This window comes from Salmo salar, chromosome ssa24, assembly GCF_905237065.1.
Source record: "Salmo salar chromosome ssa24, Ssal_v3.1, whole genome shotgun sequence".
Classification (NCBI taxonomy): Eukaryota; Metazoa; Chordata; class Actinopteri; order Salmoniformes; family Salmonidae; genus Salmo; species Salmo salar.
In genome coordinates, this window is record NC_059465.1 from 14,078,473 (window position 1) to 14,150,561 (window position 72,089).

At 43.1% G+C, this 72,089-nt stretch overlaps 1 protein-coding gene, 1 long non-coding RNA gene and 1 pseudogene across 5 annotated transcripts; 2 read left to right on the top strand and 1 right to left on the bottom strand.

The window, feature by feature from the left end:
- Window positions 1-23,559: 23,559 nt before the first annotated feature.
- On the top strand, window positions 23,560-31,965 carry LOC123723912 (uncharacterized). The gene is made up of 3 exons (XR_006761875.1): window positions 23,560-23,806; window positions 23,998-24,092; window positions 31,388-31,965. It is a non-coding gene; the product is annotated as an uncharacterized lncRNA (long non-coding RNA).
- A 13,279-nt stretch (window positions 31,966-45,244) lies between these two features.
- LOC106584927 (inhibitor of nuclear factor kappa-B kinase subunit beta-like) lies at window positions 45,245-52,143 on the top strand (annotated as a pseudogene).
- Window positions 52,144-53,565: 1,422 nt separating this feature from the next.
- LOC106585056 (voltage-dependent anion-selective channel protein 2) lies at window positions 53,566-68,762 on the bottom strand. 4 transcript variants are annotated; one of them, XM_014170811.2, is made up of 11 exons: window positions 68,648-68,745; window positions 62,959-63,074; window positions 61,324-61,395; window positions 60,709-60,758; window positions 57,395-57,397; window positions 56,696-56,848; window positions 56,226-56,278; window positions 55,781-56,008; window positions 55,462-55,612; window positions 55,282-55,339; window positions 53,566-55,109 (listed from the first exon to the last, which is right to left on the bottom strand). In XM_014170811.2, exons 2-11 carry the CDS (start codon window positions 63,068-63,070, stop codon window positions 55,018-55,020), a joined length of 972 nt encoding a protein of 323 aa, XP_014026286.1. In that variant the 5' UTR covers window positions 63,071-63,074; window positions 68,648-68,745; the 3' UTR covers window positions 53,566-55,017. The 4 variants fall into 4 exon arrangements, with proteins under 4 accessions (XP_014026286.1, XP_014026288.1, XP_014026287.1 ...); XM_014170813.2 differs by lacking the exon at window positions 62,959-63,074 and having other exon boundaries at window positions 68,648-68,762; XM_014170812.2 differs by lacking the exon at window positions 57,395-57,397 and having other exon boundaries at window positions 68,648-68,744.
- Window positions 68,763-72,089: the final 3,327 nt, after the last annotated feature.

Sequence of the window (72,089 nt, forward strand, 5' to 3'; positions counted from 1 at the left end):
GTTAAAGGGATACTTTGGGATTTGGTAATTTTGGGTAATTTACTCCTTACCCAGAGTCAGACAAACTCATGGATACCATTTTTATGTCTCTGCAGTTTGAAGGAAGTTGAAAGTAGCATATCGTTAGCTTAGGGAAATTGCTGAAAGTCAATTTGTACTGTATGTACTAGCCAGCTCCTCTCAAAAGCAGAGAAATAGACATTCTAACAAATCCAAAGCTGTGTGGCTCACACTTTGTACGCTCAGTATTCTTAAGAAGTATATATTAGATTATACAATAAAAAAAAAATAATGCATTCTTTTTTTTATTCTCCAAACTGTGTATTTCTGTCACACCCTGATCTTTTTCACCTGCCTTTGTGCTTGTCTCCACCCCCTCCAGGTGTCGCCCATCTCCCACATCTTGTATTTTTTTAGTTTTCTTAAAAAAATAAATGTTTTATTTAATTTTTAACCTTTATTTAACTAGGCATGTCAGTTAAGAACAAATTGTTATTTACAATGACAGCCTACCCCGGCCAAACCAGACGACCCTGGGCCAATTGTGCGCCACAATTGGGACTCCCAATCAGGGCCAGATGTGATGCAGCCTGGATTCAAGCCAGGTACTGCAGTGCCAGCTCTTACACTGAGATGCAGTGTCTAAGACCACTGCGCCACTCAGGAGCCCAATTATCTCCAGTGTATTTATACCTGTATTCTCTGTTTGTCTGTTGCCAGTTTGTTTTGTTCGTCAAGCCTACCAGCGTTTTTCCACTTGCTCCTGTCCTTTTCTAGTTCCTGTTTTCTAGTTTTCCCGGTTTTGACCATTCTGCCTGCCCTGAGCCTTCCTGTCGTTCTGTACCTTGTCACACCACCCTGGATTATTGACCTCTGGCTGCCCTGACCCTGAGACTGCCTGCCGTTCTGTACCTTATGGACTCTGATCTGGATTACTTAGCTCTGCCTGCCCTTGACCTGTCGTTTTGCCTGCCCCCTGTTCTAGTAATAAACTTTTGTTACTTCGACACTGTCTGCAACTGGGTCTTCTCCTGAAACGTGATAATTTCATTAATCCGCTGTGATGATGGGCGCAAGGATAAATTGTGTTCGAGTGTAAACACAGTTGGCCAACTGACATAGCAGGACAGTGGCAGTTTTGAACGAGTTCACTAGATATCAACTCTTACAAAAAAAGATTGCGGTTTTGAAACTTCAGTAACTGCGGTCAACTGTGGTATTTTGGACAGAGTAATTGCAGAATAACTGCAGTGTACTGCATTTGAACTGCAGTTACACTGAAAAATTACTGCAGTAAAAAAAACTGTGTTATTATTTGCAGCATACTGCAGTTATACTGCACTCTAACTGCAGTTATACTTCAGTGTACTGCAATCTTTATTTGTAAGGAAGTAAGCAAAGTGTGGAAGAGTACATCGGCAGACGCGTCCAAAGCAATATTTTTACCTAGTAACCGTGACTAAAGATTGTTGACACTGATGGACGTATTTTCAAGCAATTCAATAGCCTACGTTAGCCCACGTAGCTACCTACAGTGCCTTCAGAAAGTATTCACACCCATTTACTTTTTCCACATTTTGTTGTGTTACAGCCTGAATTTCAAATTTATTAAATTCAGATTTTTTGGGGCACTGGCCTACACAAAATACCCCATAATGTAAAAGTGGAATAATGTGTGGAATAATGTTTTTAGAAAAATTTCCAAATTAATTAAAGATGAAAAGCTGAAATGTCTTGAGCCTATAAGTATTCAACCCCATTGTTATGGCATGCCTAAATAAGTTCAGAAGTAAAAAATGTGCTTAACAAGTCACATAATATGTCACATGGATTGCAAAATAGTGTTTAACATGATTTTTGAATGACTACCTCATCTCTGAACCCCACACATACAATTAGCTGTAAGGTCCTCAGTCGAGCAGTGAATTTCAAACACAGTGTCACGTCCTGACCAGTAAAGGGGTCTATTTGTTATTGTAGTTTGGTCAGGACGTGGCAGAGGGTATTTGTTTTCATGGTTTTGTGTATGTGTTTAGATAGAGGGATATTTTGTGTAGAGTGTTTCTGGGGTTTATTGGTGTAAGTGTCGATGTAGAGGGGGTAGTTGATTTAGGTGGTTCGGGGTGTGTGTGTATTGTAGAGGGGTATTTGATTTATATGTTCTGGGGTATTGGGTATGTTCTTGTGTTTGTATTTCTAAGGGGCTGTTCTAGTTTTGTATTTCTGTGTTGGCCTGGTATGACTCTAAATCAGGAACAGCTGTACATCGTTGTTGCTGATTGAGAGTCATACTTAGGGAGCCTGTTTTCACCTGTCACTTTGTGGGAGGTTATTTCTGTGTTTAGCTTTATGCCTTACAGGACTGTTTATCGTCGTTGTGTTTTTGTATATGTTTTGGTTTCCCTTCTTTGTCCTAATAAAAGAAGATGAGTGTACATATACCCGCTGCGTTTTGGTCTCTAACCTACGACAACCTTGACACACAGATTCAACCCCAAAGACCAGGAATATTTTCCAATGCCTTGCAATTAAGGGCACCTATTGGTAGATGAGTATAAAAATAAAAGTATTTTAAAAAGCAGACATTGAATATCCCTTTGAGCAAGGTGAAGATATTAATTACACTTTACATGGTGTGTCAATACACCCAGTCACTACAAAGATACAGGTGTCCTTCCTAACTCAGTTGCCAGAGAGGAAGGATTTAATTATATCTGAAACCGCTCAGGGATTTCTCCATGACGACTGTGGTGACTTTAAAACAGTTAGAGTTTAATGGCTGTGATAGGAGAAAACTGATGATGGATCAACAACATTGTAGTTATTCCACAATACTAACCTAACTGACAGAGTGAAAAGGAGGAAGCCTGTACAGAATAAAGAATATTACAAGACATGCATCCTGTTTGCAATAAGGCATTCAAGTAAAACTGCAAAAAAATGTGGCAAAGAAATGTACTTTATGTCCTAAATACAAACATTATGCTTGGGCCAAATCTAACAACACATTACTGTGTAGCACTCTTCATATTTTCAAGCATAGCGGTGGCTGCATCATGTAATGGGTATGCTTCTCTAGGACGTTTTTTAGGATAAAAAGAAACGGAATAGAGCTAAGCACAGGCAAAATCCTAGAGGAAAACCGGGGTCAGTCTGCTTCCACCAGACACTGGGGATTAATTAACTTTTCAGCAGGACAATAACCTAAAACACAAGGCCAAATCTACAATGGAGTTGCTTACCAAGAAGACAATCAAATCAAATGTATTTATATAGCCCTTCTTACATCAGCTGATATCTCAAATGTCTGTACAGAAACCCAGCCTAAAACCCCAAACAGCAAGCAATGCAGGTGAAGAAGCACAGTGGCTAGGAAAAACTCCCTAGAAAGGCCAAAACCTAGGAAGAAACCTAGAGAGGAACCAGTCTATGAGGGGTGGCCAGTCCTCTTCTGGCTGTGCCGGGTGGAGATTATAACAGAACATTTCATTCTTTTTATTTATTATCCGGAGTCACACCCTAGAGCAGCGGAGAATTAATTACACTTCATAATTTTTTTTTTTTTTGAAAATAGGCCAAGATGTTCAAATGTTCATAAATGACCAGCATGGTCAAATAATAGTAATCACAGTGGTTGTCGAGGGTGCAACAGGTCAGCACGGCCAGGTGGACAGCACGGCCAGGTGGACAGCAAGGAGTCATCATGCCAGGTAGTCCTGAGGCATGGTCCTAGGGCTCAGGTCCTGAGAAAAAGAGAAAACGAAAGAGAAAGAAAGAGAGAATGAGAGAGAGAGAGAGAAAGAGAGGAAGAGAGAATTAGAGAGAGCATACTTAAATTCACACAGGACACCGGATAAGACAGGAGAAATACTCCAGATATAACATACTAACCCTAGCCCCCGACACAAACTACTGCAGCATAAATACTGGAGGCTGAGACAGGAGGGGTCAGGAGACACTGTGGCCCCATCCGATGATACCCCCGGACAGGGCCAAACAGGCAGGATATAACCCCACCCACTTTGCCAAAGCACAGCCCCCACACCACTAGAGGGATACCTTCAACCACCAACTTACCATCCTGAGACAAGAACGAGTATAGCCCACAAAGATCTCCGCCACGGCACAACCCAAGGGGGGGCGCCAACCCAGACAGGAGGACCACGTCAGTAACTCAACCCACTCAAGTGACGCACCCCTCCTAGGGACGGCATGGAAGAGCACCAGTAGGCCAGTGACTCAGCCCCTGTAATAGGGTTAGAGGCAAAGAATCCCATTGGAGAGAGGGGAACCGGCCAGGAAGAGACAGCAAGGCTGGTTCGTTGCTCCAGTGCCTTTCCGTTCACCTTCACACTCCTGGGCCAGACTACACTCAATCATAGGACCTACTGAAGAGATGAGTCTTCAATAAAAACTTAAAGGTTGAGAACGAGTCTGCGTCTCTCACATGGGTAGGCAGACCATTCCATAAAAATTTAGCTCTATAGGAGAAAGCCCTGCCTCCAGCTGTTTGCTTAGTAATTCTAGGGACAATTAGGAGGCCTGCGTCTTGTGAGCGTAGCGTACGTGTAGGTATGTACGGCAGGACCAAATCGGAAAGATAGGTAGGAGCAAGCCCATGTAATGCTTTGTAGGTTAGCAGTAAAACCTTGAAATCAGCCATTGCCTTAACAGGAAGCCAATGTAGGGAGGCTAGCACGTGAGTAATATGATCAAATTTTTGGGTTCTAGTCAGGATTCTAGCAGCCGTATTTAGCACTAACTGAAGTTTATTTAGTGCTTTATCCGGGTAGCCGGAAAGTAGAGCATTGCAGTAGTCTAACCTAGAAGTGACAAAAGCATGGATTAATTCTTCTGCATCATTTTTGGACAGAAAATGTCTGATTTTTGCAATGTTACATAGATGGAAAAAAGCTGTCCTTGAAACAGTCTTGATATGTTTGTCAAAAGAGAGATCAGGGTCCAGAGTAACGCCGAGGTCCTTCACAGTTTTATTTGAGACTGTAAGGGTGCGTGCTGGTGGCAGGGAAGTCAGGCGCAGGAGATCGAACTTGGTATAAAGTGGACCAGTTTAATAAGTGCTCAAAAACTCCAAAAACCAAAATATACAAAATAATACAAGTGGGTACAAACCCGTCACACACCAGAACATATCTTGCACAATGCTTACAAACAAACAATCACCGACAAGGACAATGAGGGGGAACAGAGGGTTAAATACACAACATGTAATGAATGGGATTGGAACCAGGTGTGATACAAGACAAGACAAAACCAAAGGAAAATGAAAAGAGGATCAGCGATGGCTAGAAGGTCGGCGACTTCGACCACCGAACGCCGCCCGAACAAGGAGAGGGACCAACTTCGGCGGAAGTCGTGACAGAGACGACTGTACAACCATCAAGATTAATTGTCAGGAACAATGAATGTTCCTGAGTGGCCGAGTTACAGCGTTGGGTTAAATTTAGCTTGAAGAGCTTGAAGAATTTTGAAAAGAATAATGGGCAAATGTTGAACAATCCAGGTGTGGAAAGCTCTCAGAGACTTACCCAGAAAGACACCTGTAATCACTACCAAAGGTGCTTCTTCAAAGTATTGAATTATTTCTTTTTACTTTGCCATTATAGGATATTGTGTGTGGATGGATGAGGTTTTTATTTTATTTCATCCATTTTGAATTTAGGCTGTAACATAACAAAATCTGGAATAATTTCTGAAAGCAATGTGTAACTGTAGAAAAACAACCCCACAAATTTGTCACTCCCCTTAGCTGGTCTCAGATCATCTTGAAGTGTTTGTGACTGTACCACCTGTCCCCCGTTGGTGCCAAGAGCTCTAGGGACATTAATCTGCCCTGTCAATCAGGAGCCAATAACCTGGCCCCATTCTTTCACCACTTTATTTCCCAGAACACTGTGCAGATATCAACAATGCTTGTCTGTTGAACTCATGCCTGTTTGTGATCAAATGTCCAAATGTCCTTTTCAGGAGTCAGTGTGCCATCACATCTGTGGGGTCCATCGCTGGGAAGAGAATGGAGTGGAACACAGCTGTTACCATGGAGAGCTAACAGAGGAAGAAGAGGTGGCTACAGGAAGATTCCCTAACCTACAAAGCCCTGCACTCTCTGGTCATGGACTAACGCCGGCTGCCTTAATCTACGTCCACGTCATCGGCGCCCGGGGAGCAGTTGTTGTTGGGGTTAACTTTCTCAAAGGCAGAACAGCAGATTTTTCCACCTTGCCAGCCAAGGGAATTCAAACCAGCAACTTTTCAGTTACTGCCCAGATGTTCTTAACCGCATGGCTACCAGCTTACCACTCAAAAATGCAGGAATGACCCGATGGAGTGCGTCCTGCAGAGATGCATGCACAAATCAGTGAAATACTGGGAGCCAAAATCTCAGTGGAAGTGGCCGTCGTCTGGCTGTCAACATAGCCCACATCCAGCAAGGAGGAGGTAATTTATATATAAATATTTTTTTACCTCTATTTAACTAGGCAAGTCAGTTAAGAACAAATTCTTATTTACAATGACGGCCTACCCCGGCCTCCCCTAACCAGGATGACACTGGGCCAACCGCCCTATGGGCCTCCCAATCACGGCTGGTTGTGATACAGCCCGGGATCAAACCTGTGCTTCTAGCACTGAGATGCAGTGCATTAGACCACTACACCACTCAGGAGCCCAGACATCAAGAGCACAGACATCAATATTCAAGGATACTTGAGGGCTATTCTGAACGCCCCACCCAACCACGGTTCATCGATTGTTGTGTCACTACATAGGTACACACTATGATTTGTTGGGTTTTACCATTTACCTTATGTATTCAAATCTTACTGATACATTGATCTGACTGCTTTATTTCATACACAACACTATCATGTGGCATACTGTAATACATTACTTATAGTAGATAGTAACAAAACAGGTGGTACTGGTTCAAATAAATAATGGCATTTATTACTGTGATTCGACAGAATTGTAACAAAATAGGATGTACTGGTTTATTAGAGGGATTTGACCAAGTTGGTTGGTTAGGCAATGTCTGGCTGTGAAGCGGAGTCATCGTAGTGTAATTACAATAGGCCCATCACATCTTCTACCTCATTGAATCAATCAGACGTACACTTCTGTCAGCAAGGGATATTTGCGTCGCATGACACAAACACATGAAGGCAAGACTCTTCTGTTCCCTTGTCCCAGTCTCTCTCCCTTCAGTGCCCATTCAATCACCAGTCGAAAAAGTTAACCTGGGACCTAAGGGCACATAAATTGTTATTTTTAGTAGCTAGATACAAATAATCGCATCAAAAAAAAGTTTAATTTGATCAGAGTGCAATTATAAAACTGCAAACGTTAAAATATTATCTTCTTTACACTTTGTTACTGTGGGCTGGGACAAGAAGAATAATGCCACTTACTCAATGGACAGCTGTCAAATCGGTCCAGCAGGCCTGGGCTGCTTCTTCCAGTTTATTTTTGGGACATGGAAGAACGTCTATATCACACCACGATTGATGAGCGCAGAGAAGTCCTCGTGATTTGTTAAAGGCACTTCATGGTCAATCCGACATCTGCATTGACCGTGCAGCATTTACGGTGATATGGCCTCTGCAGAAGTCAGGGCATTCATACTTCTTGAACTTCGCAGAGCAGTGAAGAGCTGTCGTAAAGGAAGTTGTCAAGGAAGTGAGTTTGTGTTTATACAGGACCTCCCGCCTTTACCTACCGTCAACCAATCATGTCAATGCGGAGCTATATGGAGCACTCCGTATTGTTACAAAATTTGAGAGGCGCACAGCGATGAGCTCAATTTGGGCTCTGCAATTGCGTCACACCATCCATACAGTGCCTCCGACCACTTTTTGAGATCAAGCATAAATTTACTCTTAGTCTCACGGTGCGCTGCTTTCTTCGCCGGATTTTATCAAGCCCCCTAATTGATGTCAGTAACAAGTCCCACTCTTTGCAGAACAAACACTCATCGTCGGTTGCCGTGGGTTGGCATTCCCCGCAGTTGCACCACAAAACCCCCTCATACCTGGCTTTCGCCACTGCTCCAGTCAGCTCGTTTACCGGCTCTGCCGCTGACATTCACCTTCCGTCTGTGCTCGCTCAACGTCCAGCTGCACAAGTTCCTCCTCAGTAAATTCACGCTTGAATAAATATGGCTCTGAATATAAAGTGTTCTTCTACCTCAAAGTACAACATGATTCTTCAAGTGTTATGATGATTTGCCAAGCTAGCTAGCAATGTTTTCTACTAGAGTTAAAGGTGTTGCATGGTCAATCCGACATTTGCATTGGCCGTGCAGCATTTACAGTGATATCCCCTCTGCAGAAGTCATGGCATTTATACTTCTTGTGCTTCGCAGAGCAGCGCAGAGCTGTTGTCAAGGATGTGAGTTTCTGTTTATACAGGACCTCCCGCCCTCACCTACCATCAACCAATCATGTCAATGCAGAACTATACAGAGCCCTCCACATTGTTCCAAAATTTGAGAGGCACACAGCGATGAGGTGCAGAGCTCAATTTGGCCTCTGCGTGCCTCCGGAGGCTCTGCATTTGCATCACACCATCCATACGGCCCCTCCAACCACATTTTTGGATCAAGCAGAAATTGGCTCTAAGCAAATGGCTGTCTGACTGCCTTCCGGGAGTTTTGTTTACAAAATCCACAAGCTGTGAGTAAATGTGGAAGTTGGAATCTGATTTTGTTACAATTATCAGACAAATTTATAAAATACAGATTATTATGTATAGTTTTGTAAGACTATAAATGACCAACCACCCAGCTTTGGAGTAGTTTGAAGTTCTACTTCCCTGGTTTTGAGAGAAGCAGGCTAGTACATACCCATTGACTTTCAGCAATTGAAGCTAACGATATGCTACCTTCAACTTCCTTCAAACTGCATGCAGATACATAAAATGGTATCCATGAGTCCTTCTGACCAGTGCTTAACTTGGGCCGGAGCTATCCCCAGCTCCATACCGCACTTCTAATTTTTTGGGAATTCCGCATTCTACAAAACAAAGTAGCCTATTGCTGGCCCAGATTCACACATTGAGGCAAAAAAGTTGATCAAAGTGGAATATAGGAGGTATCTGCACTGAATAGCAATGGAGATTGGCTATTCATTTCCTGATTCCGCTTTGTTCAAGTTTATTTGTCGCTAGTCTGTGAATCTGTGTGTAACAGTAGGCTGTTCGAGATTGTGCAGATTGAAAATGTGTGCATTCTGGTTGGCACTGTAGACAGCCAAAATAAATGTGCACAGTTGGAAAGCTGGGATTCCCCTCTACTAAGCAGTAGCTATGTAATTGCAACAACTTAAAAAATATTCTAATGGCCTAATTGACAAATAACTTGCTGTGCATGGATCTCCACTGAAACATGAATATTTGAGCCTTATATATAAACATGTCTAGTTAGATACCTTGCTTTGAAGTAGCCAACCTTATCCATCAGATCCCTGATTAATTGAATGAGGGAATACCTTTATAAATACAAAAGTAATGTTGAAATATTTTACATCAAGGGTGGCAACCATCCTCCAGGATAGCTACTGGGTGTGCAGGCTTTTGTTCAAGCCCTGGTCTAACCACATTGTAGCTTAAATGTCAGATGCTCAACAGGACCTTGATAGGCAGACTTGGGTGTTTCAGGGCTGGCTCAAAAAGCCAAGCCTGCACACCCAGGAGCTCTCCAGATGGAGGGTTGACCACACGTTAACATGTGACTAACAGTACAGTTCTACTTTGAGGGGGTTACATGCCTTGATCAAGGGCACAACGACAGGAGACGGTAGGCTTAAATGGGATAAGACACAGCAGCCTTCCAGTGTCAATAATGCTTACTTTTTCATGAAGGCTATAATAATAGTCATGAAATTTTGGTTAAAAGTCATAGAGAAGTCATTGAAAATGTCTATGAACCCTTAACATTGAATAATCAGAGGTCTCTATAACATAATGTCATTTGTGAATTTCGGTGAACATAATCTAATGGACCGTCTTGGAAAAAGACAGCGCCTGCACTTCTTTTATCCCAAGTCAAGCACTGGGGATGAGATTCGAACACGCAACCTTTGGGTTGCTAGACACCCTTCTTCTTTTTCTTTGGGATTGGATTGGCGGATCACATCCAACTTTAAGGTGCATACACCACCATCTACTGCACTGGAGCGTAAGGCCAGTCACGACCTACCTACATTAAATTCTCCTTCATTATTCCTGTTCCTAAAAGGAAAAACTGATCTGCAGCTGCCCACCGCAACATCCATTTTCTGTGATTTACGTTCCATTTCTGCGGTACAGTTGATAACCATTGCTTGGAACGCTACAAAGCTAACCTTACTGAAGCATAAATCACTTGTTGCACTATCCCTCTGTGCTGGCACAAATCTACTACTCTTGGGCTTCCCGAGTGCATCGCAGTGCTACAGGCGTCACTATAGATCCCGGTTCGATCCTGGGCTGTGTCGTAGCCGGCTGCGACCGGGAGAACCATGAGGTGGCGCACTATTGGTCCGGGTAAGCGGAGGGTTTGGCTGGCCGGGATGTCCTTGTCTCATCGCACTCTAGCGACTCTTGTGGCGGGCCGGGCGCAGGCACAGTCGCCAGTTGGACGGCGTTTCCTCCGACACATTGGTGCGGCTGGCTTCTGGGTTAAGCGAGGAGTGTGTCAAGAAGCAGTGCGGCTTGGCAGGGTCATGTTTAGGAGGACACATGAGTCTCGACCTTCGCCTCTCCCGAGTCCGTACGGGAGTTGCAGCGATGGGACAAGACTGTAACTACCAATTGGATATAACGAAAAAGGGGTAAAAAGTACTATATATATATATATATATATATATATATATAAACATAAAACAAATCTACTACTCACTGGGATCCTCTCAGGATCCCTCACCCTTGACCCATCCTCCTCTACTTTATTCACTGCCTCAGCATACAACACCTTCTGCACTACTCTGACTCTGGCCACTTCAACCTGCCTCTCTCGCACTGGACTCTTCCGACCCCCAGCAACATGAGCATCACTACAGTTGACACACAACTTTATCCACAGAAACTACACAATCCTCTATCCCATGACCCCCTGCACACTTCCCACATCTTAGAATCTCCCTCCTACACACTACTGCAACATGACCATAAATGTTGCACCTGAAACAGTGCAGTGGATTCTGCACAAACCCTCTAACAGGATAACTGATATATCCTAACATGACTTTATCTGGTAGAGACTCGGACTCAAAAGGACTGACAGTGACTCCTCTGTTTCACCATGCTCCCCACCGGGTCTGCGTCAAACCAAACGGCGGGCGTCACAAACACCAGGAATTTTCAACTTCAATTGCTCCACCTCCACACTTAACATTACCCCAGAAATCACTCCTTTCAATGGTGCCCTTTTACTAAGGGCAAAGCAAGAAACAGATCTTGACCCAAGTTGCGTTACACGGAGTGCCCGCTCACTCTGGTCAGAAGAAACACAAACAAATATCACAAGTCCACTACAGGTTACCGTCACTGATTCAATTGCACCCAATTCCTTTGTCATCCACCCTGAAACCACAAATGGATCTGCCAAAAGGCAAGCGTCCACTTTCTCCAAAAATGTCAGTCCTACTGGTCCAGATGTTTCTTTATCATGTCTGGCACCATTCTTCCTCAACATACATCTTCCCACTACACTCGGCTCTTCTCCTTCTTCCTCGCTGTCCATAACCTTCATCCGCTACATTGGCGGGGTGTTTCTCCAACACCCAACGTCTGTTCCTTAGCCCAATTTACAAGTCTGGTTATCTCTGGCCTCTCCATGCTTAATTTCTCGCCTTCAGCCACAGCAAAAGCAATTTCAGCAGGAATCTTCTGTCTTATGTAATCATACCAAACGTCACATAATTTGAGTGTCCCGGATGTACGTTTACTATGTTACGTCTAGTCTATGAGAGCAGGCTGTTGTGGTTCCAAGTAGAACCATTTTGGGTTCCATGTAGAACCCTTTCCAAAGAGGGTTCTACATGGAACCCAAAAGGAGTTTTACCTGAAACCAAAAACAGTTCTCCTATGGGGACAGCCGACAAACCATTTTGGAACCCTTTTTTCTAAGAGTGTGGGGTAATTTCCAAGTATAAATTGTACCCTAATTTTCCATTATTATGACACTCCACTGTGCCAAGCAGGGATTGGTCTAATAGGGCCTACTTACGCAGGCCTATAGTAAGATCACTATTGGTCCAAGAGGTGCTAAGACCTTATGGTGGTATCTTCCAAAAAACGTCATGTTTTTTTCAATGCAAATAAGTACACCATGCATTGTAAATACTTTCTTTATAGGAGATGCCATCACTCATACTTTATTTTTTGGACTACATGTTTACCCCGATGAGCACCCAATTCTATAGACACCTTTGATTTAGTAAGTTTGCTCACAACACAGGTGTGTTTGCGAGAGGAAAATTATTTTACCCTAAGGTACTGTTTGTACTGTACTGTATTTCCCATCAGGATTGTCGGGAGAGTAAACTATTGCACACAATGCCTGAACCAAACTTATATTGAAAACCCCAGTGTTCAAATTATACATTCACTTAGGGGTGCCCGATGTCTATTTGGGGTGCCTAATGTCTCATGACAAATGTGCTTAGTTACTCAAGTGTAAAGATTTTTCCGCTTGATCTAGGTCCAGATGTATTATGTGATGTGACCTAGGGGTCTGTAAGACTTTGATTAGACATTTGAAAGCAATCCAAGTATTTTAAAATCCTCTTACTGCTGTTGCTAGGGAGAGTAAACCCAGATACCTGGGGACAATCTTGACAGCAAGCTGCAATGGGAGGAGAACTCAAAGGCCATTCACTCAAAGACCCAGCAGAGACTTTTCCTCCTAAGAAAACAGAACTTATTTGATGTTGACAACTGAGAGTTTGGGCCTATGAGTGAATGGCCTATGAATTCTCCTCCCATTGCAGCTTGTTGTCAAGAATTGTCCCCAGGCATCTTCCAGTCTGGGTTTACTCTCCCTAGCTACAGCAATAAGAGGATTTTAAAATACTTGGATGGTAGGTGCTGACAATTTCAAAATCTTTGCTGGCAATGATGGTCTGTGCTGGCAAACACCATGACCACAGACATTAGTTTGTTCTCTGAAATGAGTCTGGATCTGAATGCAAACACATTCAGGGCTGTCTGATTGGTCCATAAAAACTGATTGGTTGGGCCAGAGCCAGAACACATGTGGGTAAACGGTGGTTTGAAAATTCGTCATTGGTTTTGATACTGATACTGTGTGCTAGCTAGCTTGTCCTAGGAGGACTCCTGTACACAGCAGGCGGGGGCGACACCTTGCTCCAACTAGCAAGCTAGGTAGCAAACAGTGTTGCTAACTAGCAAGCTAGCTACTTAGTTAGCACACTGTGTTGCCCCCGCCTCCCGCCTGCTGTGTACCAGAGTAGCTGGCGAGGGGCAAACAGTCGACAGTGTCCTTCACCCCCGCCTGTCGGGCACTGTTTTCCCACAGTTCTGTTAACGATGGTGAGGGCAGGCGGGAGTAAAGGACACCGTCTACTGCTAGCTAGCAAGAAGGACTCCGGTACACAGCAGGAAGGGGAGACACTGTGTGCTAGCTAGCTAGCTAGCAAGGAGGACTCCGGTATACAGCAGACGGGGGCAAAAAACTCAGATAATACTTTAATACCTTCTTCTTCTATTTCAGTAGGGTTTAACGGCGGTTGGAATCCAATACGTTGCATTACCGCCCCTAACTGAGCTACAGTACAGATCAATTACACTTTGTGATACAACATGGGAAAGAACAACCGAGAAAGGTCCAAAATAAAAAATATACAGATATTTTTTATTACTCTACCAACTAACCCTATATTCATTAAAACCCATCACCTTATTCCACTACTTTAACCCTATCTAATTCTACCCCAGACCAACAGCCTCAGAGGACAGGACACTGAACATACACTGTAACTCTTCTGAAGTCAAATCTCGTACCCCCAAGTATTTCTTTGCAGCTGGCACCACAACATCTTTTTTCACATCTACTTACGTTCCATCTCCGCGATACAGTTGATAACCATTTCTAAGAAGCCAACCTTACTGAAACATATATCACTCATTGGCCTATACCTCTGTTCTGGCAGAGATCTACTCTTCATAGGGATCCTCTCAAAATCCCTAACCCTTGATCCACTCTCCTCTACTTTCTTCACTGCCTCAGCATACAACACCTTCTTCACTACTCTGACCCTGGCCACCTCATCGGCCTCACTCGCACCGGACACCTCCGATCCCCAGCAATATGGGCACCCCTACTGTTGACACACACTACTTTTTCCAACAAAACGACACATTCCTCTGTCCCATGTCCTCCTGCACACTTCCCACATCTTGAAATCTCCCTCCTACACACTGCTGCGACATGCCCATTAATGTGATACTTATAACACCGCAGTGGATTTGGCACAAAAGCTCTAACATCATAACTCATATATCCTAATCCTAACATCACATTGTCAGGTAAAGACTCTGAATCAAAGCTCAAAAGAACAAACTGTGTCCCCTCCGTCTGCGTCGCACCAAACGGCGGGCGTCACAAACACCAAGAATCTTCAACTTCAATTGCGCCATCTCCACACTTAACGTTACCCCAGAAATCATTCCCTTCACTGGAGCCACGTACCTAAGCGTAACGCAAGATAAAGGTATTTTTCCAAATTGCGTCACACGGAGCGCCTGCTACCTCTGAGCAGAAGAACACAAACGTCAAAAGTCCATTTTGGATGACTTTCACCAACTCAACAACACCCACCATCTTTTCCACCCAACCTGAAACCACCAATGGATCAGACAAAATGTCTTGATCCAACTTCTTCAAAAATCTAACTCATACAATACCAAACTTATCTCTATCATAACCATGTCCATCAATGCAAGGCTCGGGCTCCGAGCTCCTCACCACACCTTCCACCTCTTCCATTTCACCTTCAAAACTCTAACTGGCATACGGCTCACTCTGTCTGAACTTAACACCAATCTTCCTTGACATACCCTCTCCCTCTCTTTTCAACCTCATCTCTCTTTCCCTCCAACCCTCCTCCCTTAACCTCTATGGGACCGGCGGGACGAATTCGTCCCACCTACGTAACATCCACTGCCAGCCTGTGGCGCGATTTTCAAAATCTTCAAAATCCTATTACTTCAATTTCTCAAACATATGACTATTTTACAGCCATTTAAAGATAAGACTCTCGTTAATCTAACCACACTGTCCGATTTCAAAAAGGCTTTACAACGAAAGCAAAACATTAGATTATGTCAGCAGAGTACCAAGCCAGAAATAATCAGACACCCATTTTTCAAGCCAGCATATAATGTCACCAAAACCCAGAAGACAGCTAAATGCAGCACTCACCTTTGATGATCTTCATCAGATGACAACCCTAGGACATTATGTTATACAATACATGCATGTTTTGTTCAATCAAGTTCATATTTATATCAAAAACCAGCTTTTTACATTAGCATGTGACGTTCAGAACTAGCATACCCCCGCAAACTTACGGGGAATTCGCTAACATTTTACTAAATTACTCACGATAAACGTTCACAAAAAGCATAACAATTATTTTAAGAATTATAGATACAGACCTCCTCTATGCACTCGATATGTCCGATTTTAAAATAGCTTTTTGGTGAAAGCACATTTTGCAATATTCTAAGTATATAGCCCAGGCATCACGGGCTCGCTATTTAGACATCCGGCAAGTTTAGCACTCACCATAATCATATTTACTATTATAAAAATGTCATTACCTTTTGTTGTCTTCGTCAGAATGCACACCCAGGACGTCTACTTCAATAACAAATGTTGGTTTGGTCCAAAATAATCCATCGTTATATCCGAATAGCGGCGTTTTGTTCGTAGCGTTCCAGACACTATCCGAAATAGTAAAGAAGTGTCGCGGCTTGGCGCAATTCCTGACAATAAAATTCAAAGTATTCAATTGCCGTACGTCGAAGCATGTCAACCGCTGTTTAAAATCAATTTTTACGTCATTTTTCTCGTAGAAAAGCGGTAAAATTCCGACAGGGAATCTCCTTTTCGGCAAACAGAGGAAAAAATCCCAAAGGCGGGGCGGTCGGGGTCACGCGCATAAGCTAGTGTCTCTTGATGGGCCACTTGAGAAAGGCGATAATGTGTTTCAGCCTGGGGCTGGAATGACGACATTCTCTTTTTTCCCGGGCTATGAGAGCCTATGGAAGACGTGGGAAGTGTCACGTTAGAGCAGAGATCCTTAGTAAATGATAGAGATGGCAAAGAAGTTCCAGAAATGGTCAGACAGGCCACTTCCTGTAAAGGAATCTCTCAGGTTTTGACCTGCCATTTGAGTTCTGTTATACTCACAGACACCATTCAAACAGTTTTAGAAAATTTAGGGTGTTTTCTATCCATATGTAATAAGTATATGCATATTCTAGTTACTGAGTAGGAGTGGTAACCAGATTAAATCGGGTATGTTTTTTATCCAGCCGTGTCAATGCTGCCCCCTAGCCCTAACAGGTTTTAACCAATAACCCAACTCCTTCTGAAAATATTCCGCTTTTTCAAGTCGAAATCTCCTCCAGGGACATGTTAAGCCCTGTACTCGACCTACAGTTGTCCACTATCCCCAGGTCCTTTCAGCCGTTCCGCAAGGAAGTAAAGCACATTCAGATACACCACCGCTTAGGTTGTTGTTTTCCCCTCTGTCTCCTTTGACTTGTTCTCCTATCTTATCTTTAATACCTTTTGACCCCCAAGCATGAAGATGTCGTGCTCGAGGGGGGGTGTGTTCATGCAGGAACCAATAGGAGGGTCTGCGGTCTACAGTAGGGACACACTCTATTCACTCTACACTTGGCCTTCAGTTTCTCACACAGAACAAGAATGCACTATGCTCTTGTGGGCGGATCCACCCCGCGTGCAGGTTTACAGGAAATAGGACTACTTGTGTTACAAAGTTACTTTCATTATCAAAAGTGTATGCCAGGTAGCTGGGTTTATCGTTATAAAGCAAACGTTTTTAGTTGGGCAAAGTCTATGTTCCACGTAGGACTAATTCTACAGTCACTCAAGTCACGAGCGAAAGATGCGGTAGTTGTGCTATATTACAGTAGCATCGGGCAAGACTATGCCAGTAGTGTTCTCTACTAAGTGGAAAACAACAACTAAAAAGCTTATGATGTTTATAAACACAATATAAGGATATGTTTTATAAATGGAAACACAAACTATCCGCATGACATAGGTTTAGGACACAACATCGGGAGTCCGTGTATTGGTTGGACTCCATGAGTTGTGCATAAATCTGGTGGGTGGTGACAGAAAATAACCATAACACAATATTATATTATAGCTCCACAAAAAAAATACTTTCCTGCCAACAAAAGCACCGTATTCCTGGCGAGTGCCTACCACGCACTTCAAGCGAGACTTCATAACACAAAATCTACAGCAGGAATAAGTTGCAGTTGGATTCAGACGTTTATTTGATAGCAAGGGACACATTTCACTCTATGTCTGGTAAGTAGACTTCCTAGAGATTACAGTATATGCTTTTGTTGACAGGGACGTTTTTTGTGGGTGAAGCCGGGCAATATTGTGGTAGCATTATTTTCAGTCGCCACCCACCAGATGGATGCACAACTCAGGGAGTCCAAGCGAGTCCAGCAGCATGCGACGATGCTCCAAAATCTTGGCACAGCCATGGATCGCGTGCTGAACACCATGGAGCGATGGGAGAGAAGGCGCGGCGTTGGTCCACTACGAGGATTTCACCCGCCGCTTCCAGGCAGTATTCGATCATCCACCTGAGGGGAGAGCGGCAGGGGATGAGGAGCGCACAAGACTTTGCACTGGACTTCAGGACCCTGGCAGCCAGCGCGGGATGGAATGAAAGGGCCCTGATCGACCATTACCGGTGCAATCTACCTGAGGACGTTTGTCGGGAGCTGGCATGCAGGGACACCACCCTAACCCTCGACCAGTTGGTGGATTTATCCATCCGGCTGGATAACCTGTTGGCCACCCGCGGACGTCCAGATCGGGGCCCGTCCATTCCATCCCCCAGCACCTCCGACCCTACACCTATGGAGCTCGGGGGTGCTGCTCTGAGGGTGACCGGAGGTGGGGCCGTTTCCTGCACCACATGTGGCCGCAGAGGGCACGGTGCTGGGGAGGTTCCCCAGGGAGTCGAGGCAGCAGGCAGGGCACTGGTGGATCATCCCAGGTGAGTAGGCACCCGACTCACCCAGAGCTCCCTGTTGCGCACATGTGTGTGTATAGAATTTCCTGAGTTTTCCCCGCATTCCCAGCATAAGGCGCTCGTAAATTCAGGCGCAGCTGGGAACTTTATTGACCGTTCATTTGCACTTAGATTAGGGATCCCTATTGTTCCTGTTGATGTGCCCTTCCCTGTACATGCCTTAGATAGTCGTCCTTTAGGGTCGGGGTTGATTAGGGAGGTCACAGCTCCACTATGTATGATAACGCAGGAGGGTCATGAGGAGAGAATTAGTCTCTTCCTGATCAATTCTCCTGCGTTTCCTGTGGTGTTGGGCCTTCCCTGGTTGGCCTATCATGACCCCACTATTTCGTGGCAACAGAGGGCTCTCAAGGGATGGTCACGTCAGTGTTCAGGGAGGTGTGTAGGTGTTTCCATAGGTGCAACTACGGTGGAGAGTCCAAACCAGGTCTCCACCATGCACATCCCCCCTGAATATGCCGATTTGGCTCTCGCCTTCTGTAAGAAGAAGGCGACTCAACTACCACCCCATCGACGGTGGCATTGTGCGATAAATCTCCTGGTAGACGCAGCACTTCCCAGGAGTCATGTGTATCCTCTGTCACAGGAGGAGACGGCGGCTATGGAAACATATGTCTCCGAATCTCTGGGACAGGTATACATTCGGCCTTCCACTTCACCTGCCTCCTCGAGTTTCTTTTTTGTGAAGATGAAGGATGGAGGTTTACGCCCGTGTATTGACTATCAAGGTATAAATCAGATCATGGTGAAGTACAGTTACCCGCTGCCTCTCATAGCCAGTGTGACAGAGTCATTGCTTGGGGCGGGCTTCTTCACAAAATTGGATCTCAGGAGCGCTTACAACCTGGTGCGTATCCGGGAGGGGGATGAGTGGAAGACGGCATTTAGTACCACCTCTGGGCACTATGAGTACCTCGTCATGCCGTACGGGTTGATGAATGCTCCATCAGTCTTTCAATCCTTTGTAGACGAGATTTTCAGGGACCTGCACGGGCAGGGTGTAGTGGTGTATATAGATGACATTCTAATATACTCCGCTACACACGCCAAGCATGTGTCTCTGGTGCGCAGGGTGCTTGGTCGACTGTTGGAGCATGACTTGTACGTCAAGGCTGAGAAATGTCTGTTCTTCCAACAGTCTGTCTCCTTCCTAGGGTACTGCCTTTCCGTGTCAGGGGTGGAGATGGAAAATTACCGCATTTCAGGCGTGCGTAATTGGCCGACTCCAACCACGGTAAAGGAGGTGCAGCGGTTCTTAGGGTTTGCCAACTACTACCAGAGGTTTATCCGGGGCTTTGGTCAGGTAGCGGCTCACATTACCTCCTTGCTGAAGGGGGGACCGGTGCGACTGCAGTGGTCAGCTGGCGCGGACAGGGCTTTTGGTCACCTGAAGGCTCTGTTTACCTCGGCTCCCGTGCTGGCTCATCCTGATCCCTCCTTGGCATTTATAGTAGAGGTTGACCCGCTCCAGCAGTCTAAGGTGCGGGAGGTTCCTCCGCCCCCTCTGGACATCGAGGGGGCCCTGTGCGAGCCATCATGGACTCAAGGCGTCGGGCGAGGGGCCTTCAGTACCTCGTGGAGTGGGAGGGGTACGGTCTGGAGGAGAGATGCTGGGTGCTGGTGGAGGACATCCTGGACCCTTCCTGACTGCAGGAATTTCACCGTCTCCACCCGGATCGTCCTGCGCCTCGTCCTCCGGGTCGTCCCTGAGGCTGGTGTCGGCGCGCTGCTGGAGCCGCACGTCAAGGGGGGGTACTGTCTCGACTTCCGCCGAAGTTGGTGCCTCTCCTTGTTCGGGCGGCGTTCGGCAGTCGACGTCACCGGCTTTCTAGCCACCACATTTCTTTGTCCATTTGTTTTGTCTTGATTGTACACACCTGGTTTCCATTACGTTATAATGTATTCCCTATTTAACCCTCTGGTTCCCACAAGGTTTTGTGCATGTTTGTTCATTGTTAAGTGGTCGCTCTTTTGTGTCGAGCTGGAATATTTTCCCTGTATGGAATTAGTTTGTGATTTATTCGAGTAAAGTACGTTTTTACTCAGTTCTGTGTCCTGCGCCTGACTCCGTCCTACCCGCTGCACACTGACACTTGACACAGCTAGAGATGACGTGCAGGAGCTTGCAGGGATTTGTAGTTTTGCACGATGTCTACTTTGATGCTAATTAGCATTTTCGAATCTGAGAGGAAATAGAGCGGAATATATTGATAAAAGTCACCTTATCCGAGAGAGATTTACATGGTTATCAGAACGTCATGCCAGGGTAAGCCTACACAAAACACAGCCCTTATTTGAATTGTTTCTAAAATCCCCTATGGAAAAAATGAATGGTGGAAAACGTATTGGAACCATTTCCCTGTTTGACCGCTAGGTTTTATGGGTAATATGACACCTCCACTGTGGGGCTCAATACACACTCTCGATGTTGTGTCTCAAAGCTACACATGATACTGCTGTGATGCTGGCTGTTGCTATATAAATAATACATTTGATGTTGTCCTCCTGTAGCCTGCTGACAATGCAATACAGCATCAGTGTTGTCATTTCAGTGTTGTCATAATGTAGCCCAATAATGTATGTATTAGCCTGTTGGGTCTAGGGGGCAGCATTTGCACGTCTGGATAAAAAAAATGTACCCGATTTAATCTGGTTACTAATCCTACCCAGTAACTAGAATATGCATATACTTATTATATATGGATAGAAAACACTCTAAAGTTTCCAAAACTGTTTGAATGGTGTCTGTGAGTATAACAGAACTCATTTGGCAGGCAAAACCCTGAGACATTTTCTGACAGGAAGTGGATACCTGATGTGTTGTATTGACTTTAAAGCTATCCCATTGAAAGACACAGGGGTTTAGGAATATTTTGGCACTTCCTATTGCTTCCACTAGATGTCACCAGCCTTTACAAAGTGTTTTGAGTCTTCTGGAGGGAGATCTGACCGAACAAGAGCCATGGAACGGTGATGTCCCATTAGACACCTGGCGCGCTACTTCATGTTGGGTACCCTCGTTCCAATACGTTATAAAAGGCTATGCATTCGTCCACCTTGAATATTATTCATGTTCTGGTTAAAAAAGGCCCTAATGATTTATGCTATACAACGTTTGACATGTTTGAACGAACGGAAATATATTTTTTCCCCTCGTTCATGACGAGAAGTCCGGCTGGCTTACATCATGTGCTAACGAGACGGAGATTTTTGGACATAAATGATGAGCTTTTTTGAACAAAACTACATTCGTTATGGACCTGTGATACCTGGAAGTGACATCTGATGAAGAGAATCAAAGGTAATGGATTATTTACATAGTATTTTCGATTTTAGATCTCCCCAACATGACGTCTAGTCTGTATCGCAACGCGTATTTTTCTGGGCACAGTGCTCAGATTATTGCAAAGTGTGATTTCCCAGTAAGGTTATTTTTAAATCTGGCAAGTTGATTGCGTTCAAAAGATGTAAATCTATAATTCTTTAAATGACAATATAATATTTTAACAATGTTTTCTAATTTTAATTATTTAATTTCTGACGCTGACTTGACTGCCGGTTATTGGAGGGAAACGATTTCCTCAACATCAATGCCATAGTAAAACGCTGTTTTTGTATATAAATATGAACTTGATAGAACTAAAAATGCATGCATTGTCTAACATAATGTCCTAGGAGTGTCATCTGATGGAGATTGTAAAAGGTTAGTGTATCATTTTAGCTGGTTTTATGGTTTTGGTGACCCTGTCTTTGACTTGACAAAACATTACACACAACTCTTGTAAATGTACTGTCCTAACATACTCTAAATTTATGCTTTCGCCGTAAAACCTTTTTGAAATCGTAAAACGTGGTTAGATTAAGGAGATGTTTATCTTTCAAATGGTGTAACATAGTTGTATTTTTGAAAAATTTGAATTTTGACATTTATTTGGATTCAAATTTGCCGCTCTTGAAATGCACCTGCTGTTGATGGAGTGCACCACAGGTGGCACGCTAGCGTCCCACCTAGCCCCAAGAGGTTTTAAGAGGCAACAACTATGGATCTTGAGCTAGTAACCCTGTCATTATAGGGCAAGTAGTAGCAAAAGAAACTTGCTCCCTCCTGTGCCCAAAAGTTCCAGGCATGCTTAGGACTATATACATGATAGGCTAATAGTGATGTATGAGCTGCCTCAGTGATGGCATAAACCTTTATGGTTCTTACTGTCATCAGATAGCCTACAAGCTATGCTGCTGCACAGTCATATTGGATGTAATATTTAATTCCCTCATTCCCTCTCTACATAGGGTGAATGCTTTAAATGTAACTTACAGGAAATGCACTCAGCTTTATCCTTTCATCCGGCCCATAGAACTCTACATCCTTGCTGGCCTATGACATCACACCTAGTCACAGGATGAGAGGGACGTAGATGTACAGTATTATAGATCACACCATGGGAACTGGTCCACACCCATTCAGTTAGCCCTTCCCTCCACTGTCTGTGCATTGTCTGTCTGTCTGTCTGTCTGTCTGCACCACTTAATTTACTGGAAATGCTGCTTAGTGTAGTCTCAAGTGAATTCAGCTTAGAGGGCACAGTGGTAGTACTGTGTGGACCCCCACCAACTATGTAGGTCAGTGGTAATGACAGTGCCTGTAAGTATGGTATCAAATCCCTTTGCTGGCTGATGCTTAACATGATTCGTTGTCATTTAATATTATAAGAGTTATGAAAAGGAAGTTAATGTATGTGAGCATTAATATTTGATTTGATTTGATGAGCTCCTCAGAGACCACAGAGAGAGGAAGGTCATTGGATCTACCTGAGTAGTGACGTTATATAAAGGACAATTTAGGAGTCAGAGAGAAAGGTCTGATGCTCACATACATTAACTTCCTTTTCCTGGATCTCATGCTCTGTCCCTTCAGCCACCTTTCAGTCTATAGTCTCCATTGCTTATTGTCCACAACTGCTCACTCCACTCCTGGCGGGCCATGTCTGTGTGCTGGCTGTGTTTTGACCCAGCGTAGGCCGTGATCCTTTTCTCTGGAGACTGATGACACTGTTTGTAGAACACTCACTCATCCTGTAACTAATCAGGGTAGTCACCAGTTAGCTAGAACTGATACCAAGCATTAGAGCTGAATGAGCAAGTAAGCTACGTGATCAATGTCCTTAACTGAAGGTCAGGATGATGATTCATGTTAAAAATGCATTTGTGGTTAAAAAGTGCACCTTCGTAGAAAAGAGAGAGGAAAAAAAAGACATGTACAGTAACCATCAGTGTTACTTCCACATAACTTTGGTGGGTCATAGGAAGTGGAAATGACACGGGGGGAAGGGCGTGAGGGCGCTGCCAGCCCCTCCCACTGGCATTGTTTTATCAGGACATCTGCTACTTCCTGAATCATTGGTGATGATGCCATCCGTTACTTCCTGTATTGTTGATGAGGCCATCGTAATACCCAAAATAAGTGATGAGAACAGGTCGTACAGCTCATTATGTGTTGCTCATAATTTAAGTGTTAATTTGATTTATGTGGCTATTATACTTCAGACAGGCTTTATGTCAGACCTGTCTCTTTCTGTGTGTTTACTGTATGTATTGTCGTGTGTGTGTGTGTGTGTGTGTGTGCGTGTGTGTGTGTGTCTAATCCTATGTGTGTGTTGTTGTGTAGGACACAGAGGAGCAGATAGCCATTAAGCATTGTCATCAGGAGCTGAGTGAGAGGAACAGAGAGCGCTGGTGTCTGGAGATACAGATCACGATGAGGTGAAAACTATTTTTTCTTACCTATCTCGAGGGACTTGCATAGGTGTTAGCAATATGGTATTGGCTTCACCTAGCTTTACAATGGGTTTAGGGGAGCTGCAGACCTACACTATATATGCAAAAGTATGTGGACACCCCTTCAAATTAGTGGATTCGGCTATTTCACCCACACCCGTTGCTGACAGGTGTATAAAATCGAGCACACAGCCATGCAATCCCCATAGACAAACATTGGCAGTAGAATGGCCTTACTGAAGAGCTCAGTGACTTTCAACGTAGCACCATCATAGGATGCCACGTTTCCAACAAGTCAGTTCGTCAAATTTCCGCCCTGCTAGAGCTGCCCCGGTCAACTGTAAGTGCTGTTGTTGTGAAGTTGAAACGTCGAGGAGAAACAACGGCTCAGCTGCAAAGTGGTAAGCCACACAAGCTCACAGAAAAAGGACCGGCAAGTGCTGAAGCACGTAGCGAGTTAAAACTTGGCTGTCCTTGGTTGCAACACTCACTACTGAGTTCCAAACAGTCTCTGGAAGCAACGTCAGCACAGGAACTCGTCGGAAGCTTCATGAAATGGGTTTCCAAGGCCGAGCAGCCACACACAAACCTAAGATCACCATGCGCAATGCCAAGCATTGGCTGGAGTGGTGTAAAGCGCGCTGCCATTGGACTCTGGAGCAGTGGAAAAGCGTTCTCTGGAGTGATGAACCCCGCTTCACCATCTTGCCAGTCCGATGGACAAATCTGGGTTTGGCGGATGCCAGAAGAACGCTACCTGCCCGAATGCATAGTGCCAACTGTAAAGTTTGGTAGAGGAGAAATAACGGTCTGGGGCTGTTTTCCATGGTTTGGGCTAAGCCCCTTAGTTCCAGTGAACTACAGCATACAATTACATTCTAGACGATTCTGGGCTCCCAACCTTGTGGCAACAGTTTGGAGAATGCCCTTTCCTGTTTCAGCATGACAATGCCCCCGTGCACAAAGCAAGGTTCATAAAGAAATGGTTTGTCAAGATCGGTGTGGAAGAACTTGACTGTCCTGCACAGAGCCCTGATCTCAACCCCATCGAACACCTTTAGGATGAATTGGAACGCCGACTGCGAGCCAGGCCTAATCAACCCAACATCAGTCCCCGACCTCACTAACGCTCTTGTAGCTGAATGGAAGCAAGTCCCTGCAGCAATGTTCCAACATCTAGTGGAAAGCCTTCCCAGAAGATTGGAGGCTGTTATTGCAGAAAAGGGGGAACCAACTCCATATTAATGCCCATGATTTTGGAATGAGATGTTCCACAAGCAGGTGTCCACATACTTTTACTAATGTAGTGTATCTGTTTGCATCAGATATAGGGGTAGCTATGGAGTAGAGTATGATAGGAAGATGACACTTTGAACCTGACAGATTAGGTTTATTACCAAATTCTTACCAAATCGCACTAGGAGCCTAAATTACTCACAGCATCACTTAGATTAGATGGAAACCTTCAGGAAATCTTGGATCTTTCAGGCCACATAAGATGTCATGGCACATTCCATGATTCTCTGATGACATTCTGACTTCTGTTCCCTAATTAGTTTTATTGCAGTCCACAATGGGGCAGGAAAAAAACTACGACACAGCCATTTTTAGATTCTGCAGTAGTAAAATGACCTGAAAGCTGTGGCTATTTCAGTATGTGGGTTCTGTGTTGGTCATTTGGCACAGGATCGTCTTCGCTTTGGTGCCAGTGGTAGCTTGTTGGCGAGTGGCAGTGTGTGTGGGGGTGTGACAATTATTTCTGGTTGGTGTCGGATTTAATGTGTAGGCGGGGGGGGCTAATTCTTGGTGTCAACATGGGTGTGGGTGTGGAGAGGTAATTTGTCAGTGTGTGCTTTTGTGTGTTTGTGAGAGAGAGAATGGGTGTGAGGCTTTCTTGTTTTCAGGTCATGCTTTAACGACTGTGTTGTTGTCAGACAGACTTGGTCTCAACCACAACCCTCTCCTGCACCCACGTACTGCTAAACCTCAGGACACACACACACACTCACACTTACACACACTAACACACACTTACACAAACACGCACGCATTGTCGTAGCTTTGTCCATGCAGAGTATAAACCCATATTGCTATCGTATCAATGTAATAACATCAGATTTGCAGTCAAGGTCAACTGTACAACGTAAATATTTGCCTTATTAGAATATAATACATTTTTCTTTATCAGCCCTTCAATGTTGAGCCAAAGTCAGCTTCAGGTTCAGGTTTTGTGTGCGTGTGGCATGAAAGCCTTTGATTGAGTCACACTTTCACAGATACATTATAATACCTCATACACACGATATCATACACTCACAGACACCCCAATAACTTCACACGCACTGCTCAGCGTACGTCAGCTAACCTCAGGGGTGAAATAAATAGTGGGGGTAGGCTACACCGTACTGGTTGAACATGATAATATCACAGTTTAGGCTATTACTTTCACGTCCTGACCATAGTGAGTGTTATTTTCTATGGTAGATTAGGTCAAGGCGTGACAGGGGGTGTTTGTCTGGTTTTTGTATGTCTATGTTTTGGTTCTAGGTTTGTATTTCTATGTTGCTGTTATTTGGCATGACCTCCAATTAGAGGCAGCAGGTTGTCATTGTCTCTAATTGGAGGTCCTATTTAAGTTAGGTTTGTTCCACAGGTGTTTGTGGGTGATTGTTCTTCATGAGGTTTATGTTCCTCCAGCGTCACGGTTTGTTGTTTTGTATTTACTTAAAGTGTTAATTGTTGCATTCACTGATTTAAATAAAACATGTGGAACTACAAAAACGCTGCATCTTGGTCCGCTCTTTCAAACAGCCGTGACAGAATCACCCACCAAAGACGGACCAAGCAGCGTAAGAAGGAGCACCAAGAGGAATGGACATGGGAGCAGATATTAGACGGCAGGGATCCTGGACATGGGAGGAGATCCAGAAGGGATGGAATTGCCATCCATGGGAAAAAGTGGAGGCAGCAAGAGCAGAGCGGCGACGAGAGGAGGCTCTAAATGCACGTAAAGGCAAGACTGAGAGGCAGCCCCAAAACATTTTTAGGGGGGGGGGGCACAAGGGGAGTTGGGCAGAGTCAGGATGGAGTCCTGAGACAACTTCCCTGGCTTACTATGAGGAGCAAGTGATGGAGCAGACACCGTATCTTGCAGTGACGCGCACTGTGTCATCAGGGCGCATACAAAGGCCGGTGCGAACTGTGCCCGCACCCTGCAGTGATCGAGCGGAGTTGAGTATCCAGCCAGGGCGGGTTGTGCAGGCCGTGCGCTCCAGACCTCCAGTGCACCTCCAAGACCCAGTGTACCCTGTGCCTGCTCCGCGCACTCTACCTCCAGTGCACCACCATAGCCCAGTACGCCCTGTTCCTGCTCCCCGCACTAGCCCGAAGGTATGTGGTACTAGCCTGGCGCCTCCTATGCCAGCCCCACGTAGCAGACCTCCAGTGTGCCACCATAGCCCGGTAAGGCCTGCTGTGAGCACGCGGTCCGAAGTACGCCTCCCCAGTCCGGTGAGACCAGTTCCAGCGCCCCGAAGGAAGCCTCTAATGATGGTCCGACGTCTCCAGCGATAATCCATGGCATGAAGCCTCCAGTGATGATCCATGGCCCGGAGCCTGTAGTGTTAATCCATGGCACGAAGCCTCCAGTGATGATCCATGGCCCGGAGCCCGTAGGGATGATCCAAGGCACAAAGCCTCCAGTGATGATCCATGGCCCGGAGCTTGTAGGGATGATCCATGGCACGAAGCCTCCAGTGATAACCCATGGCCCGGAGCCTCCAGTGATGATCCATGGCACAAAGCCTCCAGTGATTATCCATGACGTGGAACCAGTAGTGATGACCCATGGCACGGAGCCTGCAGCGAAGGTCCCCAGTCCAGAACCTACAGAGACGCCCCCCCCCAGTCCGGAGCCTCCAGCGACGCCCCCCCCCCACACCGTTCCGGAGCCTTCAGCGACGCCCTGCAGCCCCGAGTCATCAGCGGCGGTCTGCAGCCCCGAGTCATCAGCGGCGGTCTGCAGCCTGGAGTCATCAGCGGCGGTTGGTGGTCCGAAGCATCCGACGAGGACCCATGGTATGGTTACCCCAGTCATACGGGGGGATCAGCGGGCAGTGGGATTACCACGCCCGGAACCAAAGCCGCCGCCATAGACAGTTGTCACCCACCCTACCCTCCCTTTGCATTGTTTGTTTTTAGGCGCGGTCGGAGTCCGCACCTTTGGGGGTGGGTACTGTCACGTCCTGACCATGGTGAGTGTTATTTTCTATGGAAGATTAGGTCAGGGCGTGACAGGGGGTGTTTGTCTGGTTTTCGTATGTCTATGTTTTGGTTTCTATGTTGGTGTTATTTGGCATGACCTCCAATTAGAGGCAGCAGGTTGTCGTTGTCTCTAATTGGAGGTCCTATTTAAGTTAGGTTTGTTCCACAGGTGTTTGTGGGTGATTGTTCTTCGTGAGGTTTATGTTCCTCCAGCGTCATGGTTTGTTTTGTATTTATTTAAAGTGTTAATTGTTGCATTCAGTTTCACTGATTTAAATAAAACATGTGGAACTACAAAAACGCTGCATCTTGGTCCACTCTTTCAAACAGCTGTGACAATTACACTATTATTTATCATTACATCATGTCACCTGCATGAGAAATTAACGAATGGACTTGAAAACGCTCCAAATTTGTAGGTTAAAGGGAACTTGCAGAGATTCTAAGAACGTTTTACTATGGTTCCCTGAAAGTTTTTCTGGGAGGTTTTATTCATGTTCTGAAAACAAATGTATAGGTTATTTGAAGGTATTTAAATAAGGTTCTGAACATTCTCTAAATGTTGTGAATGTTTTGAAGGAAATGTAAAGGTTATTTGGAGGTTTTTGAATCTTCCTTAAAATTTTCACAGAATGTTTTATTAAGACTTTTAATAACACAGGCAGTGTTACTTTTAATAACACCGCCTGTTCTGGGAACATACATTTTTAGGTTGCAGGGAGGTTGTGAGAACATTTTACTATGGTTCCCTGAAAGTTTTCCTGAGAACATTCTCTAAATGTTGTGAATGTTTTGAACGAAATGTAAAGTTTTTTTTTAGGTTTTGAATAACTTCCTTAACGTTTCATTAAGACTTTAATAACACTGCTATCTTAGGTTAACTGTTTTAAAGCCCAAGCACAGATAGGACTGTCACGTCCTGACCCTAGTAAGATGTCATTTTCTATAGTAGAGTAGGGCAGGGCGTGACAGGGGGTGTTTTGGATTGTTCTATGTTTTCTATTTCTATGTTCTAGTTTTTCTACTTCTATGTTGGGATTGATTGGGTTGATCTCTAATTGGAGGCAGCTGATCCTCATTGCCTCTGATTAGAGATCATATTTAAGTTGGGGTTTTTCTCTTCCTGTTTTGTGGGTTATTATCTTTTGAGTAGTGTGTTTTCCTCTCTGCGTCACGGTTTGTTGTTTTTGTGTATTCAAGTATTTTTTGTGAATTGCATTTAGTTTCACCATAAATAAAATATGTGGAACTACGAACACGCTGCATTTTGGTCCGATCCTTCAAACAGCCGTGACAAGGACACATGTAAATTATTTGGCTTAGGCATTAATCGTGCAAACACATTAATTTTTTTACTGTGGCACAACGTCAGTGAGATTCAAATCTACAATCTTCTGTTCTCTATCAATGGAATTAGCCCACAACACCACCAGTATGGAGCTAGCATGTCATGTTTTTTTAACTCACTCAAAGCTCTTCATTTTAGTCTATTCAAACAGACCCCATTTCAAAGGAAACAAACACTAATTAAGATTAGGTGTGGCCAATTAGTGGGTGCGGCCAACACACCTGAACACACGAATAGAGGATAGAGAGAGTTTTGTTGACGCTGAGAACGGAATGTACAGTATATGTTTTTAACTAACATTCTTAGAACGTTACTAATGTTTTCTTGTGTTTTTATGGAAAGTTTTTGTAATGTTCTGAGAACATGACTTTAAATGGAAACACGAAGAAACCTGCAGAAAACATTATGCAGAAGTTCCGAAATTCCCACAGAAGAGCATTATTTCTTAACATTCTATGAACGTTCTGAGAACTTTCCTTTAAAACGAACCATGAGCAAACCTGTAGAAAACGTTATGCTGTAGTACTGAAATTCCCACAGAAGAAAATGTTTTCTTAATGTTCTCTGAACTTTTTGAGAGCATTTCCAATGTCAAATCAGTTGGAAAACGTTCCTAGAACATTACCAAAATGTACGTGTAACCATGTTTTAACCTTTAGGAAATGTTCTGTTAAAGTAATAAAATGTTTGTTTTTTGTAACGTTCCATGTGCTCATAATGTTTCAAAGCCAAGCAACTATCCTGCACCATTCCCAGAAAGTTGTGGGAAGGTTGTATGCAAAATAACCATAGGACAACCCCGCGCTCAACAAGCTCTAAGAAACATATGGTTCTCAGAACGTTGTGTGCTAGCTGGGTGGTTATGTTTTTTCACATTGAAAGGTAATACATTTTCAAAATTAAACGATAAATCTTTACTATTAGACCCACAGAGAATGTATTAAATTAATAGGAATTCAATATGTAATTCTATGTTTAGGCCCCCCAAAAATGTTCTTGCATGGGCAAGCATGTGCACACTTATGAGGTACTGCACATATACCGTAGAAGAAGAAATTAAGAAAGAATCATACTTTAGGAAGAAATTAAATCTACTTTCGCCCCTGGCTAACCTTACAGTCACTACGGAGAAGAGGGAGATGCTTTCCATGTCCAGTTATACATATTTCACTTTACTGTGTCACAGTTTCCAATGGTGTATGGGTGGTTATGATATTCTGATCGTGTTCGGGTTAGCAATCAGTTATTTCTCAGACTACGATTATGTGACTAAAACACACACTGACTGTATATTCTCTGCTGACCGATGATGACCTCAAGACTATTTGTTATCCTAATGATTACTATCATCTGTACTGCCTAACCACTTGCATATTAGGTACAGCATAGTACAAGAGTTAAACATTATACAGTGTTATTGTTCCATATTAAGTACAGTTTGATAGTTAAACATTATACAGTGGTATTGTTCATAATGTTCCAATGTTATTGTTTTGCCTGTAGAATCTGGAACCAATTAAGTCCTTAGGGTTTTTACAGGTTTGGACAATTTTAGAACAGTTCAGCCTGCGACAATCAAAAACACATTTATACATTGTAGAGTTATGTAACAGTACATAACTGTCTCTCTCCTCCCTTCTCTAACTCTCTCTCTCTCTCTTTCTCTCAGACTGGACCATGTAAGTGTGGTAGCAGCGAGGAAGGTTCCTGAAAGACTGCAGTCCTCCTTAGGCATCAACGATCTGCATCTACTGGCCATGGAGTACTGCCAAGGAGGAGACCTGAGGAAGGTGTGTTATTCTTACACACACACCCCGTGGCTACGGCTGAGGACATGAACGCGTACAAGAAGTCCCACTACGACCTCCGCAGAGTGATCAAACAGGAAAAAGTACACTATAGGAACAGGGTGGAATCCTATTACACCGGCTCTGACACTTGACGCATGTCAGATTACAAAGGAAGACCTAGCTGTGACATGCCCAACGATAACTCTTCACCAGATTAACTACACCTGCATTGCTTGCTGTTTGGGGTTTTATGCTGGGTTTCTGTACAGCACTTTGAGATATCAGCTGATATAAGAAGGGCTATATAAATAAAATGTATTTGATTTGATGAACTCAATGCATTTTATGCACGCTTCCACAAAAGTAATGCCAAGCCGCACATGAGGGCCCTAGACCCAGTCCAATTTGCATCCTGCCCCAAAAGATCTACAGACGATGCAATCTCAATTGCATTCCACACTGCCCTCTCCCACCTGGACAACAGGAATACCAACAGTTGAAGTCGGAAGTTTACATACACTTAGGTTGGAGTCATTAAAACTTGTTTTTCAACCACTCCATGAATTTATTGTTAACAAACTATAGTTTTGGCAAGTCGGTTAGGACATCTACTGTGTGCGTTACACAAGTCATTTTTCTAACAATTGTTTACAGACCGATTATTTCACTTATAATTCACTGTATCACAATTCCAGTGGGTCAGAAATGTACATACACTAAGTTGACTGTGCCTTTAAACAGCTTGGAAAATTCAAGAAAATGTTGTCATGACTTTAGAATCTTCTGATAGTCTAATTTACATAATTTGAGTCAATTGGAGGTGTACCTGTGGATGTATTTGAAACTCAGTGCCTCTGCTTGACATCATGGAAACATCAAAAGAAATCATCCAAGACCTCAGAAAAAAATGGTAGACCTCCACATGTCTGGTTCATCCTTGGGAGCAATTTCCAAACGCCTGAAGGTACCACGTTCATCTGTACAAACAATAGACGCAAATATAAACACCATGGGACAATGCAGCCGTCATACCGCTCAGGAAGGAGACCCGTTCTATCTCCTAGAGATTAACATACTTTCGTGCAAAAAGTGCAAATCAATCCCAGAACAACAGCAAAGGACCTTGGAGGAAACAGGTACAAAAGTATCTATATCCACAGTAAAACGAGTACTATATCGACATAACCTGAAGGCCGCTCAGCATGGAAGAAACCACTGCTCCAAAACTGCCATAAAAAAGCCAGACTACAGTTTGCAACTGCACATGGAGACAAAGATCGTACTTTTTGGAGAAATGTCCTCTGGTCTGATGAAACAAAAATAGAACTGTTTGGCCATAATGACCATCGTTATGTTTGGAAGAAAAAGGGGGAGGCTTTCAAGCCGAAGAACACCATCCCAACCGTGAAGCACGGGGGTGGCAGCATCATATTGTGGGGGTGCTTTGCTGCAGGAGGGACTGGTGAACTTCACAAAATAGATGGCATCATGAGGTAGATCATGTGGATATACTGAAGCAACATCTCAAGACATCAGTCAGGAAGTTAAAGCTTGGTCGCAAATGGGTCTTCCAAATGGACAATGACCCCAAGCATACTTCCAAAGTTGTGGCAAAATGGCTTAAGGACAACAAAGTCAAGGTATTGGAGTGGCCATCACAAAGCCCTGACCTCAATCCTATAGAAAATGTGTGGGCAGAACTGAAAAAGCGTGTACGAGTAAGGAGGCCTACAAACCTGACTCAGTTACACCAGCTCTGTCAGGAGGAATGGGCCAAAATTCACCCAACTTATTGTCGGAAGCTTGTGGAAGGCGACCCAAAAAGTTTGACCCAAGTTAAACAATTTAAAGGCAATGCTACCAAAAACGAATTGAGTGTATCTAAACTTCTGACCCACTGGGAATGTGATGAAAGAAATAAAAGCTGAAAGAAATAATTCTCTCTACTATTATTCTGACATTCTTGAAATAAAGTGGTGATCCTAACTGACCTAAGACAGGGAATTTGTACTAGGATTAAATGTCAGGAATTGTGAAAAACTGAGTTTAAATGTATTTGGCTAAGGTGTATATAAACTTCCAACTTCAACTGTATGTGAGAATGCTGTTCATTCTACTACAGCTTAGCTTTCAACACCGTAGTGCCCTCCAAGCTCGTCATCAAGCTCTGGTCCCTGGCAATGAACACCTTCCCCTGCAACTTTATCCTGGACTTCCTGACGGGCTGACCCCAGGCGGTGAGAGTAGGCAACAACACCTCCGCCACGTTGACCCTCAACAAGGGGGCCTCTCAGGAGTTTGTGCTTAGCCCCTTCTTGTACTCCGTTTACCCACGACTACGTGGCTATGCACGACTCCAACTCCATCATCAAGTTTGCTGATGACACAATAGTGGTAGGCCTGATCACCAACAGCAATGAGTCAGCCTACAGGGAGGAGGTCAGAGACCTAGCAGTGTGATGCCAGGACAACAACCTCTCCCTCAACGTGAGAAAGACAAAGGAGATGATCGTGGACTACAGGAAAAGAAGGGCCGAACATGCTCCCATTCACATCGATGGAGCTGTAGTGGAGTGGGTCGAAAGTTTTAAGTTCCTTGGTGTCCACATCACCAACAAACTATCATGGTCCAAACACACCAAGAAAGTTGTGAAGAGGGCACAACAATGCCTTTTCCCCCTCAGGAGACTGAAAAGATTTGGCATGGGTCCCCAGATCCTCAAAAAGTTCTACAACTGTGTAGCGGGTTTCTTATGCACCACAGGAGAACCAAGAAATGAAGAGCGACACCACGGCTGTCTTTTAGGCTTTTATGTTGATCTGCAATAGTATTGTGAAAAGACAGGACAGGAACACATCAGTCTCCAATGCACCACCTGACAAGTTGTTCTTTCTCTCTCAAGTGTTTTCTCAGACTCTCACAATCACACTCATACATAAAGCCATAATGTATAGTATAAAATAATAACCAGTCCTTAATACAAAGAATGTATAATCTTAATTCTTAGACAATAGAACCATACCTGCAATAGTATTGTGAAAAGACAGGACAGGAACACATCAGTCTCCAATGCACCACCTGACAAGTTGTTCTACACAGGAGCATGAAGAAAGGTAAAACACATATCCTGTCTCACATCCCCAATACATTGCTAGGTGCTTTCAGTGTTGATAGTAGCAAAATACAACAACTCATGTACAAAACCACTGCAACACAAACAAGTTACAACGTAAAATCGCCTTAGAGGGCAAAAACTACATCCCCCATAATGCAACACCATCACTAGTCGGCAGCTCAGCTAGCCGTCTGCATCACAGAAAGAAAGTCATGCTAGCTAGCAACACTTTTAGCACTCTGTAACTATATTAATAACAACAATAAAACTCTGAAAGTTACGTGTTTCGATAGTCTCACATCCCCTTATAACAATATCTACAGCTTTCACCTTGGGACGTTTATTTATTTCACGTTACGGACTTCTACAAAGGAGTAATCTGCAACCCGTACCTTTCTCTCTCAGTGTTTTCTCAGACTGAGGAGAGCGGGAGCTATGGGTAGTACCAGGGTGTTAGTAGGTGACGTAAGCACCCAGATAAAATAAAATACATTTAATGAAACAAAACCTGAAGATGTTAACATCATTCAGCTACTGTAGCTGCCTACCTAACATCAACAGGCATCACCAGTAGCGCAACAATTAAAATTAGAAACCAAAAGTAAAGTTCCTGGCAATCTGACTCCCCCCTTCTGTCTGAACTTGGAATATTCCTGTTCGCGGGCTTTTGGCCACTGACCCTCAACCTGATTGTTCTGTTCTGCGTTGTGTACTATTCTAATAATTTGAAGTTTGCTGGAATAACCATTTTAACTCTACTACAACTGCACCATCGAGAGCATCCTGACCAGTTGCATCACCGCCTGGTATGGCAATTGCTCGACATCCGACCTTAAGGCGCTACAGAGGGTAGTGCGTACAGCCCAGTACATCACTGTTGCCAAGCTTGCTGCCATCCAGGACCTATATACTAGGCGGTGTCAGAGGAAGGCCCAAAAAATAATCAAAGTCTCCAGTCACCCAAGTCATAGACTGTTCTCTCTGCTACCGCACTGCAAGCAGTACCGGAGCGCCAAGTCTAGGTCCAAAAGGCACCTTAACAGCTTCTCCTCCAAGCCATGAGACTGCTGAACAATTAATCAAATGGCCACCCTGACTATTTGCATTGACCGGTACCCCCTGTATTTAAAACTGGATTTTACACTGCCGCTACTTGCTGTTTATTATCTATGCATAGTCACTTTACCCCTACCTACATGTACAAATTACCTTGACTAACCTGTACCCCTGCACATTGACTCGGTACCAGTACCATGTATACAGCCTCATTGCTGTTATTTTATCGTGTTACTTTTATTTTTACTTTTTTTTACTTTAGTTTATTTAGTTAATATTTTCTTATTAACTCTATTTTATTAAAACGGCATTGTTGGTTAAGGGCTTGTAAGTAAGCATTTCATGTTAAGGTCTACATCTGTCGTATTCGGCGCAGGTGATAAATACAATTTGATTTGATTTGATTATGAGACACAGCTTTCAATTGCCAATAGATGGGCCTAGCGGCAGATTGACGAGGTTGACATTTTCTGAGTTAAACTGACCGAGACCCACCTCCAACAACACAAAACCTCACATAATTTTCCGAAAAACATGGACAATTGCTCTCAAACAGTGGTATATCGTTTTTTAGGTGAGCGCTGATGCCGCCCTTTGATAAGCAGACCCCAGTCTGTCAAAGGCAGGGGCGCAAAATATTTAGCTTGTCCATTCCCAGCGCGACTCTCCAGAGTGCTGTTGGAGAGATGTATCATAAATCATTTAGCAGATATAGGATATGGTAGAAAGAGTGTGTGGCCTTTTCTGTAGCCTACAGGCTGGAGATAAAATGTATGACAATGTAATGAGACGGACACTTGTTTACAGGTTTCTCCGATCAAATAGCATAACCTAAAGGGTGCTCAATCAAAAAGTAGCTGTCATGTTAAGAAACAACATGTCCTAAAAACAGGACAGGTCAAAGTAAAGTTTCACCCCATTGTCATGATCAGTGGTTTTAAGTTTGTATCTGTACATTTTTGACAAGCTGATCATAGCGAAAAATAAAATACTTCAGCATTTCCCGTTGTGTAAACACATTGCAAATGGGCTCACGATAACTGATACATTTGGGTAGCTGATATTCAGAGCTTAAATAGCCAAACGAATTAGTCACAGGAATCAGGACTAATAAAGCCAATGCAATGGCCTGTTTTACAAACGTTGGGCCTACCACCACCACATGGGGATGGATGGATGGATGGGCGTTCATAAAATTCCGTTGGGGGCAGACATCATAGGGTACGCCCCAGTAAGCACAACCCGACGTCTTTTGGACGTCTTTTTTTGGTCTTGTCAGGATGTTGTTATTTTGTGTTTTTCAAACGGTAGGCTTACCACATAGATGGGCATTCATAAAATGCAATTTCAGACAACACTGTATGTTACACCTCAGTAAACATGGGCTGATGCCTTTTGGATATCTTTTTTGGGGGCAGTTCCGGACTGGCCTTGGTTTCCACATCCACAGACATTGGTTTTTGGTCTGATCCAGACCAAATCTGAACCAGTCATGGACGTCTATGTTTGGTTCAGATTTGGTGCGGTCCAGACCGGCCTTGATTTCAACATCAACAGATGTCACTTTTCTTTCTGTTTGATTTGGTTCAGATTGTGTCTGGACGGGACCAGCCTTGATTTGTCCCGAACATAGATGTTTGTAAATTACTTATTTTCAACTTTCATTCAGAACCAAAAATGAGCCTGATTTCAACATCCGGAAAATACGTATTTTCAATGACTGTAAAATACATATTTTAACCTCTATGGGCTAGGTGGGACGCTTGCATAACAGCCACTGGCAGCCTGTGGCGCGATTTTCAAAACCTTAAAAATCATATTACTTCAATTTCTCAAACATATGACTATTTTACAGCTATTTAAAGACAAGACTCTCGTTAATCTAACCACACTGTCCGATTTCAAAAAGGCTTTACAACGAAAGCAAAACATTAGATTATGTCAGCAGAGTACCAAGCCAGAAATAATCACACACCCATTTTTCAAGCCAGCATATAATGTCACCAAAACCCAGAAGACAGCTAAATGCAGCACTCACCTTTGATGATCTTCATCAGATGACAACCCTTGGACATTATGTTATACAATACATGCATGTTTTGTTCAATCAAGTTCATATTTATATCAAAAACCAGCTTTTTACATTAGCATGTGACGTTCAGAACTAGCATACCCCCCGCAAACTTCCGGGGAATTCGCTAACATTTTACTAAATTACTCACGATAAACGTTCACAAAAAGCATAACAATTATTTTAAGAATTATAGATACAGACCTCCTCTATGCACTCGATATGTCCGATTTTAAAATAGCTTTTTGGTGAAAGCACATTTTGCAATATTCTAAGTACATAGCCCAGGCATCACGGGCTCGCTATTTAGACACCCGGCAAGTTTAGCACTCACCATAATCATATTTACTATTATAAAAGTTTGATTACCTTTTGTTGTCTTCGTCAGAATGCACACCCAGGACTGCTACTTCAATAACAAATGTTGGTTTGGTCCAAAATAATCCATCGTTATATCCGAATAGCGGCGTTTTGTTCGATGCGTTCCAGACACTATCCGAAATAGTAAAGAAGTGTCGCGCGCATGGCGCAATTCGTGACAATAAAATTCTAAATATTCCATTACCGTACTTCGAAGCATGTCAACCGCTGTTTAAAATCAATTTTTACGACATTTTTCTCGTAGAAAAGCGATAATATTCCGACAGGGAATCTCCTTTTCGGCAAACAGAGGAAAAAATCCCAAAGGCGGGGGCGGTCGGGTCACGCGCATAAGCCCAGTGTCCCTTGATCGGCCACTTGAGAAAGGCGATAATGTGTTTCAGCCTGGGGCTGGAATGACGACATTCTGTTTTTTCTCGGGCTCTGAGCGCCTATGGACGACGTGGGAAGTGTCACGTTAGAGCAGAGATCCTTAGTAAATGATAGAGATGGAAAAGAAGTTCAAGAAATGGTCAGACAGGCCACTTCCTGTAAAGGAATCTCTCAGGTTTTGACCTGCCATTTGAGTTCTGTTATACTCACAGACACCATTCAAACAGTTTTAGAAAATTTAGGGTGTTTTCTATCCATATGTAATAAGTATATGCATATTCTAGTTACTGGGTAGGAGTGGTAACCAGATTAAATCGGGTATGTTTTTTATCCAGCCGTGTCAATACTGCCCCCTAGCCCTAACAGGTTAAACATCAGGAAAATAAGTATTTTCAACTTTCATTCAGAACTGAAAATTAACTTGATTTCAACGTCTGGAAAATACGTATTTTTCTATGTCCAGAAAAGATGCCTTTTCAACATCCTGAAAAATATGTATTTTAAACAAACGGAAAATACCTTTTCACCTTTCATTCAGAACCTAAATTGAACTTAACTTCAACGTCTGGAAAAGCTGTGTTTTAGACGTATTTTCAACGTCATTTTGCTTACTGGGGCAATTCCAGTTTTGTGGGGGCGGAATTTTTTGGTCGCGGCAAGGGCCTTGGTTCAGACTGTCTGCCTGGTGCCGAATTGTCTATACTGCTCCCCTCCCCTCTCTCTGACCCTCGCTAGCTCGTTATGAAAAGATTCTCGGAAAAGTTCTCGGAAGTATGGCAATTTATTAGTCTCCCCCGTTTCAGAAATGTGAGTGAACGCTGAGTCCACATGCAAGGAGTCGAGAAATCAATTATTTTGAAATCGACTCTCCACAACTACATAATCGTCGTTAACAGTTGTAAAAATTGCAGAGAAAGGCAAGCGACAGCAGCGAAGTCCAGTATGGCAAAACGTAGAGAAGTTAAATGAGAAGGAAATGTAAACTTTGCGAAGTGGAATAGAGGTACAGTAATCCGTAGTGGTAGTACAAGTGCAATGCTTAAACATCTGAAAGGCACCCACCGTAAAACCCAAACTGTTGCTGGTAGCAGCGCAGCTGCATTGTGGATATTATTATTTGTTTTCTTATTGTTCTAATGGAAAACAGAGAAAACAAATCTCACTTAAACCGTCATATTGGTCGCCCCGTTTGACCACTTGAAATGTTGTATGTAGGTGTCTTTCCTCATGCTGAACAAATTTGCCTCAAGGGCCCATAAGGTCCTTCAGGATAGATTTTCCTCCATCTTGGGACATTTTTGCAAACTTTTGAATAACTTATTTTCATTGCCCATAAATCCAAATAACACAAAATTTGGTGTGTAGGCCATTGTACATCTCTTAATTTAGTTTGAGAAAAGATATGGGGTTGGTTAATCAGATTTTACGTGTCCGTTTTTAAATCCACTCCATGATGGCCTATCAACTTGAAACTTTTTAGGGGAATCTAGCACAGGATCATGATGAACCAGGTTAAGTTTGGCATATCTTAAAATAAGGAAAATATTAACAATTTACGTTTTCGTCTATGTAATGCTTAAAATAATCATACAAATCTACTCATGGACTAAAAGTCAGATTCACTCCAAATGTGGTCTTTCGACTTGTCACAATATTCCCTGAAGAGATTGAGAAAATAACGTTGACGCATTCAAAGATGGCTACACTGAGCTTTACACCACTCCAGCCAACGCTTGGCATTGCGCATGGTGATCTTAGGCTTGTGTCCGGCTGCTTGGCCATGGAAACCCATTTCATGAAGCTCCCGACGAACAGTTCTTGTGTTGACGTTGCTTCCAGAGGCCGTTTCAAACTCGGTAGTGAGTGTTGCAACCGAGGACAGACGATTTCTACGCGCTACGAGCTGCAGCACTCAGTGGTCCCGTTCTGTGAGTTTGTGTGGCCTACCATTTCACGGCTGAGCCGTTGTTGCTCCTAGACGTTTCCACTTCACGATAACAGCACTTACAGTTGACAGCGGCAGCTCTAGCAGGGCAGAAATTTGACAAACTGACGTGTTGGAAAAGTGAGATCCTATGACGGTGCCATGTTGAAAGTCACTGAGCTCTTCAGTACGGGCCATTCTCCTGCCAATGTTTGTCTATGGAGATTGCATGGCGGTGTGCTTGTTTTAATACACCTGTCAGCAACGGGTGTGGCTGAAATAGCCGAATACACTCATTTGAAGGGGTGTCAACATATCTTTGTATATATAGCGTATGTGTTTACTGCAAGGTACTTGCTTTGGATAATAGAGTCTTGTAAATTACTATGTTATTACATGTATATTACATAGTGAAGAAAGGCCAGGAGAAGAGGGGCCACACATACATTTTTATTGTTCTTCATAGTCATTATTGAGTGTGCCTGTTTAGATGCTCGACATTAGATGAACTGTGTTTCACTTCAGTTTAATTTATCCACACTTTGATACAATTATTTTCCATCACCCTGTTTACCAGACTTGACGATACTAAATATGAAGCTGCAAGTCTCTAGAAACTAACCACAAACTTCCTGATATTCATAGGCACACATCATCCAACACACACCAAATCATATATCATCTCACCCTCCGGTATGCACACAGATTTGAAAGAACAGACTGTGTACAGACTTCTACACCTGAACACTCACATGTAAATGTACAGAACATATACCCACACCATTTTCACTCACAGGAGACACACATAAATATACAAACACACACATTCTCAGGAATCCATATGTTAATTCATACATCTCACATCTCTGAGAGCAGGCACAGACAGACAAGTGAAAACACTTGAAATGCAGACATGCTAAACATGCACTCACACCATACTGAACCTGTAACACACACACATACACACGCAAACATGCACAAGCAAAAGCACACAGACACACACACACACACAAGACACAATTATTAATCTTCCTGTCTCCCTGTTGACCTTTGGTGGGAACTTCCTGCTGATGAGAGTTTTACACTGTACCACCCTCTGGGCCCTGACACACACACACACACACACACACACACACACACACACACACACACACACACACACACACACACACAACAGGTTACACATCTTGCTGGTGTGATGGCACACTGTGGTATTTCATCCAATAGATATGGGAGTTTATCAAAATTGGATTTGTTTTCAAATTCTTTGTGGGTCTGTGTAATCTGAGGGAAATATGTGTCTCTATTATGGTCATACATTTGGCAGGAGGTTAGGAAGTGCAGCTCAGTTTCCACCTAATTTTGTGGGCAGTGTGCACATAGCTTCTCTTGAGAGCCGGGTCTGCCGGTGGCCTTTCTCAATAACAAGGCTATGCTCACTGAGTCTGCACATTGTCAAATATTTCCTTAATTTTGGGTCAGTCACAGTGGTCAGGTATTCTGTCACTGTGTACTCTCTGTTTAGGGCCAAATAGCATTCTAGTTTGCTCTGTTTGTGTGTCAAGTAATTATCTTTTTGTTTTCTCATGGTTTGGTTGGTTCTAATTGTGTAGCTGTCCTGGGGCTCTGTGGGGTCTGTTTGTGTTTGTGAACAGAGCGCCAGGACCAGCTTGCTTAGGGGGCTCTTCTCCAGGTTAATTTCTCTGTAGGTGATGGCTTTGTTATGGAAGGTTTGGGAATCGCTTCCTTTTTGGTGGTTGTAGAATTTTCTGGATCTTTTCTGGATTTTGATAATTAGCGGATATCGGCCTAATTCTGCTCAGCATGCATTATTTGGTGTTTTACGTTGAACACAGAGGATATTTTTTCCAGACTTCTGTCTCTCTCTCTCACTCTCTAGCCCCCCTAGCCTCTGCACTGACTTACCTCCATAAGAACAGGATAATTCAGAGAGATCTGAAGCTAGAGAACATCGTCCTCCAGCAGGGAGAGAAGAGAGTGGGTCTCCCTGTGTGATTTTAGGAATTGAAGACTTTGCACTCCTGCTCCCTGACAAATTCTTAGGCTTTAGCTCAACAAGCTAAGCTGATTTTGAGTCACACAGACAATTCCTGGATAATCACAGAAGCACAAACACTGCAAACCTCAATTCAGACAGACACCCACCCTCTGTAATAGTTCCTGCCTTGCCCAATATGTCCCCATCTTGTCAATGATGCAATATACCATCCATCCCTAAACTCCTAAGTAGGTTTGCATGGACACAAATAGAGTTATGTAACGAAGGCCAGACAGACATATTAAAACAAGTTCTTGCTATGTTTATGTGTTTCTGTATGCCCTTGTATTATTTTATAACATTACATGGAGGGTACAGCGCAAAACACACATATTTCTGTCTGGATTAAATTGACCGTAAAAATTTTTATTGTGAAATGTTTCACTCATCGGCGAACAGCAATACTATATGCCCTCCTGGTGAAGGTGTGTGCTTGGAGTTCAGTGCTTGCTTTGAGAGGCAGGGTCCATATAACTATTAAATTAAGGGGTTCTTAAAGGCAGTAGAGCCCCAAAGTAGATTTGATATTTAGTAGGTAATTGTATGTTATGTGTAGTTACTGTTTTGTATGTAATTTCTTAGAAAATACTAAGAATACTCCATATAGTGTAACAAATCATTATCCTGTTTTTTTTTCTCTCTCTCTCTCTCTCTCTCTCTCTCTCTCTCTCTCTCTCTCTCTCTCTCTCTCTCTCTCTCTCTCTCTGTCTCTCTGTCTCTGTCTCTCTGTCTCTCTCTCTCTCTCTCTCTCTCTGTCTGTAGTTGATACATAAGATCATAGATCTGGGCTATGCCAAGGAGCTGGACCAGAACAGTTTGTGTACCTCATTCGTCGGAACACTACCCCTATCTTTTCTATTTGTGTAGTAGAAAATTGGTTTTAAGTGCTGAGAATAGACATTTCACTCCTACTCTTATGGGTTAAAATAAAAGCTATGTTAAGCCTCTGTCATACTGTCACACCTAGTCGACTGATATTTAGGAGACCTCATGAACTGTCCTAACCAGTTAAGAGTTACCAGCTGGTGTCTTAATAAGAGCGTTGGACTTAGAACCGAAAGGTTGTAAGATCGAATCCCTTGGCTGACAAGGTAAAAATCTGTTGTTCTGCCCCTGAACAAGGTAGTTAACCCACTGTTCCTAGGCCGTCATTGAAAATAAGAATTTGTTTTTAACTGCCTTGCCTAGTTAAATAAAGGTAAAATAAACATCTGAAATCAGGCTACTGATGGGACTTTGATAAATGCAGAAAATCATCAATCAATCGAAGCATTCTACCACAGTGAACGTGTTATTTTTTCGAAGACTATTTACAGTGCATTCGGAAAGTATTAAGACCACTTAACTTTTTCCACATTTGGTTACGTTACAGCCTTATTCTAAAATTTATTACATCGTTTTTTTCCTCATCAATCTACACACAATCTGACAAAGCAAAAACAGGTTTTTAGACATTTTTATTAATGTTTTTATGTGAAAAGTATTTATAAGATGTAAACTTTCAGTTTTTACGATTAAACTGTTTGCATGTCCTAATAATTTGAAAGATTGCTCAGAAAACAAGATGTTTTAATCGGTGTATTCTTACTTCGATTATGACCTTAAGCCGAATTAAGATAAACAGATTAATGTGTTTACATGACTAATGCCATACTCAACCTTCTGCCATAACTAGTTTAATATTGAATTATTAGTGTACAGAATTCTGCTTTTCATAACCATTGGAATTGGTATTAAAAAAAAGAAGGTTATGCATGCCAACATATTAGGCGATAATTAACTTCTTTGGGATAGGGGGCAGTATTTGGAAGTTTGGATGAATGAGGTGCCCAAAGTAAACTGCCTGTTACTCAGGCCCAGAAGCTAGGATATGCATATAATTGGACAGACAGCACTCTGAAGTTTCTAAAACTGTTAAAATATTGTCTGTGAGTATAACAGAACTGATTTGGCAGGCAAAACCCCAGGACAATCCATCCAGAAAAAGAAAAAAAAATTCAGCTGACCTCTGATTACAATGGCTGGGAATGGGAATATAAAAGGAAGTCCTCCCAGATTACAGTTCCTAGGGCTTCCACTAGATGTCAACAGTCTTTAGAAAGAGTTTCAGGCTTGTTTTTTGAAAAATTAGATAGAATTCGTAGTTTTTCTAAGTGGCTCCCATTTTGGCTGTAGTGTTTGTAGCGCGTTCCGCTGAGTGCGTGTACTTCGTTCTTTATCTTCGGTAATGGTCTCCGGTATTCTCTGTCTTAAATTGTATTGTTTATTTACGTATTAGGGTACCTGAGGATTGATTAGGAACGTTGTTTGACATGTTTGGACCAAGTTTATTGGTAACGTTTGGGATTCATTTTGTATGCATTTTGAACGAGAGGAAACAGGTGGATTATTGAATTAAGTGCGCCAAATAAACTTACTTTTTTGGGATATAAAGAAGGACCATTTGTTATGTAACTGGGACCCTTGTGATTGGAACCAGATGAAGATCTTCAAAGGTAAGGGATTTATTTTATCGCTATTTCTGACTTTCGTGGTGCATCTGCTTGGTTGGAAAATGTTTTTAATGCTTTTGTATGTGGGGCGCTGTCCTCAGATAATCGATGGTGTGCTTTCACCGTAAAGCCTTTTTGAAATCTGACAACGCAGCTGGATTAACAAGAAGATAAGCTTTTAAATGATGTATGACACTTGTATTTTCATGAATGTTTAATATTACGATTTCTGTAATTTGAATTTGGCGCTCTGCAATTTCACCGGATGTTGGCCTGGTGGGACGGTAGCTTCCCAATGATCCATAGATTAAGACAAGGCAAAGTGATCATGTCAGGCGAAAATGATGTCAAACGTTTTACCATTGCAACAGTCACATTCACCGTTGTTGTCTGAAGCGTGCTATAGAATTCACAGCTGACGATTTCATTGCAATTGGTTATTCCCTATCATTTGCACTAATGTCAATGAGTGTCATCACTATTTTTCCTTTGCTGTACCTCAAACTGTCGTGATTACCAGCTGAGATAAACTTTTATGAGTTGATCCATTCTGAGATGCTTTGTGGGTACAACTGATCTCACTTCCCCTCTCTGTTCTTTTAGCTCTGTTCTTTTAGCTCTTATAGATTCCTCTTTGTCAAATACATTTTTTCACTGTTTTTCTTTTTGGGGAAAATAAACCAGTTTTATGTCCGCTCTCACCCTTCAGCTAACCCTCTTGTAGTTCTTGCACCTGTTAGAAACACGCACACATACCCATTGTTTCTTCATCCTGTTGTTTACAATCTTGAGCTACAATAAAATAAACCTGTTGAATGTTATTCCTAGAGGGTAGGATGTTTGGTTATGATAGGCCACACTCCAGACTCATGTTATAATATTATTGTATTTCAACACGCTATCAAAGTCTGTTAAGAACTGAAGAATGAGGGAGGATGTGTGTACTGCCCACAAGGGCCTCTGTGGCCAGTGTTGACAGTACTGGCATCGTCAAGCTAGCTGTGTGTGTGTGTGTGTGTGTGTGTGTGTGTGTGTGTGTGTGTGTGTGTGTGTGTGTGTGTGTGTGTGTGTGTGTGTCTGTGTGTGTGCATACATGAATGCCTGTGAATATATCAACATTATAGTTATTATACAAATTATCTGCCCCCTCTCTCTCTCTCTCTCTCTCTCTCTCTCTCTCTCTCTCTCCTCTGTTTCTCTCTCTCTCTCTCTCTCTCTCTCTCTCTCTCTCTCTCTGTTTCTCTCTCCTATTTATGTCTCTCTTCTCTGTCTCTCTCTCCTCTGTCTCTCTCTCCTCTTTCTCTCTCTCTCCTCTTTGTCTCTCTCCTTTCTTTCTCTCCTCTTTTTCTCATTCCCTCTCTCAGGCATAATAAGTTGAAGTTGAAGCAGGATCATGACATTGTGGTTTATGAGGACCTGACAGGGGAGGTCACCTGCCCCAGCCCAACAACCTTAACACGTGAGTCGCTACAACGCCACCTGGGGCCATTGCTCCTGGCCACTAAAGTACTTTCAATTGAAGAAAACATAAGATAAGTAATTTGATAATTGGGGTGTGTATTTGTGTTGTAGTCTGTTGCTGAGTGCGTCTAGAAGGCTGGCTGCAGCTGATGCTGAGGTGGGCTCCCCAGGAGCGAGGCAGACCCCTAGACCACCTCCGACTGCTTCTCTCAGCTTGTGACTATATTGGAGCAAAAGGTAAACTACACAGACACACACGTTCAGATCCATTCTCTGTCTTTAATTCAATACAAATCTCTCTCACAGGACCCTTGGTTGGCAAGACAGTCGGTTGTAATAGAAGGATTGGTTTTGTTTATTCTCTGTTTCTCTCTATTTATTTATTGATTTGTATTTAACTAGGCAAGTCAGTTAAGAACAAATTCTTATTTACAATGACGGCTAACCCGGGCCAAACCCTAACCTGGACGATGCTAGGCCAATTGTGTGCCGCCCTATGGGACTACCAATCACGTCCGGTTGTGATACAGCCTGGAATCGCACCAGGGTCTGTAGTGATGCCTCTAGCACTGAGATGCAGTGCCTTAGACCGCTGCGCCACTCGGGAGCCCTCTAGGTGGTTCAAGTATTGAACATGGTGTCTGCTAAGATCTTCACCTACTCTGTCTCGGCCAATGAGAGCGTGGCTGATCTGCAGCAACAAATCGTGTGTGAGACCAACATCTGTCCAACCAATCAAGAACTACTATTGGAGGAGGGACTAGCCCTGCTGCCACAGGGAGAAGCGGGGCAGTGTGCCATCGACTACACTAATCTATCTGATGTTATACCTAATCTATAATCCAATCAAAATGTGTTTCATATAGAGCAGTCATGATATTGCAGGGGTAAAGTCTAATAAGAAAGCTCAGAGAAGTCTTCACGGATCTTCACTCTATTTCTCTCTTTCTCTCTCTCTCTTTCTCTCTCTCTCTCTATCTCAGGAGATAGACGGGAGGTGGACAGACCTTTCTCTGGTGTTTCCGTTTGACCGTTCCTCCTGCAGCTATGAGCCACAGTTCACCCCATCCACAATGCCAGAAAATATACGCTTTGTCCGTGAGTACACGCAAACTCTAATGCTAAGAAAACTGAAAAATAATAATGAAAATGGGCCATCTCTTTCTCTCTCTTTCTCTCTCTCTCTCCTCTAGAATTAAACTTAAAGCAACTGTCTCTACTCTCTATATGTGAATATGTGAGCATGTTGTTATACACTGTGTATAATGGCACCACAGGGATGGCCGCCATTTTACGGACTCCTAACCAATTGTGCTATTCTGTGTGCTATTCTGTTTGTAACTTATTTTGTACGTAATGTTGCTGCTACAGTCTCTTATGCCTGAAAAGAGCTTCTGGATATCAGAACAGTGATTACTCACCTCAAACTGGATGAAGATTTTTTTTCTTTAATGAGTCTGACGCGAAGGATATTATAAGGGCACCAGGTGAGACCCAAATACAGACACAGGAGGCAGATGGTTGAGCTCCAATATTTATTATAACAAAAGGGGTAGGCAAAAGGCAGGTCGGGTACAGGTGAGAGTTCATAAACCAGGTCAGAGTCCAAACAGTACCAGGCAATAGGCAGGCTCGACGTCAGGACAGGCAGGGGATCAGTAACCAGGTCAGAGTCCAAACGGTACAAGACGATAGGCAGGCTCGAGGTCAAGGGCAGGCAGAGTGGTCAGGCAGGCGGGCTCAGAGTCAGGACAGGCAAGGCTCAAAACCAGGAGTGCGAGAAAAGGGAGACTGGGAAAAGCAGGAGCTGAGACACAAAAACGCTGGTTGGCTTGACAAACAAGACGAACTGGCACAGAGAGACAGGAAACACAGGGATAAATACACCGGGGATAATAAGTGACACCTGGAAGGGGTGGAAACAAGCACAAGGACAGTTGAAACAGATCAGGGGATGACAGATATACTGTTTCTCCTGGACCAGGCCCAAATCTCCGCCATTCGCATGAAGAAAAGATAGAGATACAAGGTGCGCAGATCCGGGGGCATTGTGAGTGGAGAGTGGGTAACTCGCCTCTACCATCCGTTCTATTGACCAACATGCAATCACTGGAGAATAAACTGGATGAGCTCCGTTCGAGACCATCCTTCCAACGGGACATTAAAAACTGTAATATCTTGTGTTTCACCAAGTCGTGGCTGAACGACGACACAGATAATAAACAATTGGCTTGGTTTTCTATGCATCGGCAGGACAGAACAGCTACGTCCGGTAAGACGAGGGGTGGTGGTGTGTGTCTATATGTCAATAACAACTGGTGCGCAATGTCTAATATTAAGAAAGTAAGTATTGAGGTATTGCTCGCCTGAGGTAGAGTACCTCATGATAAGCTGTAGAACACACTATCTACCAAGAGAGTTTTAATGTATATTTTTCGTAGCCGTCCATTTACCACCACAAACCGATGCTGGCACTAAGACCGCACTCTAAAATCTGTATAAGGCCATAAGCAAACAAGAAAATGCTCATCCGGACGTGGCGCACCTAGTGGCCGGGGACTTTAATGCAGGCAAACTTAAATCCATTTTACGTCATTTCCACCAGCATTTCATATGTGCAACCAAAGGGAATTTTTTTTTAGACCACCTTTACTACACACACAGAGATGCATACAAAGCTCGCCCTCACCTTCCATTTGGAAAATCTGACCATAATTCTATCCTCCTGATTTCTGCTTACAAGCAAAAACTAAAGCAGGAAGTACCAGTGACTAGCTCAATACGGAAGTGGACAGATGACACGGATGCTACACTATAGGACTGTTTTGCAAGCAGAGACTGGAATATGTTCCGGGATTCATACAATGGCATTGAGGAGTATATCACCTCAGTCACCGGCTTCATCAATAAGTGGATCGACGTCGTCGTCCCCACAGTGACCGTACGTATATATCACAACCAGACGCCATGGATTACAGGCAACATCCGCACCGAGCTAAAGGTTAGAGCTGCCGCTTTCAAGGATCAAGACGCTAATCCGGACGCTTATAAGAAATCCCACTATGCCCTCCGACGAACCATCAAACAGGCAAAGCGTCAATACAGGACTAAGATTGAATCCTACTACACCGGCTGTTGATGCCCGTCGGATGTGGCAGGGCTTGCAAACTATTATGGACTACAAAGAGAAACCCAGCCGTGAGCTGCCCAGTGACGTGAGAGGAGATAATGCTCCTCCAGACAGACATTGTGGAGCTCAAGAGACAACTGTGGATGAGTGGAGAGGCCCTGGACCAACTGTAAGAGACCGACAGAAACATCTCAACAGTCCAGTTAACTCAGAGCAAGATCTATAAATACATCTAACCAGCTTCGTCGTGTCAGCTGATGCTTGGCCTTTAGTGAGCGAATACTGTAAATGTTCATTCTCTGTTCTCACCTCTTTTGGGCCACAGAGAGGGGAAGGCCAAGGAGTTGTTCTGCAAACTCAGAGAGAAACCCAGAGGTTGGTTTACCACTTCTCCCTTCATGACCATTTACCGTCATATAGATTATAGACACCTGATATTCTATTTGTGATTCTGAGAACATGTCATTATAGAATGGGAAACGACCTCTCTCCCTCTTCCTCTCGCTCTCCCGCTCTCTCCCCTCTCCCCCTCCCTTTCCTCATCTCTATCTCTTTCTGTCTCCAGATCTCTCTTTCTCTATAGCGAGGCTATATATAGGGGGTACCGGTACAGAGTCAATGTGCGGTTAGTCGAGGTAATTGAGGTAATATGCAGTGATGTAAAGTACTTAAGTAAAAATACTTTAAAGTACTACTTAAGTAGTTTTTTGGAATATATGTACTTTACTTAACTATTTATATTTTTGACAACTTTTACTTTTACTCCACTACATTCCTAAAGAAAATAATGTACTTTTTACTCCTTACATTTTCCCTGACAACCAAAAGTACTTGTCACATTTTTAATGCTTAGCAGGACAGGAAAATTGTCTAATTTACTCACTTATCAAGAGAACATCCCTGGTCATCCCTACTGCCTCTGATCAGGCAGACTCACGAAACACAAATGCTTAGTTTGTAAATTATGTCTGAGTGTTGAACTGTGCCCCTGGCTATCCGTAAAAAAAACAAAAAAACATATGTTTTGCTTAATATAAGAAATGTTTAATGATTTATACTTTTACTTTTGATACTGAAGTACGTTTCAAACCAAATACTTTTAGAGTTTTACTCAAGTGGTATTTTACTGGGGGACTTTCACTTTTACTTGAGTCATTTTCTTTTAAGGTATCTTTACTTTTACTCATGAAAATTGGGTACTTTTTCCACCACTGGTAATATGTATATGTAGGTTGAGTTAAAGTGACTATGGATAGATAATAAACAGAGAGTAGCAGCAGCTTAAAAGAGCCATTTGATAGACTAGACTTGGCGCTGTGTGTGTAAGACGGTGGTGTGTCGTCAGTGTGTGCTGGAGCTGCTACTCCATGTAGAGGGCCTGGTACAGAGGATGGCTGAGAGTGAATAGGAGAGGATGGCTGAGAGTGAATCTACAGGAGAGAGTTCACAAATATATATAGAAACACGCACACACACTCCCCTGATCAGTGTGTATCCTTCGTTGTTATTCAGAGTAAAGTGCGCAGCCCCGTGAGTGGGAGTCATGTGGATGGGGTCTGCTCTTCCTCCTCTGTTCCCCCTCTACTGACCCCCAGACCCAGCCTACAGCAGCCGTGAGTACACACAGACACATGCACACACACCTATCACCTTCAGGTGGACAGACTGGTGGACAGATAGTGTGTTAATGTGGTGTGTCTCAAGCTGATGTCAAACAGAAGCGGTGTCCCGTTCCAGACTCCCTGCTGTGGTCCTCTGCTGCTGCTGTGTGGTGGGGAAGACTTACTGCAACAGAGTGCATTGCGCCATTTGACATTGATATTGACTCTTGTAGTTGCCCCTAAAAGAATGTATTGAATTCAAAATTGATATTTTCCAGGCTTATGGGGGTGTCCACGTTAACATGGCCAACACCCCCTGTAATCTACACCATGGCGCATTGGAGTAATCCAGTAGATTTGAATGGGGAAAATGTATTTACTGAACCAGGTGACATAGCTGTATTTAAACCAGTGGCCTGGTCAGATCCAAACTGTCCTCTTGACTAAGGTCCTGGTGGTACTGGTCCTTAAAGGGGTCAAGTCTGGTCTGAACTCTGGTGATGATTCCTAATCTTTCAAATATTTTATTTTATGCTTGCCACAAAATATTTTCTGACCAAAGTTTTAGCTGTAGCTTTTATATTCTTTCCGAATTAATACTTTCCAAATTCACTTTACATAACTAAGGCTGATGCAGGATATCCTCTGAGTTTTTGTGTATACTGTATATTTTTTTATTGATGTTTCAATATATTTTGCAGTATAATATTTGGTTGTTTGATTTTGTTGTATTTTACTGTAGTCTTATTATTGTTAAGTGTAAGTATGTGTATCTGGTTGAATTGAACTTCAACCACCAAGGAACTATCTGCTTGATAGATATTGTAACAAACTGTAAAGGTGTCCGCGTACATAGGTTCGGTTAGCTCCTAGCAGAATTCAGCTAGGCGAAGTGAACATCTGTGCTCGCATACTCCCTTAAAACCTCTTACATCTAGACGTTCCGCTAGCGGAACACTGCTCCAATATCCAATGATTGGGCGTGGCACAAAATACAAACTCCTCGAAAATCCGAAAACGTCTATTTTTCAAACATATGACTATTTTACACCATTTTAAAGACAAGACATTAGCATGTGACGTTCAGAACTAGCATTCCCACCGAACACTTCCGGTGAATTTACTAAATTACTCACGATAAACGTTCACAAAAAACATAACAATTATTTTAAGAATTATAGATACAGAACTCCTTTATGCAATCGCATTGTCCGATTTTAAAATAGCTTTTCGGTGAAAGCACATTTTGCAATATTCTGAGTAGATAGCCCGGCCATCACAGGCTAGCTATTTTGACACCCACTAAGTTTGGTACTCACCAAACTCAGATTTACTATAAGAAAAATTTGATTACCTTTGCTGTTCTTCGTCAGAATGCACTCCCAGGACTTCTACTTCAACAACAAATGTTGGTTTGGTTCCAAATAATCCATAGTTATATCCAAATAGCGGCGTTTTGTTCGTGCGTTCAAGACACTATCCGAAGGGTAACGAAGGGTGACGCGCGGATGCGTATCGTGACAAAAAAATTCAAAATATTCCATTACCGTACTTCGAAGCATGTCAAACGCTGTTTAAAATCAATTTTTACGCAATTTTTCTCGTAAAATAGCGATAATATTCCGACCGGGAGTCGTTGTTTTCGTTCAAAGACTGAAAATCCAAAATGGACTCTTCACGTGCATGCGCGCACCCGTCTCATTGTTCTCAGATCGACCACTATCCAAATGCGCTACTGTTTTTCAGGCAGGGGCTGCAAAGTCATCATTCAACGTTCTGGCGCCTTCTGAGAGCCTATGGGAGCCTTAGAAAGTGTCACGTTACAGCAGAGATCCTCTGTTTTGGATAGAGATGACAAAGAAGGCCAAGAAATGGTCAGACAGGGTACTTCCTGTACAGAATCTTCTCAGGTTTTGGCCTGCCATTTGAGTTCTGTTATACTCACAGACACCATTCAAACATTTTTAGAAACTTTGGAGTGTTTTCTATCCAAAGCTACTAATTATATGCATATTCTAGTTTCTGGGCAGGAGTAATAACCAGATTAAATCGGGTATGTTTTTTATCCGGCCGTGAAAATACTGCCCCCTATCCATAACAAGTTAAAATACCTTTGCTTAAAAAACGAGAAAAAAGCAGCAATATTACATTTTAGTCATTTAGCAGACGCTCTTATCCAGAGCGACTTACAGTAGTGAATGCATACATTTCATTTCATGCATTTATTATTTATTTATTTTGTACCGTTTGACGCCGTAGCCAGTACACTTTGTCAAACTTAGTCCAAATTAATCTAAGATAACCTCGGTTTTGCCGAGGTCTTACATCTAACCAAGATGTTTGGTGCAGTATTTCTCAAGTGACAAAATGTGGATGAAAACAAGGACACAAAGATTTTGAAATTCTTCTTTATTCCATGAATTCCAGTTTGAGGTTTCAACTATTGACAACATTCCCTCTCCCAAGCACAGCAGACACAAAATTGCATGATAGTGGTAGAGTTCAGAAAATAAAATACAAAAAAAATGTAATTACAAAGAGGTAAGGAAGATATCCACCATGTCTGTATGCCTTCTCAAAACTCTGAACCAAAATAAGAGAATTCAAATGGAGAAATGTATGGGGTATTAGTTCGGCAATCAGAGATACTTACACACAGAGAGTTGAAATGGTCAAAACAAAGGTAACAAGAGACATTGAGAAAACAGTGGGACATTAGGCAGAACCAGAACCATGTATTTAGTAGGCCACGGCGGTTTCTGCATTATGATGCATTTACATGACACTTAAACATTCTATGGCAGCCAGGTTAGCTTCCTTAACATTACATGGGGAATAATTAAACAATGCTATGTAACAGAATGTTGGCCTAACTTTCTAAATGTATGGCTCTGGGCAGAACATTCAGCCATTGTTACATTGCTTTATGTTCTGGAATGGGAATACAAGTCAGTCAACAAATCTTACTGTCAAGGTGGAATCTTCAAGTTCTCTGTACTACAGATATTTTCCCTGATTTGGAAACCGAAAATCAAACGGTCTCATTTTCAAGTTCTTGGCCGCCCATTTTATTGCAGTATGCTCGTGTCAATGTGTCCCTGTTAATGTATCACTGAAAGTGGACATCCATCCACAAACAGGTCTGTAAAAGGTCTGGGACAACAGAACATCATGACATTTAAAAAATAAGTTATTCCTTGAAAACAACTCCCCTCTGGCTTTGATCGAATCAATAGAATGTACCACAAATACACAAACAAAAGTATACTGTCAATCTAATTTATTTTGTCACAAGTCAAAAGTAGATTAAATACATGATCTCAGGCAAAGTGAAATTATACCACACAATCAAACCCTACTAAAAAGGTGCACGCACAGAAAAGAGGATATGTCTGCTTATGGGGAGGAAGTGGAACAAAAGGTTGACTTCAGACTTGTCTGTTTCAAACACCCTATTCTGCATACAGTACACCACTTTTGATCAGAGCCCTATGTGAATTAGTAAACTCCTGGTGAATAGAGTGTTATTTGAGACTTGCTCGCTGGCTGCCTGCTCCAGTGCCATGGCATGACAGATGTCCCTTACGTAGTGGTATTGCTAAGATAATACAGAGAGATGGTGAACCTAAAACTAACCAAAAAAACACTTGGTTCTCGACAGTCTGTCCATTTTAATATAGTGCTGGAGGTCTCAGAGGGTGCTAAGGGCTGTAGGGTTAAGGCCAAAAGACGCACTCTCTGTGTGTGTGTGTGTGTGTGTGTGTGTGTGTGTGTGTGTGTGTTTGTGTGTTTTGTCAGATTCGGGATCTTTGCCTTCCTTCACCCATCCCCCTCTCCCCTCCATCCTTATGCCTCCAGCTCAAAGCCCATGCCAACCTTGTGGCCGCCTGCGTTGAAGTTCTTCCCATCGATCAGAGCTGAGAGAGTCAGCTTCACTCCTACAGAGAGAGACACCAGTCTTAACACACACAAAGTACAGCTCCTTTCATATATAGAGCATAGACATCACCTCTTCCTTTCTTCTAACCAACTCCTTGTACTAATAGGCAAGGTGTGTAGATATAGACAGATGCAGCTAGTTATCTGGTCTAAAGGTCAGCTTTGAGTTACCTGGCCGGAGGGCCTGTGTGTAGCCGACTCCAATCAGACTGGCGTTGTTGACTTTGGCCTGCAGGGGGAGACAGACAGACACAAAGAGGTGAGACAAGCATGTATTTGGATGGTTGTGTGGTTCTGGTTCTGGCACTATGGACTGGTATGTGGTTCTGTATGTGTGGTTGTGGTACCCACAGACAGGGAAGCGTCCTTGTCCAGCTGGTATTTGGCTCCGATGCCGAAGCGTGTGTTGTTGCTGCCAGCCGTCCAGGCCAGGTTGATGGCTGTTTCCAAGTGGCAGTTCACCTTCTGGTAGATGGAGCCACCGAACTCTGTACCGTCGTTACTGAGAGGACAAAACACCATGGGCTTCATCAGTAGGGTGCTACATAGCTCTTAAATCAACTTCTGGTGGATCATGACAACAACAATTGCGCATGGAGAAAACAACTCTGCGCAAACACAAAGCAACCTCTGCTGGACAGTAGTTAGGGTTAGGTGTAGAGGTACTCACACATTGGTGTGGAGCTGGAAGTCCCCAGCCTTGTATCCCAGGGCAAAGTTGTTCTGGGACAGTCTGGACTTGGCTGTGTCGAAGGCCATCTGGTACCCAGCCAGCCAGCCCTCATAGCCCAGCACGGCAGCAGCGTGGACCGTGGGGCCGGCCATGTCAAAGTCCAGGTCACAGCCCAGGTTGATGAAGTCCCGCTTGTAACCAGTCTTCAGCTTGGCACTCTTCTTACTGCAGACAGAGGGGAAGGGGACAGGAGGAACGTAGAGAGGGTGTCAGGATTGCTGTGACATTATGTTCCCCAATTTGACAACGGATGAAATAAACTGCCCAAGTGACCGTTTTACTGCCTTTACTGGTGCTGTTTATTTCAAAATCCTTAATGTTTGTGTGCACCACTAAGGCATATGGAGGGAGGTAATGATTGACCAGTGAGTGATTAGCTTACCCAGTGTTGGGCACGAACGATGTGTCCAGAGCCAGCTTCAAGCCCTTAGCCAACTACAGAAACACAGGACAGAGAAGGAGATACAGTACATACACAGGAGGTTGGTGACAACTTAATTGGGGAGGACAGGCTCGTGGTTACTCGCTGGAGCGGAATAGGTGGAATGGTATCAAATACATCCAACACACGGTTTTTAGGTGTTTGATGTCATTCCATTTGCGCCGTTCCGGCTATTATTATGAGCCGTCCTCCCGTCAGTAGCCTCCAGTGATTACATATTGGTGAACAGCAGATACAGAACAATGAGAACAATAGGGGTAATAATATTACCGACTAAACTTTGGGTTTAATGATCAGAGTCTATTGGATGCATTTACATACTGGTGTTCAATGAGTTAACATCAAGTGCTGTCCGGAGCTGGTTTGGTGCGGTGTAACCTGATTTTGGGCTAAACTGGTTTCAAACTCACCTGGTCCTCTATGGAGACCTCGGTGGTCAGGGTGTTGTCTGTGTTCCATTTCTGGTTGAAGCTCAGGCCCAGCTCCTTCACCTTATATTTGGTCTCCAGGTTACCTGCGGCCTTCCCTGTGTCTGTGTTACTGGAGCCTGAGGTCGCAAACTCCTGAGAGATGGAAGGAGAGTGGCGGGTGAGGAGGAGGGAAATGAGGGATGGTTAACAGCAGAGAAGTAAGAGAGCACAGCAGAAGAAACTGGAGCAAGGGAGAGAAAATGTAGAAGAGAAGGGGAACTGTTGTTACAGGAGAGGAGGCTGTTAAAGAGAGCTTAGCATAACTCCTCACTGATGAGAGAAAGAGACGGGGATACAGAGATAAAGAGAAATAGACAGGGAAAGAGATAAGTACCCCTACCACATCTCTGCCAAGCAATTCCTCTTAGGTTTGCATGACTGGCTGTAGTCAGCAGCTACCGTTTTGAGTAGTGGTAGATGCTCAAGCCAGTCATCTGGTCACTGGCAGACCAGTAACCTGTAGACCAGTAACCGGGCCAGTTAGACCAGTCTAAATGTCTGTCTGGGGATAGGAGTTAATGTCATTATGGCCTTAGCAGTGCAATGGGAATCGTATCAATCAATCAGCTGGGACACTGCTGCAAGAACAGCTGTAAGGAGGAAAAGCCTTCACACACACACACACACACACACCCTTACCATCTGACAATGAAGTCCAGAGAGGAAGCAGAAAAAAGGCAGAGAAAGAGAGAGGCAGATATCGTTAGGTCAGAACCATACAGATATTCACATTCAATCACTTTTCCACTCTTTCAGAAAAGAAGAAGATTCTAATGCACATAATGTGTGTACCAGAGATACCAAAACTGCACCAGCTTGTTTGAACTGTGAATCATAGATATACAACATCTAATTTACAGGAAACGCTTGACTTTTGGGGGAAATGATCAAGTCCAAGTAAAGTGTATTTCATGAAATCTGCTTTGTGATTCAATACAATCGCAGGGAGAGGAAGATTAGTTATTCAAATGGCTGATATAGATATGGGCAGTTCCGTGGAAAGGTCAACATGAGCATGCCCAAATGAAACCACGTTCATAATTATGCTTAGGTTTTTGTTGGAGTTTAGGTTTTATTTGAAAAGTTTAAGAAGGAAATTGCATGAATTTTGACCATTTACAGCAAGTCTCAAAAAAGGCTTTTCAGTCAATCATATTTCATGGCTTTTAGAAAGGGCTCACATAGCTTGTTTTTCCACTCACAGCTGTCCCCCAGATGAGATGTTAATGAAACAATACAGACCAAATTGAAGTGTCTTGAGTTGTGTTTGTGTCTTCTACAGTCTTGTAATGATAGGGGTGTGAATGGCACAGACAATATAACGTCCATAAAGTTAAGGAAATGTTTTTGTAAAACATGCACCTTACATCGGATCACCTTGAAACTTTCTCTGTAAAGATAACTTTCAAGGTTGTACATGGTCTATAATTGGTTTCTCTCGTTTCATTTTTATGATATCCATAACCTCCATTACGGTGGTGGATGGGATGGATATTGATGTATCATATTTTAGCTTCAGAAGATTGTGTGGTTGTTCTGGGATGTATTCTTCAGACTTTTACCGAAGCAATTGTTGATATCTTGAAAATGACGTGTTCTAGCTAAGATTCTCTTGAAAAATATATGCTGAAATGCATTTCTCATACATGGCAGTACTGTTTATTTTTTATTGTTTAGATAGAACGATAATAAAAAGTGTTTTTCAACAATCTGAATAGTCCTGGAGTGTTTTTTTTCTTCTTCAAATGAAAGCCCCCCAAAATATACAGACTTTATCCAGTGTCCAGAAAGGTGGATTGGCAGTATAGGCACATGTATATAGTCTAATTTGCATATTTCAGAAAAGTTGTAATATAATTTTTTTAATTATATTTAGGTCTAAATTTAACTGGTAAAGGTTCATTTTGATATATATAAAGTGAGAGAAGAAAATCAGTACTGGCCTATTCAGGCTACCTGTAATGATGCAATCCTAAAGTACTATGCCTTCTGCTGACCTTTGAAAAACCATCCAAATGACAACAAATGTGTTATGATAGATTTTGATAATGAAATCTTTAAGACCTGAATGTTTATTTCAGACTCTAACATCCATAATGGAGGGTGTAACATCCATAAAAGTCGTTTTCCCTCTCTAAAGTAAGAATGGAAATGACAATATTTTCTAAATGATCTTTTTTTGTGTTCAGCCATGCCTTTCCTTCAAAATGGCGATCCATGTTTTGACCTAATACTTGCAAACTCACAGACGTTTGCTAATATGTTCACCCTTCCCAAAAAGCTTGTCCATTTCATGTAACATCCAGAACTCTTCTTATTTTCTTTGTTTCTCCAACATGCCAATATTTAGAAGTCTGCTGGGGGGCTATACACTCCCCCCAAGGGGTACTATAAACATACACATCAACATTTACATTTTGTTTGTGCATTCTGTGAGACATTAAAGTTGTGATTTTGCCTGCAAATGTAATGTCCATAACTCTGGAATCGACCATATCCAAAATGTGTACAGGCCGAAACAAGATGAAGACAATGACAAAAAAACAAACATAATCCTGCACACAGTATTGTTGCCCGTAACAACTTTTAAGAGAATATAACACAAAGTATTTAGGGAGCAGCAATGCTATGGGCGGTATCCATTTTGTTCTAACGTAGAGGTAGATTGTACTCAGACAGTGATCTGCCAAGCTGACTGTGTTAGACAATTTGTCAGACTCTCTGGCACACACACACACACACACACACACACACACACACACACACACAGCCAGCAGACAGTGAGTCAGCCATTTTAACTTTCCTGTTCAGCCCTGAGGTTAGAGTCTAGACATGCAGCTTATACTGTAAGGATAGACTACACAAACACACAGACTATTGCATGGGTCACTCTGATCGAGAGTAACCTAAATGTAAATGTTACACATCTGTGATAAATTATTTGAAAAACGTGGTTTATTTAATCCCCAGCACCACAATGTAATGTGAATGTGTGTCTTAGTATTTCTCAAATATTACACATCTGATCAATGAGTGTTGCATGGCAATCCCAGGTAAATATATTTTAGCTTAGAGAGGAGTCTACCCCCAGGTAGCACATTTGGTTCATAGGGAAGTTGTGGGTTTTTGGTTTCCCATTGGTCCTGGGAACAAAGTAATACGTTTTCTGACCGGTAAAACTTTTTTTTAAACATTCTGAAAATAGAAGTGAAAATGTTCTGTGAACGTTCATTTTTAGGTTGCAGGGACGTTCTAAGAATGTTTTACTATGGTTCTCTGAAAGTTTGCCTGGGAGGTTTTATTAACGGATTTATAGGTTATTTTAAGGTAATTAAATAATGTTCTGATAACCTATCATCTTCTGTTCTCTATCCATGGAATTAGTCCACTGCACCACCATGATGGAGCTATCATGACATGTTTTTTTTTTTACTCAGACAAAGCTGTTCATTTTTGTCTATTCAAACAGACCCCATTACAAAGGAAACAAGCACTCATTAAGATCAGGTGTGGCCAATTAGTGGATGCAGCCAACACACCTGAACACACTTAAGGTAGAATATAGAAAGTTTTGTTGACACAGAACAGAATGTATATGTTTTTAAATAACATTCTTAGAACATTCTTTGAACGTTACTAATGTTTTCTTGTGGTTTTTTCTTAATGTTCTGAGAACATGACTTTAAATAGAACCATGAGGAAACCTGCAGAAAATGTTATGCTGAAGTACTGAAATTCCCACCTAAGGTTCTCAGAACGTCATGTGCTAGCTGGGTATCCTGCACCATTCCCAGAAAGTTGTGGGAAGGTTGTATGCAAAATAAACATAGGACAACCACGCTCTCATCAAACTCCAAGAAACATATGGTTTAAGGTATAAAACAGAGGAGGAATTCAATAAATGTGAAAGAGATTGAAAGAGAGAGATAGAAAGAGAGAGAGGTTGTACTTACAACTCCACTCTGGGCCTTGGTCTTTAGGTCCAGTTTCACGATTCCAAAGCCTGGAGGGGAAAAGAGAAAGAGGAGAAGGAAGAGAGGGGGAAAAGAAAAGTCATGTTTCTATTCATAAAAAATAGAGGAGCAGCCCCATTTTGATTTGGGATACTTCTCTGTAGCCCTTCGTTATTGGATACATAATTTACATGACGGTTTTCATTGAGGGTCTTCATTGAGGGTCATCCAAGCTTTACAGTTGTGAAACAAGAACATTTGCAGAAAAGTAGATCTAATGGTATGAAACAAAGATGACAAGAGGCACTGTTTGACTCAATATAAATGAGCATGAAACAAGTCTAAAAGCACACACACACTGAGTCCCAGCCCCCATCCGCTGACCCCTGGGGTCATAAATAAGGTTAGAGGTCACAGAGTTCTTGATGACCAGCTGAGGTTTATGGTCTCAGAGGGAGAGAGCAAAAGAGAGAGAAAGAAAGAGAGGAGAGAAAGAGAGGAGACATAGGTTGGAGTGATCCTAAGAGCTTACAGACACATGAAATATGTAATTGTGTCCTCCCTTTCTTATTGTGTGTGGTGGTGGGTGGGGGGCTGGGGAATTTACTGACTTACCATAGCCCTTGCTGAAGATGTCTTTGGCGGCTTTTCCCAGGTCTGAATATGCAGGAGGAACAGCCATGGTGACTGTGGAGAGAGAGAGACAGGTTTGGGGTGTATCTCTGATACCTCAACATCACTTTTCTGAGTCACAGGAGGCAAAATGCTGTACAAATGGAGCACGACCTCCAGCACACAAGCAAAACATCACATTACTTCTATGCAAAATAGGCCCAACACAGTACCTACCTATGACTTCACACAGAACACTGCTGTGTTATGGTGAAGTGGCTTTGAACTGAAGCAAACACACACAGCATCTAGGCCTACACACAGTGTCTATCCATGCGTTCACAGTCACACACACACACACAGTCACACACACACACACACACACACACACACACACACACACACACACACACCACACGCTGCTCTAGAAAGGTTTTCAACAGAAGCAAACACACCCCAACATACACACCACACAGCGTCTATTAACTAGAGGATCTACAGGCCCACTAATGCCTTACCCTTGGTAAGTCCCTCGTACATTCCTTGCCTGTGTCCTAAATAATATCCACACTAGCATACTAGGCTATTCAGTATGAATGGTCAATACATTGCTTCATACTAAAGTCGTATCCAAAGTTTTGTTGAAGCCTTTATTAAGGTGTGTTTTGTAAAGCCAACGTACTGCGAAGTACTGACGGCCTTGCCAGCTACACTGGCCCTGCCTGGTCTGGTCTACTGGGCCTGTGATATATTGCCTGTCGCTCCCCCCTACATCCCCACTTTAGCCCAGCCAATTTGTTTAACTCCATTTATTCCTGGCATCAGTCCATTAGCAGACCGCTACCTAGCATGGTTTAACTTAATGGTATTGACTTGTGTTTTGACCACTGGAAACCACAGGAAACCACATGGCACCATATTAGGGACAGCCTGAATGGGGCCATGGTATGATTAAAATGTGTTGATTTTGGGGTGAACTGTGCCTTTAAAATCTTGCCACTTCTTTTGCCTAAGTCAGCATTGTTCGTAGCTAGCTGCCTGGGAATGAAACGGTTAGCATGAAGTGGAAGAAGATGTATGCCATATAGCAATCACAGTATACGCCACAGCATTCGCTCTACTATGTGCTGTTGAGCGACAGTAAGCCTAAGCCAGAGTTTGGCTGGTCAGCAACTATCACCACTGCACACAACTGCACTACACAAGCTTTTATGATGTCACCAGGGTCCCCTGAGTCTCTGCTAGGATAAATTACCGGGTTGTGCATGAAGGTGACTTTGCCATGGCAGTGTGTCTCTTTATGCTCTTGCTGGTGTCCAGGGGCTGTGTCCCAACCCTCTTACATACCTTCCTACCTTTCAGATTAATGGCTTGTCATATTGAACATATTATGTGACCGGTCAAGTCCTTTCAAATCAGAAGTCATGAAGGAACAGAGGCAAGGACAAGGCGGTCTAAGACTTAGGACAAAGCCTATTCTCTGACATGTGTGTTTGTAATAAGTGCTATACATCTGTATGATAGATTCTGAATCGATTGATCAATCTACCTCTTAGTCGAGGGGACCCTGATAACATCTTTGTCTCCGCACCTCCTTCTCTCCCCCACCTCCCCCACCTCCGTATCTCCCCCACTCACCCTTGTGGCAACATGGCACACAGGGAGCTCCTTTGTTCTGACTGGCCTGTGCTGCTGGACTCTCCCCCTCCTTCCTCACCAGGCTCGCCTTCTCTCCTCCTTTGTCTGACATGACTCTTCGGATGTGGGGAAGGAAGGACAGAAGACTTTGGCATGCAATCTCTCACTGTTCACGACAATGCTGGTGGTGTCTGTACTCTGTAGTTGGTCTGTTTCAGCTTAAATGGACTGGATATCTTTGTGAATTTGTATTGAGTTTTAGGTGCTGCCTTTTGTTGGAAGTGGTTTTGGAAAGGATAGCCGAAGCAGTCTCTTTAAGTTTGCGGTCTCTTTGTTGCATGCCCTATACTGGCGTGGTTATCATCACAGTCCATGTAGCACTGTGACTCTATAGCCACATATGCAATCAAACTGTCCCTTTCCTCTGAGCTCTTCACATTTGGCAGAACACATGATCAATTCCCCATGAGCGCGTCTCCAGGGCAGGGCCTGCAACTATTACTCTAATATTGAAGCAAAGGGTGTGTCCTCAACACTGATAAAGCAGTGCTCTATGGGGCCTCCCGAGTGGCGCAGCGGTCTAAGGCACTGCATCGCAGTGCTTGAGGTGTCACTACAGACCCGGGTTCGATCCCAGGCTGTGCACAATTGGCCCAGCATCGTCCGGGTTAGGGGAAGGTTTGGACGGTTGGGATGTCCTTGTCCCATCGTGCTCCAGCGACTCCTTGTGGAGGGCCGGGTGCATGCTCGCTGATTTCGGTCTCCAGTTGTATGTTGTTTTCTCCGACACATTGGTGCGGCTGGCTTCCAGACACTCTTACTGACAGTTGTGGCTGCTTCGTGTGATGTATTGTTGTCTCTACCTTCCTGCCCTTTGTGCTGTTGTCTGTGCCCAATAATGTTTGTACAATGTGTTGTGCTGCTACTATGTTGTGCTGCTGCCATTTTGTGTTGCTACCATGCTGTGTTGCTATGCGTTGCTGCCATGCTATGTTGTTGTCTTTGGTCTCTCTTTATGTAGTGTTGTGGCGTCTCTCTTGTCGTGATGTGTGTTTTGTAGCATGCGTCTCCGCAGGAGGCCTTTTGCCTTTTGGTAGACGGTCATTGTAAAAAAGAATATTCTTAATTGACTTGCCTAGTTAAATAAAGGTTAAATAAATACAATTCCCGGGTTAAGCGAGCAGTGTGTCAAGAAGCAGTGCGTCTTGGCAGGGTGGTGTTTCGGAGGACTCATAGCTGTCGACCTTCGTCTCTCCCGAGTCCGTAACGGGAGTTGCAGCGATGGGACAAGACTGTAACTACCAATTGGATATCACGAAAATTAGGGAGAAAAATGGGTAAAAAGCTATTTAAAATAAAAACAATAACACTGTTCTATGGCCCGTATGACTGACATGTTGGCTGACATGCTTATCACCCAAAGCCATAGGCTCTATAGATGACAAGCACACGCCCATCTATGAGAACATAGTGATCTGGTAACACACACATACAATACTGTGGTACCGAGAGCATCTGGTGATTTGGGGGCACAGCGGTGAGGTGGATGATTTGCTTTCGTGGTGATTACCCTGGTGTCACTGGGAATATAGCACACATGCACAAACACACGCACACACCTCGCACGCATGGGAATTTAGCACACAGGCACAAACACACACACACACACACACACACAGACGCACCTTTTGTCCTCTATGCCTGTCTCAGTGCTGTTGTCCATGCTCAAAGGCTTTATGTTAGTCAGCTGACTGATGCAAGGGTGGCATTCTGCAGACTCAGCATGGTGTGGAATCTGTCTTTGTCAATCACCCCCCCCCCAACCCCACCGACACACACACCCTGCCCCCTTTCTTCCCTCCTTACTCAGTTCCTTCTTCCCAGCTTCCTCACCCTCCTCCCTCTCCTTCCCTCTCCTCCTCTCCCCTAACCTCTGTTCTATAAATAACCCAGGTGAACTCGACACCATACCTCATATGGCCACGCCATTTTGAAATGGGTGCTTTACTCCTCTACCTCTTGCAACCCTAACCTCACACACCTCGTCACTCCCACCCAACCCCCACCCCCATAAATCCTCTCTCGACCCCTACTTTCCTCTACCGTGATCCACCCCCACACCCCCATTCCTCACTCCCCACGCACAGTCCCCTCTCTGACAACTTCACTAGCCTGTCCCCCAAACAATGTCAAAAACACATTCACTGAGCTCTAGGGGTCACAACGACATCCATAAATCAGCTACGCACCTGACAGGAAAACAACTGACAACAGATAGGCATAACACATCCAGTGGGATCCTGGGAAATGTAGTTACCAACCAGACAATCATTCACCATAGTAGTCCTTAGTCTTTATGCCATTCAAACAAAATAAGCATCATTGTTGGGGAGATCAGTTAGCTGCAAAAATGATAATGTCAGCCCAAAGACACTGGTTTGGTGATGGAGACCGACTAGGGACAGGCGAGGCTGACGCTTTACTTAAGGGCTGCTTATAAAAGGCGTACAAACCATTATTATATGCTTGTTACTCAGTAGTAAATGTTTTTTAAACCATTATACCTTGGTCTATTTTTAATCCAATGTTTAACAAACGATGTAGGCTGATAATGTTCAGCAATTAATAAAACAGATCTTCTCATGCAGTGTAACCCAGACGGGCCTATGTGGCATGTTGGTAGTGGAATGTGTGAGATTGTCACGTCCTGACCAGTATTTAGGTATTATTTGTATTATATTTGGTCAGGACGTGGCAGAGGTATATTTGTTTTGTATGGTGGGTTTTTTTGTGTGTGGTGTAGAGGGGTGTTTTATTTATGTGTTCCTGGGTTTTGGGTGTATGTTCTGGGTTAGTATGTTCTAGGTTAGTTTTTCTATGTGTAGGTTTGGGTGCTGGACTCTCAATTGGAGGCAGGTGTTTCTAGTTGCCTCTGATTGAGAGTCCTATAAGTAGGAGTGTGTTTGGTTTGTAGTTTGTGGGTAGTTATATTTTGCACTGCTAAGCATTCTGGAGTTAGCCTGTAAAACTGTCATTCGTCGTTCTTGTTTTTCTTGTTTTTTTGTGTACGCTTCATTCTATATAATTAAAAGATGAGCATCCACATTCCTGCTGCGTATTGGTCCTCCATTCAACACGGCAATACTTGTGACAGAGATAAGGTCGGGGAAAGTGACGTTACACCTTGTGAATTTATAGCCTGAATGTACAGTGGTGTATGGGTTAGCTATGGCTACCCATGCACCCATGTCCTTGCCGTTCTGCCGCCATAGGTGAGACCAATGTCCGTGGATGTGTAAATCATGGCCGGTCCGGAATTGCCCCCAAAAAAAGACGTCCAAAAGGTGTCGGCGTTGGTCCGTGCTTACTGAGGTGTAGTCTACAGTGTTGCCTGAAATGTAATTTTATGTGGTAAGCCTACCGTTTGTAACACAAAAAAACGACATCCAGACAGGACCAAAAAAAAGACGTTGGCTCGTGCTTACTGTGGTGTAGCCTACCATGTTGGCCCACAATGAAACTGTATGAATGCCCATCCATGTGGTAGGCCCACCGTTTTTTTAAACAGGCCATTGCATTGGCTTTATTAGTCCTGATTCCTGTGACTAGCCGATTTGGCTATTTAAGCTCTGAATATCAGCTACCCAACTTTATCAGGAGTTATCGCAAGCCTATTTGCAATGTGTTTACACAATGGGAAATGCAGAAATATTACATTTTTTACTACGATCAGCTTATCAAAAATGTACGGACACAAACTTGAAACCACTGATCATGACAATGGGATGAAACTCACTGTTGTAATTGTCCATTCTTCATTGTCCATTTTACTTTGACCTGTCCTGTTTTTAGGAAATGTTGTTTGTTAACATGACAGCAAATTTTCTATTTGATTGAGCGGCATTTAGGTTAGGCTATTTGATCGGAGAAACCTGCATTTGGTAAAAAGTGTCTGTCTAATTATACTGTCATTAATGTTATGTCCAGCCTTTAGGCTACAGAGAAGGCCACATACTATTTTTACCAAATCCTATATCTGATACATGATTTCTGTTCGATTTTTGTTGTTATTGAGGGAACGTTGGTGGAGCGCTGCAGAGATGTGGCTCTCCAACAGCACCCTGGAGAGGTGTGCTGGGAATGGACACGCAAAGTATTTTGCACCCCTGCCTTTGACAAAGTGGGCACTGCTTATCAAAGGGCGGCATCAGTGCTCACCTAAAAAGCCCATACGCCACTGATTGAGAGAAATTGTAATTGTTTTGGGCAGAATTCTTCTTGTTGTTGGAGGTGCGCCTTGGCCAGTTTAGCTCAGAAAATGCTGCCCTGCTGCCTAATCCTGCCAAATGAGCAGTCTGGCCGTGTGGCATCACATCTTGACCTACTCAACAGTGCATTCCTTCCACCCAACGCCAGGTACTTCAGGACAGCCATGTTTCTATAGGGGTTGATATTCAGCCTGTGTACATGGACCTATATATACAGAAAAAACGACTTAAGTAGTACTTCAAAGTATCTTTTACTTAAGTACTTTACACCACTGCCTAGATTGTGATTAATAGCATTATTTTAACGAGTCTAAACTTGAACCTACTAGAACTATCTATAGGACTTCTCTCATCAGGCGTATTACTAGGCCTAGGCCTACTGCTTCAGACACTACTACCACAAAAATAAGCAAGGTTTGTATCATTCTTTGTTGTCCATAGGCGGCGGCGCAATAGGATTCCAGAACTTCGGAGTGCGACAAAGGTTCAAGAAGAGCAAAACACTTATTGTGCTATCACACAATGTTTTCACGTTCACTTGAAATCCCCAATCTTTTCACTTTTATTCCTGTTGGTGGGCCGACCGTCTACTACACTCATGAATGAACATAGAAGGTCAGGTGGCTCCAAAAATCGAAAGTGGATTATTTATTTGCTGCATGTTACACCAGAACCAGCGTGCGTAAAGACCACCGTGCCAACCCGAAGACAAACCTAACCCTCCTTGTTTCTGCAGCACAAACCATGCTGTTAACGGGCCTTCAACTTTACTAAACATTTTACAAAAACACGGACACTATCATATAGTGTGTAATTTATGGGATTACATATATTTCCCTTTGGAAGAGACAAATGGCTAGACTAGGTCTCCATTGTTCATAGTTCAATGCATTGCTCTGTTTACAAAAACCTATTGCGCTTGAACTATAGATAGTCTCTCGAAATTATTACAAATCACAAAATCTACAATAAAATTGACAATATCTCTTAACCATTTTAATATCCTGCTGAAATTCTGAAACGACATGTAATTGGCACTAAAAGTTAAACACTGTGCGTAATGCGCACTTGTTAGCGATCAAATCTGTATATTTTAGGTTGTATAGCCCATAATAAATGATATAGCTTATAATAAACCTGCATAGTCTAGTGCTATACGAATCTAATTTGTCCAAATAATTCTTAAATATTCCTAAAGTGTTGAGATATCTACTGTTTAGACAGACAGGCCTGTATGTCCTGCAGCCCTACTATGCTGTGGCCTACCACACTGTATTCTCGCTTCCACACTTTACGCGTCTGAGCCATTTAAACAACAATCAAATAAGTAAAATATATTTTCAGTATCAATCCAATAGGCAGGCTTTTCCGTGAGAGCTTTTCACAATAAAATATCCCTGAAGGTGCCATAAATGTCCTACCTTATTTGCGGGGCGTTGAGCGAAGTTTCAGAACGTTCTGTGTCTCGCGCAATAGGACACAGTGAAGGAGAAAGCACAGAGTGGCGGACTGAGCAGGCGCAATCATTCTGACACAAAGGGCGGGGTCATTGTGTAATTGTCATTGAACAGAGAGAGGTAGCCAATAACTGTTTTCGAAAGCTTGTTTATGTTTATGGTTTGCAGTAGCCTTCAGGCTCAGGGCTGGGAAGTAACGGATTACAAAATAATTAAATAAACTGTAATCCATTACTTTACCAGCAAAGATATTGTAATCAGATTACAGGTACTTTTGAAAAGAATAGATGATTACTTCTAGGATTACTTTTAAAGCTGCAATATGTAACTTTTTTGGTGACCAGACCAAATTGAGTTATAGATCGGTCATTCTCATTGAAAGCAAGTCTAACAAACAGTAGATCTACTCTATGTGCACTATTTCTATGCTTCCCGTTCTTAAATTTCATTTTTTTTTGTCTTTTACTTTCGGTTTTGGACACCAACTTCAACCAGCTGAAAATACAATATTTTTGGTTATTGAAAATACATTTCACAGTGGTTTAGATGGTACAATGATTATCTACAGTATACATTGCTAGTTTTATCCCATAAACTGAAATTAGGCTATAACCAGGAAACAGTGGAGTGATTTCTGCATATTGCACCGTTAAACTCGGAAAGGATTTCTTTGACACCTTTCTGTTTTCTCAATGACATTCAAATCGGCATTGAAAAAAGGTTCAAATTTGTTCCACCTGAGCGAGTCTAGGGCCTTAGTACAGGTCTTAGTTAAAGTTGAAGCTCATTAACTGCATTCCTATACAATTTAAAAACCCTAAAATGCTATTTGGAGAACAGCAAAAACAAGCAAAAATTACCCTAGCCATTATTGCATTGGTTGCTGTAGCTTCATTCACCCCAGTTGATCTACAAAAACATAGCCTATTAGCTATACAATTAGCCGCTGCACATTAACTCAGCACCGGGATTAAAAACTATAATTGAATATGTACAGAGGGATGTGTTGGCAGAAAAATATTTTATTAACAAAACGTAAACAATTAAGTTTGCTTGACATAACTTTTTTTGTTGCAGTTTTAAAGCCAATTTCCTCCAATTCTACACATTTTTCCATGGGGTGCAGAGACATTTCTGCTATTTTAAAGCTTATTTCCTGCAATTCTACAATTCTTCCTGCAATTGCCATGATTCATGCCATGTTAATATAATATCTGAGTGAGAGTGACTAACAAAATCAATGGAGCCCCCCTGGAGGTCAGGGCTCGTGGGCATGTGCCCTGCATGCCCGATTGGCGCCCCCCCCCTTGGGTTGTGCCATGGCGGAGATCGTTGTGGGCTATACTCGGCCTTGTCTTAGGACGGTAAGTTGGTGGTTGGAGACATCCCTCTAGTGGTGTGGGGGCTGTGCTTTGGCAAAGTGGGTGGGGTTATATCCTGCCTGTTTGGCCCTGTCCGGGGGTATCATCGGATGGGGCCACAGTGTCTTCTGATCCCTCCTGTCTCAGCCTCCAGTATTTATGCTGCAGTAGTTTATGTGTCGGGGGGCTAGGGTCAGTCTGTTACATCTGGAGTATTTCTCTTGTCTTATCCGGTGTCCTGTGTGAATTTAAATATGCTCTCTCTAATTCTCTCTTTCTCTCTTTCTGTCTTTCTCTCGGAGGACCTGAGCCCTAGGACCATGCCTCAGGACTACCTGGTATGATGACTCCTTGCTGTCCCCAGTCCACCTGGCCGTGCTGCTGCTCCAGTTTCAACTGTTCTGCCTGCGGCTATGGAACCCTGACCTGTTCACCGGACGTGCTTGTTGCACCCTCGACAACTACTATGATTATTATTATTTGACCATGCTGGTCATTTATGAACATTTTAACATTTTAACATCTTGACCATGTTCTGTTATAATATCCACCCTGCACAGCCAGAAGAGGACTGGCCACCCCTCATAGCCTAGTTCCTCTCTAGGTTTCTTCCTAGGTTTTTGGCCTTTCTAGGGAGTTTTTCCTAGGGAGTTTTTCCTAGCCACCGTGCTTCTTTCACATGCTTTGCTTGCTGTTTGGGGTTTTAGGCTGGGTTTCTGTACAGCACTTTGAGATATCAGCTGATGTACGAAGGGCTATATAAAAATACATTTGATTTGATTTGATATTTCGGCCATGATTAGACTAACTAGCCTAACTTACTAAAATGGGCTAATTGAGTGACTGTCGGTGAGTAACATATAAGAGGAAAACTGCTGATGCACAACCACGTTTCGGAATTGCACATTGTGTATTCTATCATTCTAACTCTCAACAGTAAATTGAGACCACGACTGAGTGTCCCCCCCCCAAAAAAAAAATATCGAAATGTATTTGTTTATTTATTTACTTGGATCCCATTAGCTTTTGCAAAGGTGTCCTCATAGCTCGCTCTGACTTGTGGTCAAAGCGAGTCTGACCACAAGTCAGAGACCACTATGATGACACACCAAATGGTGTGTCATCATAGGCTTTTGTAGATATTCTTTTGTAGGCTACAGTCCAAGCTATGGTTTCCAATGGTGCAACTGTTGTCGGCAGCCAAAGATTATACAACTTAAATAAACGCTTTGAGGTAAGGACGCCAGCAGTGGTGTAGACTATGAGTGATACGGATATCACTTTTATTGATATTTATATAGCGCATTGGTGTGAATCACACCTGCACTCTCATTAAGTTATTTGCGCCTTACGGATTGTGGTTGTTGTGTGTGGCTGTTCACAAATGTACCTAGCAAATATTTTTATGTGGGGCCCACATGGGTTAATGAAGGGCTGTTCAACGGGCCCCATGAGGGAAACCCAACAGGGAACCACAAAGTTTTGTCCTCAGTATCCATGTTGGCCCCACTTGTGGTTGCCATGTTGGGCTTTACAGTATGTTCATGGGTTCATTTTGTGCTTCTTGAGGGACCCCAGTGGGCAAATGTGCTCTTACCCACAGGGGTGCCAAGTTTTAAGCCTACATGGGTTGAAGAATGGTTTTAACACGTAGGCCCCAAATAGGATAACCACTTACTGTAGGACCCACAAAGTGTTGTCCTCAGGATCCACTTTGGCCCCTCATGTGGTTGCCATGTTGGGGTTTATGTGGGTTCATGTTGGGCTTATTGAGGTATATGTGTATATTAACCCAATAATGGTTGAATTTAAGAAGTTTAAGCTGCCTATCAATCATTGTTATTGCGACCAGTGGACAGCCAGCCAATGCGCTCTTGCAACAGCTGCATAGTGCATACTGTATATTTATCCTGCGATAGATGTTGTTCAATTGGTAATATTCTAAAAGTAACTGAAAGTAATCAGATTACGGTACATTACTGAGATTGGGTAATCCAAAAGTTACGTTAATGATCATAATTCTGGACAGGTAGCAGCTGGTAACT

Bases quoted from the DNA above. Each gene is read 5' to 3' on its own strand.
- LOC106585056 (XM_014170811.2), bottom strand. From the start codon at position 63,070: ATGTCAGACAAAGGAGGAGAGAAGGCGAGCCTGGTGAGGAAGGAGGGG. The intron at 56,009-56,225 runs GTAAGCTAATCA...CTCTGTCTGCAG, and splicing joins TCGTTCGTGCCCAACACTGG to TAAGAAGAGTGCCAAGCTGA. The intron at 55,340-55,461 runs GTGGGTACCACA...CTCCCCCTGCAG, and splicing joins ACAAGGACGCTTCCCTGTCT to GCCAAAGTCAACAACGCCAG.